The 72,089-nt window shown below is 42.0% G+C and overlaps 3 protein-coding genes across 4 annotated transcripts; all 3 read right to left on the bottom strand.

Annotated features, from left to right (window-relative positions):
- Window positions 1–3,755: 3,755 nt before the first annotated feature.
- On the bottom strand, window positions 3,756–12,406 carry LOC139023469 (leucine-rich repeat-containing protein 19-like). 2 transcript variants are annotated; one of them, XM_070436686.1, is made up of 3 exons: window positions 12,296–12,406; window positions 10,328–10,488; window positions 3,756–6,570 (listed from the first exon to the last, which is right to left on the bottom strand). In XM_070436686.1, exons 2-3 carry the CDS (start codon window positions 10,479–10,481, stop codon window positions 6,152–6,154), a joined length of 573 nt encoding a protein of 190 aa, XP_070292787.1. In that variant the 5' UTR covers window positions 10,482–10,488; window positions 12,296–12,406; the 3' UTR covers window positions 3,756–6,151. The 2 variants fall into 2 exon arrangements, with proteins under 2 accessions (XP_070292787.1, XP_070292788.1); XM_070436687.1 differs by having other exon boundaries at window positions 10,355–10,488.
- A 9,763-nt stretch (window positions 12,407–22,169) lies between these two features.
- On the bottom strand, window positions 22,170–48,247 carry sec62 (SEC62 homolog, preprotein translocation factor). Its single transcript, XM_023977078.2, has 8 exons — window positions 48,151–48,247; window positions 40,719–40,827; window positions 31,800–31,905; window positions 31,335–31,530; window positions 31,106–31,201; window positions 28,845–28,905; window positions 28,564–28,683; window positions 22,170–23,271 (listed from the first exon to the last, which is right to left on the bottom strand). The coding sequence occupies exons 1-8, from the start codon at window positions 48,184–48,186 to the stop codon at window positions 22,733–22,735; spliced, it is 1,263 nt and encodes a 420-aa protein (XP_023832846.1). The 5' UTR covers window positions 48,187–48,247; the 3' UTR covers window positions 22,170–22,732.
- A 4,802-nt stretch (window positions 48,248–53,049) lies between these two features.
- On the bottom strand, window positions 53,050–66,940 carry LOC111957161 (sterile alpha motif domain-containing protein 7-like). Its single transcript, XM_023977908.2, has 7 exons — window positions 66,628–66,940; window positions 56,626–56,740; window positions 56,008–56,332; window positions 55,047–55,687; window positions 54,769–54,890; window positions 53,860–53,970; window positions 53,050–53,673 (listed from the first exon to the last, which is right to left on the bottom strand). The coding sequence occupies exons 2-7, from the start codon at window positions 56,726–56,728 to the stop codon at window positions 53,425–53,427; spliced, it is 1,551 nt and encodes a 516-aa protein (XP_023833676.1). The 5' UTR covers window positions 56,729–56,740; window positions 66,628–66,940; the 3' UTR covers window positions 53,050–53,424.
- Window positions 66,941–72,089: the final 5,149 nt, after the last annotated feature.

The raw sequence follows: 72,089 nt of genomic DNA, 5'->3' as shown, positions 1-72,089 counted from the left end.
GTTGGTCTCAAAAGGCTACAGTGTTGCGCAAACCTAAATCAACTTTTTATTAGGGGGCAGGAAAATGAATGACAAGGCAACTCAAATGAACTTTGATCGCTTTTATTTACATTTMTACATTGCAAACAGTGAAAGTTATTTGTCGAAGCCACAAGCGGTACCGGATCCTACCAAATAGGTTCCGGAACGAAACAGTCCAAAAATTAGAGGTACCGGATCCTGTTCAAATTAAGCACTGGTAGTCTTTCTAATGAACAGTTATGTGTAAAATATAAGACCAAATGTAGGGATGGTTGCAATGTCCATATGAGGAAAGTCTCAGCAGCACTTGTTCTAAGCTGTCCTAATATGGACACCGCACATTTATTTTGTATGTACTGTATCAGATGAARATCAACATTTTTACGAATATGATGATATGGACTCAACATCTACAGGTCAATCTGTCTGTATAGATTGTATATTCTACTGTTTTTAACTAAATGCTGAGAAGAAAGTGACAGTGTATATAAACCTGAGAACTGTAAACGATCGATGAGAACAAACTAAGGTTAATCTTTTCTCCATGAGACTTATTGTCTTAATACTTCATCAATGATGATATAGTGGCAAAGAAAATGACTGAAAGATATTTRTTTTGTACAAGAGCCACAGTTCAATAATTTATTTACCAAGTAGATTATAGTAAATGTATCAATATCAATGGTTACATACAAGTGTTGTTCATTTTTATGGCTTGATAAAACAACATCATTTGAGCATAGTTTTTAATGGATCTCGCATCTTGAACATAATACAATTTTTACATTGTACACAAAGTGCCTTCAAAAAGTATTTATACCCCTTGCTAATTTCACATTTTGATTAATTACAGCCTGAATTCAAAATGGATTACCTTGATAAATTGTCTCACCGATCAAGACACAATACCCCATAATAACAAAGTGAAAAGATGCTTTTAGAAAAGTTTGCCCATTTATTGAAAATAAAATACAGAAATATCTCATTTACATAAGTATTCACACCCTGAGTCAATACATGTTAGAATGACATTTGGAAGTGATTACAGCTCTGAGTCTTACTGGGTAAGTCTCGAAGAGTTTTTCAAACCTGAATTGTACATATTTGCCCATTTATTCTTTTCAAGCTCTGACAAATTGGTTGTTGATCATTACTAGACAACCATTTTCAAGTCTTGCCATATATTTTCAAGCAGATTTAAGTCAAAACTGGAACTCGGCCACTCAGGAACATTCACTGTCTTCTTGGTAAGCAACTCCAGTGCAGATTTAGCCTTGTGTTTTAGGTTATTGTCCTGCTGAAAGGTCATCTCCCAGTGACTGGCTGAAAGCAGACTGAACCAGGGATTCCTCTAGGATTTTGCCTGTGCTTACAGTTGGAGTCAGAAGTTTACATACACCTTAGCCAAATACATTTAAATCAGTTTTTCATAATTCCTGACATTTAATCCTAGTAAAAATTCCCTGTCTTAGGTCAGTTAAGATCACCACTTTATTTTAAGAATGTGAAATGTCAGAATAGTAGAGAGAATGTTTATTTCAGCTTGTATTTTTTCATCACATTCCAGTGGGTCAGAAGTTTACATACACTCAATTATTATTTGCTAGCACTGCCTTTAAATTGTTTAACTTGGGTCAAATGTTTCGGGTAGCCTTCCACAATCTTCCCACAATAAGTTGGGTGAATTTTGGCCCATTCCTCTGACAGCTGGTGTAACTGAGTCCGGTTTGTAGGCCTCCTTGCTCGACACACTTTTTCAGTTCTGCCCACAAATGTTCTATGGGATTGAGGTCAGGGCTTTGTGATGGCCACTCCAATACCTTGACTTTGTTGTCCTTAAGTCATTTTGCCACAACTTTGGAAGTATGCTTGGGGTCATTGTCCATTTGGAAGACCCATTTGCGACCAAGCTTTAACTTCCTGACTGATGTCTGGAGATGTTGCTTCAATATATCCACATAATTTTCCTTTCTCATGAAGCCATCTATTTTGTGAAGTGCACCAGTCCCTCCTGCAGCAAAGCACCCCCACAACATGATGCTGCCACCCCCGTGCGTCACGGTTGGGATCGTGTTCTTCGGCTTGCAAGCACCACATGTTTTCCTCCAAACAAAACGATGGTCATTATGGCCAAACAGTTATATTTTTGTTTCATCAGACCAGAGGACATTTCCCCCGAAAAATACGATCTTTGTCCCCATGTGGAGTTGCAAACCGTAGTCTGGCTTTTTTATGGCGGTTTTGGAGTAGTGGCTTCTTCCTTGCTGACCGTCCTTTCAGGTTATGTCGATATAGGACTCGTTTTACTGTGGATATAGATACTTTTGTWCCTGTTTCCTCCAGCATCTTCACAAGGTCCTTTGCTGTTGTTCTGGGATTGATTTGCACTTTTCACACCAAAGTACGTTCATCACTAGGAGACAGAACTCGTCTCCTTCCTGAGCGGTATGATGGCTGCGTGGTTCCATGGTGTTTATACTTGTGTACTATTGTTTGTACAGATGAACGTGGTACCTTCAGGCATTTGGAAATTGCTCACAAGGATGAACCAGACTTGTGGAGGTCTACAGTTTATTTTTTTAGGTCTTGGCTGATTTATTTTGATTTTCCCATGATGTCAAGCAAAGAGGCACTGCGTTTGAAGGTAAGCCTCGAAATACATCCACAGATACACCTCCAATTGACTCAAATTATGTCAATCAGGCTATCAGAAGCTTCTAAAGCCATGACATCATTTTCTGGAATTTTCCAAGCTGTTTAAAGGCACAGTCAACTTAGTGTATGTAAACTTCTGACCCACTGGAATTGTGATACAGTGAATTATAAGTGAAATAATTGGTCCGTAAACAATTGTTGGAAAATGTACTTGTGTTATGCACAAAGTAGATGTCCTAAACAACTTGCCAAAACTATAGTTTGTTAACGAGAAATTTGTGGAGTGGTTGAAAAACTGAAGTTTTAATGACTCCAACCTAAGTGTATGTAAACTTCCGACTTCAACTGTAGCTCCATTCCGTTTCTTTTTTATCCTGAAAAACTCCCCAGTCCGTAACGATTACAAGCATACCCATAACATGATGCAGCCACCACTATGCTTGAAAATATGGAGAGTGGTACTCAGTAATGCATTGTATTGGATTTGCCCCAAACATAACTCTTTGTTTATACAGGACAAAAAGTGAATTGCTTTGCCACATTTTTTGCAGTATTACTTTAGTGCCTTGTTGCAAACATGAAGCATGTTTTGGAATATTTTTTTCTTTGCAGGCTTCCTTCTTTTCACTCTTTGTCAATTAGGTTAGCATTGTGTATTAACTACAATGTTGTTGATCCATCCTCAGTTTTCTCCTATCATAGCCATTAAACTCAATAACTGTTTTAAATTCACCATTGGCCTCATGGTGAAATCCTTGAGCGGTTTCCTTCCTCTCCGGCAACTGAGTTAGGAAGAACACCTGTATCTTTGTAGTGACTGGGTGTATTGATACACCATCCAAACTGTAATTAATAACTTCACCATGCTCAAAGGGATATTCAATGTCTGCTTTGTATTATGGTACTTGTTAAGCACATTTTTACTCCTGAACGTATTTAGGCTTGCCATAATAAACGGGTTGAATACTTATTGACCCAGGACATTTCAGCCTTTAATTTTTTTATAATTTGAAAAACATTTTGAAAAACATAATTCCACTTTGACATTATGGGGTATTGTGTGTAGTGACAAATAAATATACATTTGAACCGTTTTAAATTGAGGCTGTAACAACAAAATTTGGAAAAAGTCAAGCGTTGTGAAAACATTCTGAAGGCACTGTACATCCCTTAAAATCAAGGATATGTTGTTTTTACAAACAGATCATCAGCATTGCAGAGTGTCTTCAGAAAATGAAAATCAAACAATAAGATTTGCATCATCATTACTCATCTTCAATATGCATCATCCTTATCATCCTAACAATAAATTACACTTAAAAGCACTTCTCATTCGATGGGTGGCTCATTTAGTCCCACACCTGAGAATAGTCCAACTTTAAACTAAACATAACTTTTAAGTCTTAATGAAGCCGTCATAAAACCTTTATAAGGCTGACATTTAAATAATTCATAAGCAAACATCATGCCAACTTTAAACTAAACATAACTTTTAAGTCTTAATGAAGCCATCATAAAACCTTTATAAGGCTGACATTTAAATCATTTATAAGCAAACATCATGCCATATACAATTAATTACTTAAAAATCATACAATGTGATTTTCTGGATTTTTGTTTTAGATTCCATCTCTCACAGTTGAAGTGCACCTATGATAAAAATTACAGACCTCTACATGCTTTGTAAGTAGGAAAACCTGCAAAATCGGCAGTGTATCAAATAATTGTTCTCCCCACTGTAAGTGTAGATTGTGTTAAATCCAACAATGTATAGTTGGTGTCCCTGTAAGGTGGTGTCCCCAAGGTTCTATTCTGGGTCCTGTGCTTTTCTAAACTGTTATTATGCATAATTAGATGTAATTACCTTTTATATCATKATTTATGTATGTGTTTGCGTACAAATTATTTCAGTGTACAAAACGTTAGGAACACCTGTTATTTCAATGACAGACTAACCAGGTGAACCCAGGTGAAAGATTTAATCCCTTAGTGATTTCACTTAAATCCACTTTCAAGTAGTGTAGATGAAGGGGAAGAGACATGTTATCATCAGTGACAAAATCTATGACTCATAGCATACGTATCGGTGAATCGGCGTGACATATGAAATACGAGTGAGAGTGTAATCAATGTGTAATAACTACGTAAAAAATCTATGAACGTGTTAAATCATTATGTGACTTGGAGTCATATTCAGGTCCTGATTGGTCAAGAAGCTTATTTGACGTGTATCTTTTTGACACGTAAAGACCCAAACGGCGTTCCATAGTCAACATGGGCCAGCACCCCGCTTTCGACATCTTGTAGAGTCCATGCTATCACAAGGCTGTTGAGGCTGTTATGAGGGCAAAAGTGGTTGCAACTCAATATTAGGAAGGTGTTCCTAATGTTTGGTGCACAAAGTGTGCTCTTCACGGATGAATCACGGTTTCAACTGTACTGGGCAGATGGCATGTAATTGCGTTGTGTGAGCGAGCGGTTTGCTGATGTTAACATTGTGAACAGAGTGCCCCAAGCTGGTGGTGGGGTTATGGTATGGGCAAGCATAAGCTATGGACAACAAACACAATTACATTTTATCAATGACAATTTGAGATAACGTGACAAGATCCTGGGGCCCATTGTCGTGCCATTCATCCACCGTCATCACCTCATATTTCACCATGATAATGTACGGCCCCATGCTGCAAGGATCTGTACACAATTCCTGGAAGCTGAAAATGTCCCAGTTCTTCCATGGCCTGCAAACTCGCCAGACATGTCACCCATTAAGCATGTTTGGGATGCTCTGGATCGACGTGTGCGACAGCGTGTTCCAGTTCCCGCCAATATCCAGCAACTTTGTACAGCCATTGAAGCGGAGTGGGACAACATTCCACATGCCAAAATCAACAGCCTGATCAACTCTCTCCGAAGGAGATGTCACGCTGTATGAGGTATCTGTGACCAACAGATGCATATCTGTATTCCCATTAATGTGAAATCCATAGATTAGGGCCTAATGAATTCATTTCAATTGACTGATTTCCTTATATGAACTGTAACTCAGTAAAAGCTTTGACATTTTTGCATGTTGCGTTTCTGTTTTTGTTCAGTGTAGTATTTATGAAGACTTGATGAATGTTCTATAAATCCTTAATAGGTTGTTGTTTGTTTAAAATGGGACCATGATAATTTCTCAGTATCTTTCATCTATCAACATATTCTCACCAGACCTGGATTCAAATAGTAATTTTTGTTCTTTCAAATACGTTGAGTGTTTGATTGAGACTGCCTGAAGTGCCTGTTTCACCTGGAGGGAGGATTTTTCCACTTTAGGTTGCCACACAAGCTCAATTAAGCACAGCTGGAGCATCTGAAAGAAAACWAATTTTATTTGAATCCAGGTCTGGTCTGGACAGCATCTGCTCTGTGAAGTGAACCCACCACTGTCACCCAATCAACAGTAAATAATCATTTTCAACCAGTCCTGAAATCACCCAATGGTGAACTGAAGATCATCATCACTATCCTCCACCACCTCTCCTTCCATCCCTTCGTCCTCGTGACTCTCTGCCCTAGCCCTCTCGCTGGCCTGGATGTAATTATCCTCTATGAAGCCATCGTCGTCATCAGTATCCAACCCTCGATGGGTCCCATTACCTCCACCTCCTCGGCCCACCAGGCCGTGCCCAGGGAAGGTCACCTCGTCTGGGCTCTGCTGGCTGGCTGTGTCCCCCTCGGGGAGCAAGGAGTGGTGGTAGCTGGCTAGGTAGCGGTGGAAAAGGCGGCACTTGATGGCCACCACGATGAACAGGGAGATGGTCASGGCGGAGGCCAGCGCTGCAGCCATGTAGGGCCAGGTCTGGGAGCTAACGTCCTCACCAGGGGGAACAGCCTTGCTGGAGTTGACAGCTGTGGGATGCAGGGGACAGGAGAATGGGGTAAATTCTGAGAATATCCTGAGAATTTACCAAATACCCACCACACTAGCATACTACATAGATTGAAGCAATGTATTGAGCAAGCAGGTATGCTCGTGTGAAAATTGGAACATAAGCATATTTATAGTAATTGAATGATTATTAAAGAGTTACTGAACATGGTTATTTGTTCACTTTGTCCAAACTAATACTGTATTTAGCCTATACCAAACCAAAGATAACTCATCAAGGTATGTCAAGGATTAACATATGCCAGTAAACTGAAACAGTGTTATAATTTAGCACTGGATTAGTGGGCCTTATATGTAGTCTGTGAAGGTGTTAAATGTAACCTGGGCTGGCGTTATGGGCGGGACTTAGGGGCCTGGCCTGGCCTGCCCTGCCCTACCAAATTAAATTGTATTGGTCACATACACATGATTAGCAGATGTTATTGCGAGTGTAGCAAAATGCTTGTGCTTCTAGCTCCYACAGTGCAGTAATATCTAACAAATTACACAACATATACCCAATACACACAAATCTAAGTAGGAATGAATTAAGACTATATACATATTGACGAGCGATGTCAGAGCGGAACGGACTAAGATACAGTAGAATATTATAGAATACAGTATATACATATGAGATGAGTAATGCCAGATGTGTAAACATTATTAAGTGAATGAGATACCGTAGAATAGTATATAAAACAGTATATACATATGAGATGAGTAATGCAAGATATGTAAACATTATTAAGTGACTAAGATACCGTAGAATAGTATAGAATACAATATATACATATGAGATGAGTAATGCCAGATATGTAAACATTATTAAAGTGACTAGTGTTCCGTACCTACCTCACACATCGAAATAAAATATTGAAATATCGATCATTTATCTGTCCAGACAGCGTCAGATACATGGACTTACATGTAGTAAGACAGAGGGGCGCTGTTTCGCTCACTAGGATGCATTCTCTGGTGAGTTTCAGCAGAAGAAGAAGAGAAGAAGCGAGAGGACTCACTCTCACAAGAATACGTCCAGAATAAGCACAATGGGTTGCTATGGAGATAATATGGAGACCTAAGCTTGTCACTTGCCTTCCCGCCTTTGGGACAACAACTCCCATTGTTAGGGTTGAGACATGAGCATCTCGTCATTATATACAGATCTCCGGTTTCAGCCTCTGGCGAATTGGAAAGGAAAGTTGGCATATGCACAGGGCTTCCCCTAAAGTAAATGGATGTTTTGCCAAAATTATGTAATTACTCTTGTCTAAATAAAAATATTCAAAATACTTCACCAGAGAGCATAACTTAACCAGAGGACCATTAGCTTCTTTTAATATAGCTGTGGATTGTTTCCAATCACTTGTGTGTAGGCCTATGCCTATTTGGGAATCTAGCCATTTGAGCAGCGCACATGGCAATAMGTTGCGGCTGTCAGTGAAAAGCATCTAAAATATGTGTGAAGATAATGTGTCTTGAGTATAACTTAAAATCCTGCAACAAGRGGGAGGGGTGTGTYACGAAGATATGGCGTCTCGCTCCAGAATGCATGCACGCAGCTCTCCAGAATGCGCTCAGCTGTCTCCCGCCAATTATTYCCCATTCATTGTTTCCTTGTGTGAATTATTTGCCCTTTGGTGGTTTATTGTTGATCAATTCTCCATCYCATATGTCACCAGTGGCCTAGTAAATGTATTATTAATCCCACTTCATTTGGTTACATACATTTCTGTTAATGCATTTTTTAATTAAGAGTAATTTACCATTCTCATTCTCAGAGGGGAAACATTGTTTGCAGASTTCACAACATGCTACACTTGTGAGTAAAACGTTTTGGTTGATTTCATAACCATTACGCGTTTTGTCAATCTTGTCATTGTCTTTTGTTTAGAGTGCTCCGTGAGCAATGAGCATGTGTCTGGTTTCACTGTCCTGACAACATTGAGGAAGCACGCGCCTGCGTGTATGCATAAAAGTAGGCCTACCTGGTGCCGATGTGGCAATGTCTGATTTCTGATTGTCTTAACTCACCACATCCACCACTAATAAACGGAGCTTCTCTGTCATTTTTCTTCACCTCACATTTTGTAAATGAAGTATTTGTTTTAACATACATTGCAAATGATAGTTCCTCAGTATTTGATAAATATGTCCAACACTCACGGTCTTGATAAACACCAAGTCTCGGTGTGAAAGAGCAAAATATCATGATCTGATGATCCCATAATATCCAGTGGAAACGTCACTTGCGCGGGAAACTGTGAGTGCCCAGAATAAGCTAATTGATACAATGTTGCAAATTCGCTAGAGACCAGCCAAGGAATAGCTAAAGTCAAACAGATAGAAAGGGAGGCAGACAGACGGAGTAGAATGTGATTGAAATAACGCTAATTTTCATCAGGATATTTTATACCGATTTTTCGGTTATAGGCCTACTGAAAATATTTATATAATAACCATCATATCGAAGTAAACTTGGAGTTACGCCATGACATGTTGTGTGGTCCTTCCTCTACGACTCATCAGAAAAGCATGCCGTTCATTAGGCTACAGATTAAATAAATTATGATGAACTTCACAGGGTGGTGAAAGTGCACAGTGATGAGCTTGATGCTCCTTTCAAATAAATATCGAGGGTTTTATTCTGGTGAAATTATCATCGATGCTTGCCTGCTGTGTAACAAATAAAAAATAATCTTGCCCTTCTGTCCATAATAATCTCATCATGTAGGTGTAACGGATGTGAAATGGCTATCTAGTTAGCGGTGGTGCGCGCTAATAGCCTTTCAATCGGTGACGTCACTTGCTCTGAGACCTTGAAGTAGTGGTTCCCCTTGCTCTGAATAACGTATGCCCTGATATAAATACATATATAGACAGCGGCAGTATTCCAGTGGAGCTTTTTCAATGCTTATGTCCAGTAATGTTTGTTTTTCCATCTTGCGAGGGGACGGATTAAAGTAATACTGTTACATAGGCTATATGTGTGAGTGCCAATACCAGAGTGGGCACARGCATTTTTTGAGAGAAAACCATCAGTAGAGTTGAAAATGCGAAAGAAACCCCTTTCATTTGTATTTRTTATTCGGTACATGGGAATTTACGGCTAAATTAATTTTTATCCTCACGTCATCACGCACAGCCTTTTATCTGCAACAAGTACATTTGATGGAAACATCTCTGGTGGGAAAATTCACAAATGSTTTTTATGCAGYTTTTAGAATATTCTCATGAAAATCTAGTGCCAATTGGATGGAAACCTAGCTAATGTGTCCGTCCATATGGCAAAGGCTGGTGATCTKCCCTTAGTTGAATTTTAACTTTTAGATTTTTATCATTTTACTTCAAATTGTTATTATTTACCATGTGTCAATGCTTTTGAGAAACYAAAACTTTATTATTATTGAAATGAAACTGTTCCACGAAAATGCGCATACAAAAATAATCATAATTTTCACGCAGATCGGTAGAAATGGTAGGATAAATGGTKAACTTCGCCTATGGTCTTTACTAAAACGGTAATAAAAAAATATGAACGCCCAAGCYCGTGAACACCTACGGGGTCTTGTGAAAAAACTTGCCCGCCTACGGACATCAAAGGCCCGTCCAACTGATTCGTTCTGGCYCCGGCCCTGAATTTAACACTCTTCGAATTAAAGATACAGGTGAATTTGCTGTGAAAATGACACAAATTAAATGCATGTATTTATCTGTTGACAGTGAATTATTTACTGTTTGTTGAGGCAAGGTTTTCATCACCTTCCATCTGGAAGTTGCTTTGAAATGCTTGACTTTCTCCCAGGACTGATCGAGGAGGATGTGCACCTGCAATAAGTGCCATCCAGAAACAAAAGGCCACGATCGCACTGCAGCCCAGATGTTCCATMATGGTCCTACAGAAACAAYAAGATTTGAGTGYCATGATGAGCAAGTGTACTTTAGAGAATCATTGTACCATCTTGTACCATGTGAAATATATTTTCTATAACCAAAAATATTTTCTGCCGTTTGAAGTTGGGAGAAGGGTGGAATTGTGGCCCGCAATTCAGGGCGTTCCTGCATGTGGGCATTCCTGCTCATGCAGGAACCCCTCTCTATACTTCTATTGGTACATTTTTAAGCTAGGACAGGTAGAGGGGGCGTTCCAGTATAGTAGGTGGCGTTAATGCACAATAGCGTTGGATGCCAGCCGCGATAAACCCCACAGAAGAAGGGGRGGGGGCGACAACGGCAACTAGCTAGCCATACACAAGTGGTAGACAGTGTCTGTTGCCCTCGACTGTCGGGCACTGTTTTCCTACAGTTCTGTTGATGATGGCGAGGGCAGGTGTTCGGCAGGCGGGAGTGAAGGACACTGTGTGCTAGCTTAGCCAGCTAGTCCTAAGGAGGACGCCGGTACACAGTTAGCTAGTACACGATGTCACCAGAGCCTCCAGTCGGCTGTGCTAGTGGGAAGTGGGGACGACTGGTAGACAGTGTCCTTCACCTCCGCCTGTCGAGCACAGTTTTCTCCAGTACACAGCAGGCGGGGGTGAAACTGTATGTTAGCTAGCTAACTTGCAAGCTAGCATACAGTGTCGCTAACTAGCACATGGTGTCGCCCTAGTCTCCCCTCTGCTGTGTACCGGAGYAAACTGCGCTRGACAGGCGGYGAGCGAAGGACACTGTCTACCCGCCTGTCGGGCACGGTTTTCTCCAGTACACAGKWMGCAGGGGCGACACTGTGTGCTAGCTAGCTAACTAGCTAACCAGTGTCCTTCGCCCCCAGATAATACTTGTATTTCCCTTTTTACACAAATTCAAAAGTGTCACACAAGCATGAAGATGTRGTGCTCATGCAGGAACCAATGAGGTGCTCAGTGGGAGGGGATGGGGGGATGGCCACATGCAGTAACACCCCGAATTTCAGGCTGCAGTTGCACACTATTAGAATCWGTTTTTTTACCGAAAGTAAAATTTGCAAAATCAAAACTTAAGAACAGGAAGCATAGAAATAGCGCACATAGAAAATATCTACCGCTTCTTAGACTTGCTTTCAAAGAATATGGCAGATCTATAACACACATTTCTAAGTGAATTTGGTCAGGTGGGACAAAAATTGTCATATTACAGCTTTAACACAGAGATACTAAACTCATCTGCCCTGTTCCACTCTAGCTCTTGGATTGATAGACTGAAGGGTCGTCTCTTAGACTCAATAGCATAAACAGTTTATGCATAAGAAMGAGGGTTAACAAAATTAAGGAAAAGTATGGAATTTACACAATACTGTCCAATCCATAATTAACACTCATTCTAATGCACCAACTATACCTCTTGATAAAAACAAGATGAGAGTAAAAATATGATATTCAACACAGTGACAAAACAACCACTGGGGTGACACATTTTCAATAACAACCCACAATCAACCAAGGTTGACAGTAACAATTACATTATATCAAGGTTGTCACCGCAAGTATTGTGTTGATTATCTTAATATTGCTCATAAACATTTTCCAAAGCAAATTCTGAAAATTAAAGAGGGAATCTCCAGATTAAATGTTGAGTCCCGTGATACAGACAGGGTACATCAAGTCCTTTCTAGGTCAACAACATACCGTGGTCATATGACCACCGCATGCTTATAACTGACATTACTTAAAAYTATCGCTAACTCCCTCTCCATACGAATATTAACACATCATTTATATTACATACCTGACAAACAATGTTTGTTGATATTCAAGTGGATTACAGAAGCTTCTAGATTTACAGGTGTTWTGTTCCCTTGTTTAGCCTACTGCATGGAGACTTGTGCTAAAGGTTAAAGGAGGTGTCACTGACTGCRTCATACATAGCCGTAAGAAAGAGAAAGTTAATAAGTAACTTTATAACTGGGTTTGGTTTGTCATTKATTTCTTCATTCCCATCTCTGTCCCTTAATTCAGTCAGCTATCTAAGGCTCAACAATGTGCTGGTAATTGGCTCAGTAATGTATTAAATGGATTCAGTGGGGCTCCCGAGTGACGCAGRGGTCTTGAGGCGTCACTACAGACCCGGGTTCAATCCCAGGCTGTGTCAAAGCCGGCAGTGACAGAGAGACCCATGAGGCGGCACACARCTYTCTATATAAGGTCCCACAATTGACGGTGCATGTCAGCAAAAACCAAGCCATGAGGTGGAAGAAATTGTCCGAAGAGCTCTGAGACGGGATTGTGTCGAGGCACAGATCTGGGTAAGGGTACCCAAACATGTCTGCAGCATTGAAGGTCCCCAATAACACAGTGGCCTCCATTATTCTTAAATGGAAGAAGTTTGGAACCACCAAGACTCTCCATAGTGCTGGCCGTCCGGCCAAACTGAACAATTGGGGGAGAAGGGCCTTGGTCAAGGAAGTGAACAAGAACCCGATGGTCACTCTGACAGAGCACTAGAGTTCCTCTGTGGAGATGGGAGAATTTTCCAGAAGGACAACCATCTCTGCAGCACTCCACCAATCAGGACTTTATGGTAGAGTGGCTAGACGGAAGCCACTCCTCAGTAAAAGGCACATGATAGCCCGCTTGGAGTTTGACAAAAGGCACCTAAAGGGTTCTCAGACCATGAGAAACAATATTCTCTGGTCTGATGAAACCAATATTGAACTCTTTGGCCTGAATGCCAAGCGTCACATCTAGAGAAAACCTGGCACCATCCCTACGGTGAAGCATGGTGGTGGCAGCATCATGCTGTGGGGATGTTTTTCAGCGGCAGGGACTGGGAGACTTGTCAGGATAGAGGGAAAGATTAACGGAGCAAAGTACAGAGAGATCCTTGATGAAAACCTACTCCAGAGAGCTCAGGACCTCAGACTGGGGCGAAGGTTCCCCTTCCAACTGTCACGTAGGTAAAATGGGATCGGGAGACAGGCGCAGGAATGCGTAATAGGGMTTTTTATTGACTCAAATCACAGCGTGCCATGTAAAAGCACGGGGACGCAGACCAAACAAACACGTATACAAAACACAGGGTTAAAACCCAAACAAAAGAGTGAGGAGTAACACAAATAAATACACGGGGCGCACAATGATACCACATGATATGAGACCCGTAATCAGCTTCTGAATACTTATGTAAATGTGACATTTCAGCTTTTTCATTATGGGGTATTGTGTGTAGATTGATGAGGGGAAAAAACGATTTAATCATTTTTAGAATAAGGCTGTAAAGTAACAAAATCTGGAAAAAGTCAAGGGGTCTGAACACTTTCCGAATGCACTGTACACAGGGAATTATGCAGTGTATTTTATGTGTGCTTTCTTTGCCAATTGTTTGCCAATTTGGAGGAATTACTTGAGTTTGAAGTCCTAATGGTTTGAAATTGAGGAACATTCCATTGCTTTACTGCACAAATCGAGCAGTATAGTCTTATGACCAGATGGCACTACACTGGTGTGCCATTTATATACTCCAGTACTTTCAATGTCAAATAACACCTGCAAACAGTGAGAGAAATGCCAGACACCTAAAGCATCAATTTTATTTACACCAAGGGGACACATGCCCTCCAAATTATCAAATTATATCCATTTGTAGAATATGCATAAGATAGGGGCCTCCCATGTGGCACAGCGGTCTAAGGGACTGCATCGCCGTGCTAGAGGCGTCACTACACACCTGGGTTTGAGCCCGGGCTGTATCACAACCGGCTGTGATCYGGAGGCTTTATTTTGGCTCATTACGCTCTAGCGACTCCTTGTGGCGGGCCGRGCGCCTGCAGGCTGACCRCGGTCGTCAGATGAARGGTGTTTCCTCCGACACATTGGTGCAGCTAGCTTCCAGGTTAAGCGGGCAGGTGTTAAGAAGCGTGGTTTGGCGGGTCATGTTTCAATGACTCGACCTTCACCTCCTGAGCTCGTTGGGGAGTTGTAGCAATGAGACAAGATCGAAATTGAGGAGGAAAAGGGGGTAAAATACCGAGGTGGTAAGCTAAATAAATACCTTCTTGTCAAGGCTAGGAATGTCAGTGTTAATGGGTGAAAATGACTCAAAACATGAGTAGGTTTGTTTGTGTAGGAGTATATGCCCAGAGTTAGCTTAAATGATGACGTACCTATTACTGTTATAGGCCTATTTCTATTTTGCCCTGTTTATCAAAAATGTTGGAAAAACTTGTCAATAAACAACTGACTGGCTTTCTTGATGTCTATAGTATTGTCTCTGGTATGCAATCTGGTTTCTGCTCAGGTTATGGATGTGTCACTGCAACCTTAAAGGTCCTCAATGATGTCACCATTGCCCTTGATTCTAAGCAATGTTGTGCTGCTATTTTTATTGACTTGGCCAAAGCTTTTGATACGGTAGACCATTCCATTCTTGTGGGCCGGCTAAGGAATATTGGTGTCTCTGAGGGGTCTTTTGCCTGGTTTGCTAACTACCTCTCTCAAAGAGTACAGTGTATAAAGTCAGAAAATCTGCTGTCTCAGCCACTGCCTGTCACCAAGGGAGTACCCCAAGGCTCAATCCTAGGCCCCACGCTCTTCTCAATTTACATCAACAACATAGCTCAGGCAGTAGGAAGCTCTCTCATCCATTTATATGCAGATGATACAGTATTATACTCAGCTGGCCKCTTTATAGTGATTGGSTGTATTGATACACCATCAAAAGCCTAATCAATAACGTTACCATGCATTGGAAAAGCCCCCTGGTCTTTGCGGTTGAATATGTGCTTGAAATACACTACTCGACTGAGGGACCTTACAGATAGTTTCAAGGTTACAAATGTAAAGTTTTATTAGTCCTATTTACAGGATACACATGGTATACATCGTCCAACGAAATGCTTACTTGCATGTTCCTTCTCGACAATGACAATTGTATGTCCGGGGTAAAAAAAAAGATCCTATTATTGGACACAGATTGAGTCAATGCAACTTATTATATGATCTATATGATCACAAGTTGACTCCTGAACTTATTTAGGCTTGCTATAACAAAGGGGGGGAATACTTATATAACCAAGACATTTTTATAAAATTTGTTCCCAAAAAAATTTACATTTCAATCCCACTTTGTAATGCAACAAAATGTGAAAAAACCTTATGAATACTTATGAAATGCACTGTTTGCACGGAAACGCATGTACTTTTACACAAACACACACACACACACACGGGTCATGAGCAAAGTTATTGATATGTCCACGCTTCTTCCCAAATTAGCCATTGGTAAACATACATCATTTAACACTACCATAACAAAAACTCCAGGGGGATGATGCAGACCAGAACACTACTGCCCACAATGGCTATGGCCAATACATAGCATCAGCAATCCAGAGTTTAGATACATCACTTGTTGATTGAGTCAATTGATCCCAGGTAATTGATGCATGTTGTTTTTCTCTGCTCAGGATTTGTTTACAAAGGTGATGTTTCGACTCACCATGACTGAAGGCTTGATGTGCAGACATAACACACATCTCATCTTTGTCTTTTGATCCAAAAGGTTTGCACCAATATGTCTACAGTACATTGCACCTGTGAACATATCTCTTTCAAAAGTAACTTTAGAGAGAATGTCAAAATAAGTGTCCGTTTTTCCGTGGTATTTCTCTTATTCAAAGTGTCAAAAAGAAATTGGCCACCAATGATAGAAAATCTTCTGCGTGATGAGTTAAATGATGGAATGAAGACGTCCTTGATTTTGTTGCTGACCTAAATGTCTTTACAATCAGTAATGGGGGGTGGGGGAGTTATGCTTGTTGTGTAGCTGTGGTTGGCTTTGGAACATATTTCCCCCTAAAGGTCAGTAAAGATTACCATCATCATCAGCAGAAGCAGCAGCAGCAGCAGTAGTATAAGAGCAGCTATTAAGCGCGTAGCCTTAGGGCTGCACTCACTCAGTAGCTTTTCTTTGTTTCGAGACGAAAATACAGTACAAGCACATACACAATCATGGCTGAAGCAAAGGAAAAACCTCCAATATCTCTCTTTGATTTTTCACTTGGAATGATCCTCCCCCTCAGTCCCCCCAAACAAACAAGTGTTATTTAGCCGAACTGTTGACAAGTAATTGAGGCTACGGATTGTACCTGTAATATTACTCCTTAACTTCTTCCTRCCCTCAAGGCTTACAATATTGACAAGCTGACTTCTGTGTGCATGTCACYGACATGGCTCCACAACGCACCTGGCAGCACTGGAGAGAGAAATTATTGGACAAAGCAGCAAGTTTCTCGACAGGGCCAATATTTCTCTTAGTATGCTGGTATTCATAATTCTACAATACAATGGGAAAGTACGTACACACTAGCAATATAAATGGTACGCCAAATTCATTTGATTAATTATATACATTTACATTTGGATGTTGTCATTTTATTTGTTATGAATGAATGGTATAACAATATAGAAAGGTAAATGTTTATTTTATCGTGAATTTGGCATACTATTGAAAGTACGTACACACCACAAACACACACACATACAGTACACACTAAAGGCTATGGCAACAGTGCTAGAAGGCCAATATGTGACTGTGCGTTGGCTCCATCTAGTGGCCAAATAGGGAAGCACCTAATTGCCACGACACCTGGATCAGCTTGTTATACATTTACATTACATTTACATTTAAGTCATTTAGCAGACGCTCTTATCCAGAGCGACATACAAATTATACAGAACCAGTCAAAAGTTTGGACACACCTACTCATTCAAGGGCTTTTCTTCATTTTTACTATATTGTAGAATAATAGTGATGACATCAAAACGATGAAATAACACATATGGAATCATTTAGTAAACAAAAAYGTATTAAACAAATCAAAATATATTTTATATTTGAGATTCTTCAAATAGCCACCCTTTGCCTTTATGACAGCTTTTAAAMATTGTAATTCAAATGTCCAATATTAACCAACTTTACCTCAGTCCCGAACCGAACCATATACCTACCAGCTTAATAAAAAGTTGGGTAAAAAATATTTTCCTCTGGATATTTTGTCTCAAATTTCAAGCAGCAGGACAAACTTCACAGACAACCAGTTGAGTAAGTTTACATGTAATTGTATTCAACATTATGGGTTGTAAGGAATAAATGTCTCAGGCTGTACATACACACCTGTCTCTTATACACATCTAGATGTGTATAAGAGACAGGGGTTTGAGGATCTCATCTCGGTACCTAATGGCAGTCAGGCTACCTCTGGCGAACACATGTAGGGCTGTCTCTTATACACATCTAGATGTGTATAAGAGACAGGTGTGTGGCCTCCACGTGCCTGTATGACCTCCCTACAACGCCTGGGCATGCTCCTGATGAGGTGGCGGATGGTCTCCTGGGGGATCTCCTCCCAGACCTGGACTAAAGCATCCGCCAACTCCTGGACAGTCTGTGGTGCAACGTGGCATTGGTGGATGGAGCGAGACATGATGTCCCAGATGTGCTCAATTGGATTCAGGTCTGGGGAACGGGCGGGCCAGTCCATAGCATCAATGCCTTCCTCTTGCAGGAACTGCTGACACACTCCAGCCACATGAGGTCTAGCATTGTCTTTTATTAGGAGGAACCCAGGGCCAACCGCACCAGCATATGGTCTCACAAGGGGTCTGAGGATCTCATCTCGGTACCTAATGGCAGTCAGGCTACCTCTGGCGAACACATGTAGGGCTGTGCGGCCCCCCAAAGAAATGCCACCCCACACCATGACTGACCCACCGCCAAACCGGTCATGCTGGAGGATGTTGCAGGCAGCAGAACGTTCTCCACGGCGTCTCCAGACTCTGTCACGTCTGTCCAGTGTGAACCTACTTTCATCTGTGAAGAGCACAGGGCGCCAGTGGCGAATTTGCCAATCTTGGTGGTCTCTGGCAAATGCCAAACGTCCTGCACGGTGTTGGGCTGTAAGCACAACCCCCACCTGTGAACGTCGGGCCCTCATACCACCCTCATGGAGTCTGTTTCTGACCGTTTGAGCAGACACATGCACATTTGTGGCCTGCTGGAGGTCATTTTGCAGTGCTCTGGCAGTGCTCCTCCTGCTACTCCTTGCACAAAGGCGGAGGTAGCGGTCCTGCTGCTAGGTTGTTGCCCTCCTACACGTCTCCTGATGTACTGGCCTGTCTCCTGGTAGCGCCTCCATGCTCTGGACACTACGCTGACAGACACAGCAAACCTTCTTGCCACAGCTCGCATTGATGTGGCATCCTGGATGAGCTGCACTACCTGAGCCACTTGTGTGGGTTGTAGACTCCGTCTCATGCTACAACTAGAGTGAAAGCACCGCCAGCATTCAAAAGTGACCAAAACATCAGCCAGGAAGCATAGGAACTGAGAAGTGGTCTGTGGTCACCACCTGCAGAACCACTCCTTTATTGGGGGTGTCTTGCTAATTGCCTATAATTTCCACCTGTTGTCTATTCCATTTGCACAACAGCATGTGAAATTTATTGTCAATCAGTGTTGCTTCCTAAGTGGACAGTTTGATTTCACAGAAGTGTGATTGACTTGGAGTTACATTGTGTTGTTTAAGTGTTCCCTTTATTTTTTTGAGCAGTGTATTTACACACTGAAGTTGGAATAATACTGAGGATAAAAAATAAATAAAAAATGTAAATGATAAACAGCTTACACCAAAAGGGCATTAAGACAGACTGAAATTTAAGCCTGTTTTGGTGGGGTTTTGGTCTGCCTGGGTACATTACCAGGCAGTAAAACTAGTTAATAGACCAATAASAAAGAGTTCCAAACCGCTCTGCCAATAACAGATCTTTTTCGGTTTCCCCCTCCCCACTCAGACCACTGTCACACAGTCCTAGCAAAATTATTGCTTGAGAAATTGGTGTTTGCTAAGAAGCTATTTTTATTTATTTTTTTACCATTTTTAATTTAAAACAATCGCAGTAAGGTACTTAATTGTTACCAGAAATTATTTGATGAGAAAACTGGCTGCATTGGACCTTTAATTAAAAACYAACAGTATTTCAATCTTCTAATTATATAATTAACCCAGCAGCAAATGARACCTTTCATCCCTGGATTGAGGTACGTTTTCAAGCCATATCCCTGGTTCGTCACAGCGATGCTACGGARATTACGGAATAGCTGCTTTTCGACTTGAAGTTAAGTACCTTCTCTCAAGTCGAGTTTTGGCGATCTCTGTCGAAGCCTGGGGTTACCTGCAGATGAAAACCTTTATTTTTATTTTAAATGCATAATTTCACGCACTAACAATTAATACAAATAAGCCAGGAAACTCAATTGCGTTCTATATTTATTGCAATGATAAGATACAGATATACAATTAAATTATATTCCAAATATTGCAAGAGACAGCCTCTCTGATATTGATCCAAATATGAACAACTACATGACTAAAGACATTTTGACCAGATAGAACATGTATTTTGATGGGGAAAAGCAGCATAGTTTAATACTACAATATACAACAGACTGTGCACGAAGAACACTCAAAAGAACAATTAGAGATTTTCATGAAAAAGCCAAAATTCATAATACAGCTACTGGCACCTCGCTTTCCAGAAGACATCAGGAAACAGAAAAGCAATTCAAACAAAAATACTTAGAAAAAGACAAAAAAGCTACACGATGTGCAGTTGTTAGTAGTATACGTGTCCTGTAGAAGAGCTACACGCTGTTGAGAAGAGTTCAGGGAAACACGTCGATGAAGAAACCAGTTGGAGGCCTAAGAATCGGAGGTTAACATGCTCTTCGAACAGGAAAGCAAGACTGAGTACTTGTACCCCTTTTCACACTAGTGAGCCTGAACAGAGATGTACTGCCGCCGGTCTGGTTACACATCCAGCATGGTACCAGGAACAAGCCGGCACTACAAAATAGTGTGATATGAGTGTCTCGAAGATACTCCTCAGTCGACTAGATTGGGTCGATCTGTGTAGGGTGCGTGATATCAAAGCCATCGAGTGACTTTTTCCCCCCTTGCTCTCACAAGTTCTGCTCTACCATTCCACTGTGGGGAGAACTTTCCACCGAAGAGCATTTTGTGTGGAACAGCAATATAAATGTTATGCAAGCCACTGCCAATGACTTTCTCAACCACTAGTTAATCATTCACTATTCTTACGTGACTTACAGAAAGTAGACAAATGGACAAACTAGCTACATTACTCTTCACACATTCAAAGAAATGACAGTGTAAAATCGATCAATATAAAATAAAACAAAATTAGGTAGCCCATCTGATCCACACTTAACATAACCCACATTTCTAGTGTTTGAAAGTACCCAATAATGAGTACAGTACACTCTTGACAATATGCCTATTGGAGGTCAGAATTATAGCAAAAAAAGTTTAATAAAAATACAAATAAATTATGAAAAGAAGTCTTGATACCAAAAACCTAAACAAAAAGGTTTCTGTTCAGGTTGAACAAAGTAGGTTCATAATTTCTCAGACTAAGTTTGTGTGTGTGTGTGTATATATATATTTATATAAACACATATATATACACACACACACACACACACACATTTGATATATCAATAGATATCATTATATAAATGATACATTTATCTATTTTATCCTCACTATGAGTAAAAAATGTGACCTTACGAATGGACAGTCTTGGACCACAGCCCACATAAAGCAACAATTGAGGAGAATTGGACCACGACCCCATTTGGTTTCAAATGGAGTCGCCATGCATTCACAGGGGTCTTCATCGTCGTCTGTTAGCTTGACTAGAATACCAATGGWAGGCAACGCAACAAACGCAAATCATGAAAGGATGGGCATCCGAGTTGAACTGACAACAGGCCTACCATACTCATTATACGATAGTTTGTAATAGTATGAAGTACACCGTCTGCTTTGCGTGGCTTAAATAGAACTGAAGGGAGAATGGGATCGAAGTCTACAAACCAATGTCCTGGCTCCTATACTGCTCTGCGTTCAAAAGGTTTGGAATCTGACACGAGTTACAAAAATGAATAATTGTACCAAAATCCCTTGCTGACACTTTTGACATGTCTTCTCATATGAAAACTGCATGCATTGTAACAACAATTTACGTGTTTGGCACTATTTCACTTTGACGCCTCATTCTAAAAATGGTGCATACGAACCTCAAACCGTTTTTCAATTCTATCTTTGCTGTCTGCATATGTGTGGCCTCAAATAAAAGTTATTCTAGTAAGGAATATTTTAGATGATCAGTTTTACACTTAAAACGAGTCCCACTGCTCATGGACACTACTCTTATGTAATGGACATGACTCTTGCGAAACTCTGATTTTATGTGTGTGCAGAACTGCACGACGATCATTATCAACCATACAAACAAGCATTTCTCATTGAAAATAGAAAGTAATGCCAAAAAAAACAAGGCTGGGGGAGAAACTACAGATTCTGGTCCATCCAGATTAGTTATATTTGCACAGCCAGCGGTTGGTCAATTGTAARGTGATGGCTGCTTACGAGAGATCAGATTCTGGCTTTAGTCCAAATACAAGAGCTGAACCGTGTACAGGAGGGCCACTGCTAGTACAGGACACTTGGCCCAGTTGTGTGACAATGGTCCAAAGGAAAGGGTTGGTTTGAGTAGGGAAAACGTGCCTCCTGGACACAACACTGGGCTTAACTTTGATTGTACCAATCACACATCTTTCATAAGACCACAGTCAGGATTTGAGGGACAGGTAGAGAAGATGGCAGTATTTCTCCTGGCAAAACAAGGATTCCATAGTTCTATAATTCCCTCATCTGTGGAGATTGACTAAACTTTGCCTCACGTACAAAAACAAGACATACAAGGGACCATTGTACACATAACATGTAGAGCAGATGAGTCTTTCTGAACTAGGATGATATGGGATAAAGTCATAACGTAAGTACCAAAAAAATTGGGAGAACTATCGTGACAACTTCCTCAGACAAGCACGTCTGTTAAGTTAGTTTGCATTTCTCAGTTGAAATCATTTCAGAACCACAATAAGGCGTTTTTTTTCTCTCTTCTCTTTTCCATTGTCATAGCCGTTTGCTTCGTTTCACCGGTGTCAATACCAAGACAGACGTGGTACAGTATAGTTAGTGGAAGATCGGAGCAGACAAGATGGGGAGGTGTCTCCTCAGCGAGGTTGAGAGAGGACCTGGAGGAGATCCTTCAGAGGAGGAGGTGGTGGTAGAGATAATGTTTATGTTTGAACAGACAAGGGCTTTGCCTCACCGTCTCCCTTCTCCTCCACTCCTCMTTCCCCCTCTCCTTCCCCTTCCGTGTGCTGCTCCAGCTCTTCGCGGGTGATCATCTCAAAGTCGTTTCCGTTGCTGTGCTGCGAGCCCTCGTCCTCCCGGCGGTCGCTGTCCGTGTCCGAGTGGCGCTCGGCGGCGCTCGTCAACGTCCCCGCCGCCTCAGTCACCTCGCTTTCTTCCGTCCCTTTCGGCGCTGTGCCCTCACCCTCTTCTCGTTCCACCTCTGCTTCCTCCTCTTCCTCCCCACCATCACCCTTCTCCTCGCTGTCCGACTTCTGGGCCTTGGCTGCGTCTGCATCGGTGGTCTTGCCTTCTGTCTTGTCCYGGCTCTTCTTGCTGCAGCCCCGTGGGCCCTTGTACTCGTGCGTGTAGAGCGGGCGGAAGGAGTCGATGAAGCCCACGTCGGCAGTCAGGTTGGGCAGGAACCAGAAGTGGTGGCGACCGCCCGTCACCAGCCAGATGATCAGGAACAGGATGCAGCGAGCTGATGGGAGACAAACAAAAACAATGTCAAATGGCATTGTAATGTTAAGGTAAGAGCCTGGAAGTAACATCATTGGTTCTGAGGGGAGGMAATGAAGTCCTATGACATCAACTTTGGTGCATTGTTGGTAAACTCACAAGTGGTAAACTTACCAGGGCTGGGTTTCCCAAAAGCATCTTAGGGCTAACTTCGTTGCAAGAACCTTTGTAGCCGCATCGATAAATCTCTGAGCTGTTCCCCAAAATCATTGTTACTGAAGTTGCACTTAAAACGCTCGTTATTTACCGACTGCCTCAGACCACTCGTACAATAGCTAAGCGAGACGTGAGATAATTTGCCTTTGTTCACAGAAGACCTCCACTAAACAAAATCAAGAACGATATGTGTGTGTGTGTATATAATGTGTAACATGCGCAATGACTTGCCAAATCTACAATTTAGTGCATTATTATAGGGTAAGCAGGAGAATAAGCCGCCTCAATATTTGCAGCAATATGGGTGATAATATACACCACATTACCAAAAGTYTGTGGACACCTACTCGTCGAACATCTCATTCCAAAACCATGGGCATTAATATGGAGTTGGTCCCCTCTTTGCTGCTATAACAGCATCCACTCTTGTTGGGCGATTATGCCTGTTTTGCAGTCAGCCATCCAATTCATCCCAAATGTGTTCCATAGGGTTGAGGTTAGGGCTCTGAGCGGGCCAGTCAAGTTCTTCCACACAGATCTCAACAAACCATTTCTGTATGAACCTCACTTTGTGCACGGGGGCATTGTCATGCTGACACAGGAAAGGCCTTCCCCAAACAGTAGCCACAAAGTTGGAATCATCTAGAATGTCATTGTATGCTTTAGCGTCAAGATTTCCCTTCACTGGAACTAAGGGGCCAAGCCCGAACCATGAAAAACACCCCCAGACCATTATTCCTCCTCCACCAAACTTTACAGTTGTCACTATGCATTGAGGCAGGTAACGTTCTCCTGGCATCCACAAAATCTAGATTCGTCCGTTGGACTGACAGATGGTGAAGCGTGATTCAGCACTCCAGGGAACGCGTTGCCACTGCTCCAGTCCAAAGGCGGCGAGCTTTACACCCCTACAGCCAACGCTTGGCATTGTGATCTCAGGCTTGTGTGCGGCTACGCGGCCATAAAAATCAATTTCATGAAGCTCGCAACTAACAGTTTTTGTGCCGACGTTGCTTCCAGAGGGATTATGGAACTTGGTAGTGAGTGTTGCAACCGAGGACAAACWATTTTTACGCACTACAGGACTCAGCGTTCCCTTTCTGTGAGCTTGTGTGGCCTACCACTTCACAGCTGAGCCGWTGTTGCTCCTAGACATTTCCACTTAACAATAACAGCACTTACAGTTGACAAGGGCAGCTCTAGCAGGGCAGAAACTTGACGAACTGCCTTGTTGGAAAGGTGGCATCCTATGACGGTGCCACGTTGAAAGTCACTGGGCCCTTCAGTAAGGCCATTTTACTGTCAATGTTTGTCTATGGATATTGCATGGCTGTGTGCTCGATTTTACACCTGTCAAGGGGTGTCCACATACTTTTGTGTGTACACTACTATTCAAAAGTTTGGGGTCACTTAGAAACATCCTTGTTTTTGAAAGAAAAGCACATTTTTTGGTCCATTAAAATAACATCAAATTGATCGGAAATACAGTGTAGACATTGTTAATGTCGTAAATGACTATTGTTGCTGGAAATGGATGATTTTTAATTAAATATCTACAAAGCCGGAGAGGCCCATTATCACAACCATCACTCCTGTGTTCCAATGGCATGTTGTGTTAGCTAATCCAAGTTAATCATTTTAAAAGGCTAATTGATCATTAGAAAACCCTTTTGKAATTATGTTCGCACAGCTGAAAACTGTTGTCCCAATTAAGGAAGCAATAAAACTGGCCTTCTTTAGACTAGTTGAGTATCTGGAGCATCAGCATCTGRGGGTTCGATTACAGGCTCAAAATGGCCAGAAACAAAGAACTTTCTTCTGAAACTCGTCAGTCTATTCTTGTTCGGAGAAATTAAGGCTATTGCGAGAAATGGGGCYGCAGGTAGCCTAGTGGTTAGAGCGTTGGACTAGTAACCGAGAGGTTGCAAYATCGAATCCCTGAGCTGACAAGGTAAAAATCTGTCTTTCTGCCCCTGAACAAGGGAGTTAACCCACTGTTCCTAGGCCGTAATTGAAAATTAGAATTTGTTCTTAACTGAATTGCCTAGTTAAATAAAGAGAAAAAGAAAAAAGAAACTGAAGATATCATACAACGCTGTGGGCCATTGGAACACAGGAGTGATGGTTGCTGATAATGGGCCTCTGTACGCCTATGTAGATATTCCATAAAAAATCAGACGTTTCCAGCTACAATAGTAATTTACAACATTAACAACGTCTACACTGTATTTCTGATCAATTTGGATGTTATTTTAATGTACAGAATATGTGCTTTTCTTTCAAAAACAAGGACATTTCTAAGTGACCCCAAACTTTTGAACAGTAGTGTGTATATATATATATATATATATATATATATATATATATATCACACAAAAGTTAGTGTAAATACAGTGCCTTCAGAAAGTATTCAACCCTTTGACGTGTTTCACATTGTTGTTACAGCCTGAATTTAAAATGGATTAAATYGCGATAATGTCAAAGTGGAATTATGTTTTTRCTAAATGAATTACAAATGAAAATGAGTATAAGTATTCATCCCCTTCGTTATGGCAAGCCTAACAACTTCAAGAATAAACATTTGCTGAACAAATCACATAATAAGTTGCATGCACTCACTCAGTAACAGGCTTTAACATAATTTTTGAATGACCTCATCTCTGTACCCCACACATCCAGTACAATTATKTGTAAGGTCCCWCAGCTGAGCAGTGAATTTCAAACACAGATTTAACCACAAAGACCAGGGAGGTTTTCTAATGCCTTGCAAAGAAGGGCACCTATTGATAGATGGGTACAAATAAAAAAGCAAACAATGAACACCCCTTTGAGTATGGTGAAGTTACTAATTACACTTTGTATCAATACACCCAGTCACTACAAAGATACTGGCGTCCTTCCGAACTCATTTGCCAGAGAGGAAGAAAACCGCTCAGGGATTTCACGCTGAGGCCAATGGTGACTTTAAAACAGTTAGAGTTTAAATGGCTGAGATAGAAGAAAACTGAGGATGGATCAACAACATTMTAGTTCACTCCACAATACTAACCTAATTGAAAGGAAGCCTGTACAGAATAAAACTATTCCAAAAACATGCATCCTGATTGCAACAAAGCACTAAAGTAATACTGCAAAAAATGTGGCAAAGCAATTCACTTTTTGTTCTGAATACAAATAGTTGTGTTTGGGGCAAATCAAATACAACACATTACTGAGTACCACTCTCCATATTTTCAAGCATAGCAGTGGCTGCATCATGTTATGAGTATGCTTGTAATCGTTACGGACTGGGGATTTTCAGGATGAAAAAAGAAACGGAATAGAGCCAAGCACAGACAAAATCCTAGAGGAAAACCTGGTTCAGTCGGCTTTCCATCAGACATTGGGAGATGAATTCACGTTTCAGCAGGACAATAACCTAAAACACAAGGCCAAATCTACACTGGAGTTGCTTACCAAGAAGACAATGAATATTCCAGAGTGTCCGAGTTACAGTTTTGACTTAAATCTACGGCAAAACCTGAAAATGGTTGTCTTGCAATGATCAATCAACAACCAATTTGACAGAGCTTGAAGAATGTTGAAAATAATAAAATGGGCAAATATTTTACAATCCAAGTCTGCAAAGCTCCTCGAGACTTACCCAGAAAGACTCACAGCTGTAATCACTGCCAAAGGTGATTGTAACATGTATTGACTCAGGGGTGTGAACACTTATGTAAATTAGGCATTTCATTTTCAATACATTTGCACATTTTTTTTAATCTAAAAACATGTTTTAATTTTGTCATTATGCGGTACTTTGCGTAATGGGCGAGAAATCAAATTGAATCTATTTTGAATTTATGTTGTCACAACAAAATGTAAAGGGGTATGAATACTTTCTGAAGGCGCTGTAGATAAAATATAGTGTTAATGCATATGATTGTGTTGACTCCCAATAACCAAAATATTGGGAGAAACAGTTCCTCCCCTGAGTGACTGAAGGCAGCAGACAATATACTAGGTGTGATTTACAACCTGATAMCAATATTTAGACTACTTAACGATGTATGGGTGAATTTCATTAATCATGCATTGACTGCATCCATTCAATTCTGCCAACAGTGCCTTACTGTACGTAATGGATTTTTTTTGTCAAAGCATAAACTGTGAATGATATTTTAGACGGATATTATGATCATCTATGCGTTTCATTTCTGTAAAGAACTTAAAACGGTGTCAGTTCCCCTAAGTTACATTGGGCCCAGATCAACTATTAAAAGGGTAAAGAACAAAACAAACTTTTTATTGGAATGTCATGTAAGGGTTGGATAGGTGWATTAGCAATATTGTGATATATTCTACCTAGCATATTAGGAGAACATGTTGGAAGTACCATATTGATTGAAACTCCCCAATCTTTTCAGGTTGTACACAAGTGTCTAGAGCAGGGATGGGCAACGTTGATGGGGGTGGGGGCTCATTGGCTCGTGCAGTCAGAGTCTGCCTTAGCCTTTTGGGGGCCTTAAGCGGAATGTMGTTCAATCAAGGCTGGAATGAAAACCCGCAGACACTCGGTCCTTATATTCGAGTAGCACACGATTAATGAATTAAATCAGTCAACACAAACGGATATTGAAACAATWAAAAAAAATCTAACTGCAATAGAGCTTGCTGGGAAATATGATGGGTGTGGTTTTGGTTCAAAGTGAATTGCATGAGTTTCAGGCGAGTTAATTAGGGTAAAACTAGGCCCTCAAAATAAGGTCCTTATGAAATGCGTATGATATGTTAAAATGTAAATGTATGATAAAATTCACTTAGGGTCTCACTTGGTGAAGTCCATAGGACACAATAAATGTATGAATGCAACAACCATGTCTCTTTCACTAACAAATACAGTCATGGGTTGTATCTCTACAATTTACTCACATTTTATACACTGGAGAATTCTGGGAATACTAATCAAAAAATGTTTGTTTTTTTGCTGCTGAAATGGGTTAATTGAGTGACTGACAAAAGAGAAACTATGGGTTAATTGAGTGACTGACAAAAGAGAAACTGCTGATGCACACCCCCCCCCCCTAAAAAGGCATGTTTTCTTTCTGTCACTTACCGACAGCTAACAGCAGTATACTGGCCACGAAACAGCCTGCTGCCACGCTCAGGTAGTATACACCCACACGCATCTCAGCCGGCCACAGTGGGAAAAGAGTGGCCGCAATCACTGCAATCACTAGAAACACAGAGACAGACACGCCTTAGTACAGTGGAAAATAACCATTGTTATTCTTCTTCTTTACCAATTCAGTCGCAGTTTTCAGTCAATTGTGTGAATGACAGTTTAATCAACAAAATGTAAATGTTCTAGGTAATTAACACTACAATGCCACTCACCCAGAATCAGTCCCATGGCAAAGGTTTTAAAATGGACTGGATCATAGATCCAAACAAACACCTGGGAAGTGGAGTAAACGTCAATTTTACATTTCACCTTAAATATTTGTTTATTTGGGAGGGGAAAAATCTGAATTTGCCACGATTCACCGGTTTCAGATATTACATGGTGTAGTCAGTGCATGTCACATTGAACCATCTGCCATCATATGAAAACAAGCTAGCCTAGCAAAKTGACGTCACAAAGAATTTGGGTCTTATGACACGTCATGGAGAATGTCTCGTAAAGTGCACCCTCAAACAGTTATTTTGTGAAATAACCTTTTCTTGGAATTCTCTCAAATGCCACATGGAAACACGAACACCAAAGTGCTGAATTCATGTACAGTTGAAGTTGGAAGTTTACATACACTTAGGTTGGAGTCATTAAAACTCGTTTTTCAACCACTCCACAAATTTATTGTTAACAAACTTTATAGTTTTGCAAGTCGGTTAGGACATCTACTTTGTGCATGACACAAGTAATTTTTCCAACAATTGTTTACAGATTATTTCACTGTATCACAATTCCAGTGGGTCAGAAGTTTACATAAACTGTTGACTGTGCCTTTAAACAGCTTGGAAAATTCCAGACAATTATGCCATGGCTTTAGAAGCTTCTGATCTTTTGAGTCAATTGGAGGTGTACATGTGGATGTATTTCAAGGCCTACCTTCAAACTCAGTGCCTCTTTGCTTGACATCATGGGAAAATCAAAAGAAATCAGCCAAGACCTCAGAAAAAAACCATTGTAGACCTCCACAAGTCTGGTTCATCCTTGGGAGCGATTTCCAAACGCCTGAAGGTACCACGTTCATCTGTACAAACAATAGTACGCAAGTATAAACACCATGGGACCACGCAACCGTCATACCGCTCAGGAAGAAGAAGCGTTATGTCTCCTGGAGATGAACGTCCTTTGGTGCGAAAAGTGCAAATCAATTCCAGAACAACAGCAAAGGACCTTGTGAAGATGCTTGTGGAAACAGGTACAGAAGTATCTATATCCACAGTAAAACGAGTCCTATATCGACATAACCTGAAAGGCCGCTCAGCAAGGAAGAAGCCACTGCGCCAAAACCACCATAAAAAAGCCAGACTACGGTTTGAAACTGCACATGGGGACAAATGTTGTACTTTTTGGAGAAATGTTCTCTGGTCTGATGAAACAAAAATATAACTTTTTGGCCATAATGACTGTCGTTWTGTTTGGAGGAAAAAGGGGGAGGCTTGCAAGCCGAAGAACATCATCCCAACCGTGAAGKACGGGGGTGGCAGCATCATGTTGTGGGGGTGCTTTGCTGCAGGAGGGACTGATGCACTTCACAAAATAGATGGCCTCATGAGGAAGGAAAATTATGTGGATATATTGAATCAACATCTCAAGACATCAGGCAGGAAGTTAAAGCTTGGTCGCAAATGGGTCTTCCAAATGGACAATGACACCAAGCATACTTCCAAAGTTGTGGCAAAATGGCTTAAGGACAACAAAGTCAAGGTATTGGAGTGGCCATCACAAAGTCCTGACCTCAATCCCATAGGAGATTTGTGGGCAGAACTGAAAAAGCGTGTGCGAGCAAGGAGGCCTACAAACCTGACTCAGTTACACCAGCTCTGTCAGGAGGAATGGGCCAAAATTTACCCAACTTATTGTGGGAGGCTTGTGGAAGGCTACCTAAAACATTTGACCCAAGTTAAACAATTTAAAGTCAATGCTACCAAATACTAATTGAGAGTATGTAAACTTCTGACCCACTGGGAATGTGATGAAAGAAATAGAAGCTGAAATAAATCACTGTCTACTATTATTCTGACATTTCACATTCTTAAAATAAGGTGGTGATCCTAACTGACCTAAGACAGGGAATTTTTACTCMGATTAAATATCAGGAATGGTGAAAAACTGAGTTTAAKTGMATTTGGCTAAGYTGTATGTAAACTTCTGACTAAACTGTACATACGAAAACGCTCAAACTGTACACRTTCTCTGATTCAGAGGGGTTGGGTTAAATGCAGAAGACACATTTCAGTTGAATACATTGTTGGACAACTGACTASGTATCCCCCTTTCCCTTTCCTTCAAAGCGGATATTACAAATACCTCTGACTAAAGACGTTCTCATCTACATGTCAACTGAAACATGCTCACTTTCCCAGAAATTCTTGCCTTTCATTTCCCCTATCTAACCTGTTATCCGAAGTTACCCTGTGTTCCAACTCACCTCATTCCCATCCAGGAAGAGCTGGTCCTCATGAGGCTCCAGTTTGAACTTCTTCTTGGCATCTTTTTTCTTCTTTGGCATTCCGGGGCTATCATCCTGAACAAAAAGACACAGCAAGATCAGAAACATGACCTTTACAGAAATACGACTGATCCATGTCTACGACGAGACTGCTTCAGTGGTCTACTACAACATGCTTATGGCCTACGTATTCACCCAATTTACTCACACTCTTCTCCTTCTTTGCATCTGAAGCCTCGGCATCCTTGGAATCCTTCTTCTCTTTCTTCCCCTTCTTCTCCTCCTCCTTGCCGCTGTCGCCCTTAGCCTTCTCTTTCTCTTTCTCCTTATCTTTCTTGATGTCCTTCTCTGGCTTCTTCTTCATGACTTTCAGAGCGCGGTGGAAGAACTGCTTCTTCAGTAGCCTGAACAAGGAGAGCAGAAACCGCGTGGTCGATAGTTACTCTCGTGTGTAGGCTGGTAGTTAGTCTAGTGTAGTGTAAAGTTGTAGTTAGCTAGTGCAGTGTTAGTGAAGTCAGTGTAGGGTGGTAGGTAGCGGTAAATAGTCAAGTGTATAGTCAATGTGGTAGTAAGTGTGGTGTAGCGTGGTAGTGATATTAGTTAGTCTAGTATACAGTGGTAGTGATGGTAGTTAGTCTCGTGTGGTATGTAGTTGAAGGTAGGTGGGTCCCACCTATTGCAGTAGTCCACCACAGAGTCTCTGGTGGTGAACACAGCCTCCTCTCCCTTCTTGGCCTTGGCCCACTTGGAGTCCAGCAGACAGTCTACTGCCTTGGAGGCTGACATGGGGAAACCGGCAACATGTTCAAACATACAGACAAGACACGGAGATACTGAGTGGTGAAACTCAATGGCTATCATGCCATGTCAACAYCTGATGTGTGGGACCAGTTATCAGAAGGCTCAATCCAGATCAAAAGTATCCTTTGTTGTCTCAATCCTGTTTATAAAGAGACAGTGATGAAATATTCCAAACAATTGTTGTGGGATCATAGACAATATCTTGGTTGTAGCATGTGATGTGGTATATAGAGCTTTGGTCTAGTTTTGTCATCAAGACTCATCCAAAAGCAGGGGGGGGCATAGGCTCACTTAAAACAATTATTTTGTMCTGGGTGAACGTTCTGAAATCCTGGCCCCTGGGGATATGATGTGTACAAAAGCTACTCTCCACAACAGACACAGAAGCTCACACAGACATTTAACCCACAACTGTGCAAACAACATTTACTGACACTGTTGAGAGCAGCAGCTCTGCTATGGGGCWAACATTGAAAAGGTACTAAAACGTGATAGGATGTCACTTTGGCCGAAACAAGTAACCCTCTTTGAATCTTGTATTAATCCACATCTTCATTTGAGACAGACCAAATGGCACAGTTCTAAGCCATCTTGTATCTATACCATTTCAAGCCAACCCCATGGCTTGAATGTACAAAACATTAGGAACACCATACGAACATTGAGTTGCACCCCCTTTTGCTCTCAGAACAGCCTCAATTCATTGGCGCATAGACTACAAGGTGTCGAAAGCCTTCCACAGGGATGCTGGCKCATGTTGACGCCGATGCTTCCCACAGTTGTGTGAAGTTGGCTGAATGTCCTTTGGGTGGTGGACCGTTTGTGATAAACAGGAAAAACTGTTAAGTGTGAAAAGCCCAGCAGGGGTGCAGTTCTTGACTCTCAAACCGGTGCGCTTGGTACCTCCTACCAGACCCTGTTCAAAAGGCACTTAAATCTTTTGTCTTGTCCATTCACCCTCTGAATGGCACACACACAATCCATGTCTCAAGGCTTAAAAAAACCTTCTTTAACCTGCCCCCCCCCCCCTTCATCTACACTGACTGAAGTGGATTTATCAATAAGGGATCATAGCTGTCGCCTGGATTCACCTGTTCAATCTGTCATGGAAAGAGCAGGTGTTCCTAATGTTTTTACACTCAGTGTAGAGGGTTACCTACTGATCACAGCATGTTCTGTACCACCACTCATTCATATATCTTTATGTACATATTCTTTATCCCTTTACACTTGTGTGTGTATAAGGTAGTAGTTGTGGAATTGTTAGGTTAGATTACTTGTTGGTTATTACTGCATTGTCGGAACTAGAAGCACAAGCATTTCGCTACACTCGCATTAACATCTGCTAACCATGTGTATGTGACTAATAAAATTTGATTTGATTTGATGTTTGTGTTGGAGACTGTCTGGTCTGAAATCCCACAGCTGAGGCCATGAACTGATTCATGTAAATGTCAAGTTTGATTTTGAAAATATATCTTATTGTAATTCTGGCTTTTCAAACTAACACAGACATTTAGATAATTACTGAAACTTGGTGAAAGTCTGTGCCGGACACTGATGTGTCTCTGAATGGATACAATGTTTATAGATCTGACAGACGTGTGGGTGTCACCATATTCATAAAGAACAACTTGCATGTTGCTGTGTGTATATCCACCTCAGTCTACAAACTTTTTGAATATCTTGTCCTAAATGTGGGCCTGGGTAATAATGCCCAACTAACATCAGTGGGAATTTATCGCCCTTCCCAATAGATCTTAGCAAATTGTCTGACTTGCTGTCTAACTACGGTGAATCTGAATTATTAACATTGGGTGATCTTAACCTGGATTGGTTGATGCCAGTATCAGACAGACTGAAATATATTTGTACTGAGCTAAATTAACTCAACTGATAACTAAACCAACACGCCCCAACTTAAAAACACCACGAAAAATCTACTCTTTTGGATATCATTCTGACAAACACCCCTTATAAAAGTATACAGCCAATGGAGTCTTCGCTAACGAGCTCAGTGACCATTGTCCCATTGCCTGAATTAAAGATACTAAGCTATCTAAATCGTGTCCATGCATTATTACAAAGAGACATTTCAATGACCAACATTTCCTGTATGACCTGGTTGGGAGGGTGTGCTGTCCTCTATCTTCGATTCGGATCAGGTCCTTAAATGTTTTACCTCTCTGTTTAACTCTGATGCAGACAAGCATGCCCCATATAAGAGATTAAGGGTAAAAGACAGCTATAACCCTTGGTTCACACATGAATGATCTGAAAGATTTCATAAAAGAAACTTAGTTTGGGCTCAGGCTAAATTGACATTCTAACCTCAAAGGCAGTCCTTCAGATATTCAAGAAATAGATGTCTTACTCTGGTTAGAATAGCAAAGTGAACATACTTCTTGAATTGTGTATATGAGGGGTTGAAATCCCCCCCCCCTCCCCCAAATTGCCCGAGCAGGTTAAGACAGCCTCTGGTCCCATAACAGACCACATTTGTGGTGCTATATTTAACCATTTTGCCTCAGCTGGCTGAGATGAGATTCAAATAGATCTTTTAAATAATGGTTTCTGAAAATAGCAAAAGTTCCACTAGAATGAGTCCTTTATTAATCTCTAAACAGACAGCAGAGACTGATGTACTTCAAGGCACTCTTTTTTCCATTTGAACCATTTTGTGTCAATGATGTAAAGTGCCTTGTAAAAAATGTATCAAAAGATATCCACTGGAGTTGATTCGCTTTACCGCTTTCTACTGCAGCTTTCTCCCCCAACCCCCGCTCACTGTAGAACCTTTGACCCGCATTCATTATTTAACAATTGCTTCTGGTGCAATCCATAATATCTGGAAGGGGGTACATGTCCTCCCTTTTTACAAAAGGTTGAGAGGCTTCTGACCTAGACAACTACCACCCAATTTCTAAACTATCTTGCAAAAATATTGGAATCACTTGCAAACTCTCAACTAAGAACTTTTTAACTTCAAATTATATTCTTAATGTGTACCAGTCTGGTTTTAGAACTGGACATAGCACCGTGTCAGTCTTAAATTACATTCAATTGCTTAGATCATAAGAATCACTATGTTGCCATATTTATAGACCTATCCAATGCTTTCAACCATTCCCTACTCATTCAAAGGTTGAATGAAATGGGCCTCAWCCAGGTGTCTTGCAAGTGGTTTGGGAGCCATCTGTCAGACAGGACACAATGTGAGCTTTCTGATGGTGTCAAGTCACCTCGATATTACTGAAGGTGGTCGATTTTGGGACCTGCCCTCTTTACTATCTATATAAATAATATTGGTCTATCTGCAAAACGTGTAACGTTCATCTATATATAGATTACATTTATCTACGCTATTGCCCCTACCAATTTTGGCACCCTGCAGAAAGCCCTTGTGAATTTAAAAATTAGTACTTAAATGTGGGGGGAAAATAAATGTATGCTGTTTTCTAATTATTGTAGAAATATTTCAGATGGCTTAGCCCATTTATGCATTGGATGGTTCTTTCATAGAGCAGGTTCCGCCTACACATATCTGGGCTTTTGAATTTACAATAATTTGATGTTTAAAAAAAAAATGAATTAGTTAGTTAGCTAGTTATGATGAGATTTAAATGTAGGCTTCTTTTATAGAAATAGATCATGCCTCCTTAATTAGGAGGAAACAGACTGACCAAAAGTATGTGGACACTAGGGTTACACATTTTGGGGAATATTCTGGTGGAAACTTTCCGTGGGAATTAACGGGAATATATGCAATTAATATAAATTAAATGTAGATGTTTTTTGCATTGAATATATTTACCATATCATATGGAGACAGAAACGTAAACCTTTTACCTTATGAGTAGACAATTGCAAATGATTAAATCCTTCCAATACAATTTGTTGTTTTTTTTAAATTTAGTTACGAATTAAATTACTTGACTTCACATGGGATGATTTCACTAAACAACAAAAGGGAATATTGAATGATCACCAATGATCCCATCACATCTCCCTAAAAACAGACTATCATCTGTAAAGTGATAGTCTGGAAACTAAAGCTTTGGTTGTCTTCCTCTCACTCTTCCATGTCTTCTCCCTAGACCTCCTCAATGTCCACCTCTTGAACATCAGACTCTGAGGCCTCATCTTCACTGTCACTTTCCAACCCTGTTGAGGATGACTCGTTGTCAGGCAAAAAAAAAACTCAAATTTGCCCGGATGGCCACCAATTTTTCAACCCTTGTATTGGTCAGCCTGTTGCATGCTTTGGTGTGTGTGTTCCCAAACAAGGACCAGTTGCGCTCTGAGGCGACTGATGTTGGTGGYATTTGGAGGATGATAGAGGCAACAGGGGAAAGAGCCTCAGATCCACAAAGTCCCTTCCACCAGGTGGCTGATGAGATATGTTGGCACGACTGCCATATTGCATCTKCATCCCAAAGCCTTGCTTGGAAGTGTCCTTCGCCAGACTGTCAAGAACCTTGCCCTCATCCAGGCCAAGGTGGCGAGATACGGTAGTGATGACACCATAGGCCTTGTTGATCTCTGCACCAGACAGGATGCTCTTGCCAGCATACTTGGGGTCCAACGTGTAKGCTGCGGCYTGRAWGGGCTTCAGGCAGAAGTCTTCACGCTTTTTGATGTATTTCAGAACTGGAGTAACAGTGAAGTGGGCAGGACAGTACAAATTTATTCTCTTACATTCTCTTACAAGCAGAGTCTGAACATCAGACAGGATGCCATTGTCTCAATCCGTGCAATGGCTACTGCTATAGGTTTCAGGAGTTTTAGGCTGCTTACCACTCTCTCCCAAAATACATCATCCAGGAGGATCCTCTTGATGGGGCTGTCCATATCGGCAGACTGTGATATGGCCATTTCGTGGAGACTCCTTACCCTCCAGGAGACTGTCAAACATGATGACACCACCACCCCAACGGGTGTTGCTGGGCAGCTTCAAGGTGGTGCTCTTATTCTTCTTACTCTGCTTGATGAGGTAGATTGCTGCTATAACTTGATGACACTTCACATACCTAACCATTTCCTTCGCTCTCTTGTAGAGTGTATCCATTGTTTTCAGTGCCATGATGTCCTTGAGGAGCAGATTCAATGCATGAGCAGCACAGCTAATGAGTGTGATGTGAGGGTAGGATTCCTCCACTTTAGACCAAGCAGCCTTCATGTTCGCAGCATTGTCTGTCACCAGTGCAAATACCTTCTGTGGCCCAAGGTCATTGATGACTGCCTTCAACACATCTGCAATGTAGAGACCAGTGTGTCTGTTGTCCCTTGTGTCTGTGCTCTTGTAGAATACTGGTTGAGGGATGGAGATGTAGTTAATTATTCCTTGCCCACAAACATTTGACCACCCATCAGAGATGATTGCAATACAGTCTGCCTTCTCTATGATTTGCTTAACCTTCACTTGAACTCTGTTGAACTCTGCATCCAGCAAATGTGTAGATAAAGCATGTCTGGTTGGAGGGGTGTATGCTGGGCGAAGAACATTCAGAAATATCTTCCAATACACATTGCTTGTGAGCAGAGGTGAACCAGTTGCATACACAGCTCGAGCAAGACATTAATCAGCATTTCTCTGACTACGTTCCTCCACTGATTCCAGGAGCACCATGAGCTGTTGCTATCGATAAGGTGTCTGATTCATCATTTTCACCTCGAATAGAAGTAGAGGGACTTTTGTCAGAGGTTGCTTGTTATGAGCGCTGAGGGAACTTTATGCACTTGGCCAGATGATTCTGCATCTTTGATGCATAAAAAAAATCAAATAAATACAATTCCATGTAAAGATCAATAGTTAAGCAGTTAGATAAACAACTCCTAAAGAAGATAAATGTTTTAAAATTAAACATGTATGGAAACAGGTGAATTATTACTCCTCAGTTAGCAGGCTCAAGCAAGCTAAAACCCACATGGTAGGAAAAACTAACTAGCAGAAATTGTTAAAAAGTTATAAATTATTTAAACACTTATATCCTGCCTGTTTGTCCCTGTCCGTGGGTATCGTCAGACGGGGCCACAGTGTCTCGACCCCTCCTGTCTCAGCCTCCAGTATTAATGCTGCAATAGTTTGTGTCGGGGGGCTAGGGTCAGTCTGTTATATCTGGAGTATTTATCCTGTCTTAACCGGTGTCCTGTGTGAATTTAAGTATGATCTCTCTAATTATCRCTCTCGGAGGACCTGAGCCCTAGGACCATGCCTCAGGACTACCTGGCCTTGCTGTCCCCAGTCCACCTGGTCGTGCTGCTGCTCCAGTTTCAACTGTCCTGCCTGTGGCTATGGAACCCTGACCTGTTCACCGGTCATGCTACCTGTCCCAGACCTGCTGTTTTCAATTCTCTAGAGACAGCAGGAGCGGTAGAGATACTCTCAATGATCGGCTATGAAAAGCAGACTGACATTTACTCCTGAGGTGCTGACCTATTGCACCCTCTACAACCACTGTGATTATTATTATTTGACACTGCTGGTCATTTATGAACATTTGAACATCTTGGCCATGTTCTGTTATAATCTCCACCCGGCACAGCCAGAAGAGGACTGGCCACCCCTCATAGCCTGGTTCCTCTCTGGGTTTCTTCCTAGGTTCCAGCCTTTCTAGGGAGATTTTCCTAGCCACCATGCTTCTACACCTGCATTGAGGTTTTAGCCTGGGTTTCTGTACAGCACTTTGTGATATCAGCTGATGTAAGAAGGGCTTTATAAATACATTTGATTGATTGGACTTTTCTGTAGGCTACTATTCACTAGTTAACAAAAACTCATGCAGGTCATATAAAATATAACAATGCATTCGGAAAGTATTCAGACCCTTTGACTTTTTTCCACATTTTCTTACATTACAGCCTTATTCTAAAATGGATTACATTGTTTTCCCACCTCAACAATCTACACACAATACCCCATAATGACAAAGCAAAAACAGGTTTTTAGAATGTTTTGCTAATTTATTAGAAATAAGAACTGAAATAATATTTACATWAGTATTCAGACCCTTTACTCCGTACTTTGTTGAAGCACCTTTGGCAGCGATAACAGCCTCGAGTCTTCTTGGGTATGGCGCACAAGCTTGGCACACCMGTATTTGGGGAGTTTCTCCCATTCTTCTCTGAAGATCCTCTCAAGCTCTGTCAGATTGGATGGGGACCGTCACTGCACAGCTATTTTCAGGTCCCGAGTCTGAGGTCCTGAGCGCTCTGAAGCAGGTTTTCATCAAGGATCTCTGTACTTTGCTTCGATCCTGACTAGTCTCCCAGTCKCTGCCGCTGAAAAACACCCCCACAGCATGATGCTGCCACCACCATGCTTCACCGTAGGGATGGTATTGGCCAGGTGATGAGCGGTGCCTGGTTTCCTCCAGACATGAAGCTTGGCATTCAGGCCAAAGAGCTCAATCTTGGTTTCATCAGAGCAGAGAATCTTGTTTCTCACGGTCAGAGTCCTTTAGGTGCCTTTTGGCAAACTCSAAGCGGGCGGTCATCGGCTTTTTACTGAGGAGTGGCTTCCGTCTGGCTACTCTACCATAAAGGCCTGATTAGTGGAGTGCTCTCTGACCAAGGCACTTCTCCCCTAATCTCTCAGTTTGGCTGGGCTGCCAGCTCTAGGAAGAGTTGGAAAAAGTTTGGAACCACCATTTAAGAAGGAAGGAGGCCACTGTGTTCTTGGGAACCTTCAATGCTGTAGACATTTTTTGGTACCCTGGCATCAACACAATCCTGTCTCTGAGGTCTACCGACAATTGTTCGACCTGCTTTTTGCTCTGACATGCACTGTCAACTGCGGGACCTTATCTAGACAGGTGTGCGCCTTTCCAAATCATGTCCAATCAATTGAATTTACCACYGGTGGACTCCAATCAAGTTGTAAAAACATCAAGGATGATCAATGGAAACTGGATGCGCCTGAGCTCAATTTAGAGTCTCATAGCAAGGGGTCTAAATACTTACCTTATTTAGGTATCAGTTTATTTTTAATACATTTGCAACATTTTCTAAAAACATGTTTTTGCTTTTTCATTATAGGGTATTGTGTGTAGATTGCTGAGGACGTATTTATATAAAAAATAAAAATACATTTTTTAATCTATTATAGAATACAGCTGTAATGTTACAAAATGTGAAAAAAATGTAAGGGGTCTGAATACTTTCTGAATGCACTGTACCTCTAGTAATTTTTTCAACTGATACCGGGGAGACCTTCAGACGAGTCTTGTGAGACCTGTGGGCTCCCTAGAGCAAAACAACCGATACGTATGTGTTCGTGAGAGTCTATTGTGTAGCCCAAACTGTTCTGACAAGAGAGACAGAAGTTGGCAAAGACATTAAGAAAAGACATTAAGAAAACCCGCTAAGCCCTCCGACATTTTCAACCGCTCTCTGTAATACCCAAATGTTTAAAGCAGACCACAGTCCCTGTGCCCAAGATCGCCACGGTAACCGTAAGGCAAATATTAGTCTATTGTATTCTATACATGCTGGTTTTCGTGGGCTATACCTGAGACATGAAACAGATAGGTGGGAGGGCATTACAGGCTGTCGGCCAATTTATTAATGCGCAATTTGCCTAAATGGGTAATGGAAACAGGGGTTATTCAACACTAGGTTTTTGCGACACTAGGTGTTCAATTGTGACGGCATTACGTCCAGCTGTTTTTAAATCGACAAGATCGTTACACATGGAAACGCAACCTAGCAGGCAATAGTRGCATCCATTTTCTATGCTAACTTCCTAAATGTCGACCAAAAGAAAAAAACTTATGGAAACATATTTACTGACCGATGAAGTAGTCCACCCGATGGCCCATCATGTTAGTGGATTTGGTGGGGCAGTTGAAACGGAGGAACTTAGCCACTGCCTTCTCCTCCTTGGTGGGCTCGCTCACCTCCTACACACACACACACACACACACACACACACACACGTGAGGAAGGCACAAAATAAAGTAGGGCTAAATGTTATCCTTTCTCTACTTCTACAGAGCATTGTAAATAACTTCTATATCAGACCAGAGAAGCAGATCGGCCAGTTAACCCAGGGCAGGGGTGGGGTTTAGGTCAAGTTGTAGAAAATTCCCACTCACTTCCTCACACGCAACCCAGTAGCAGTTACATAAATGTCCAGGTTCCTGCAGGGGTGGGAGTTCCTTCCCCAGCACACCTTAACTGGACTCACCTGCACCCTAATCAGTTGATTCCTTCTTTGTATTATCCTCATGCGTGGAACAAACGAGGAAGAGGTGAAGCGAGAGGTTTTACTCGTCCCAAAATCGGTCCACGAAAATATGCCCACGAAGTGAGGATTTTTTTTATGGAGGTCAATGAATGTCGAATTTGGTCAACAAAAAATGTAATTGCTCATTTGCAACGTGAGGCTTATTTAATCTAATAGAAGCTTCGTAATGGTTAGGTTGTTACGAATGTAGTGATAAGTAAAACGCACGTGGCATTTTGGGAACTTTGAAAGGGAAAAAAAGGACTTCATATCGGAGTTGTCTGTTGTAAGAGAGATGATATAACCCGTTTTAGCGTGGACATTGCCATTTAGGGCTTCCACCATTTTAAAGTAAGTATTCCTAGGAGCTGGGAGCGATCAGCCAATGAAGAAGAAAATGTACTACTTTAAAATGGAGATAGCCTCAATGGCGCTGCTAATGCTGTCACAGACGCTATAATGGCACTCATCCAAATATGCGTTCTCTATCCCTATGGCCTGTTCACACTAGTATATGCCCCTTCATTGGCTAGAATGGTCCAACCTGATCTCGACCCCTCCCACCTGCTTTCCATCTTTGAGGACATGTATTTCCATTGTTAGAGCGGTCCCGTGTCTATCTAGTCAACAATATAGACAATCTTAGGTTGGAGTTATATGCAAGCTGGCGAGGGGTCCAAAAAGTGAGTAGTATCGTGATATCACAGGTATCCTGCTARTGACACACGTTGAATTATGCAACAGAATGTGACAACCGTAATTAATGAGGCAGTCTAGACAGCGCAGGTGAGTGCAGGTAGGCCTACACAGAGGACGTTTGTGGTTACAGCCCTGTTCCACCACTTTGTTAATGTTTGCATATATGCAAATACATTCAGAGTATAACTAACATAGGCTTGACAGAAACAGGAACCCCATCACTGTCTGCACACCTCAGCTCGCCATCGCGGCAAAATAACATTTTAAAACTGATGGAGATGCAAACGGACGGAGAGAAGCAGCTGATTAGGATAGCGGCTGGTTTGGGAACGCGTGATATTGGATGAAGAACTCATTCTGATATGACATCACGCTCTGGACTTGGTCTGATATTCTATTTTTAGGACTCGTAAGAATGCATTCTGTGCTCAGTCATTCATTTCGATATGAGAAACTTACACACMTATCCATTTGGGGGTGGTAGTGTTAGATTGCCAACTTAGATGCTAGCTAACTAACACACATTGTGTGTGTAATAATTTGCGCTATTGAAACACCTACACATTCCAGGGTTTTGCCGTTATTTTACTATTTTCTACATTGTAGAATAATAGTGAAGACATCAAAACAATGAAATAACACATACAGAATCATGTAGTAACCAAAAAACTAAACAAATCAAGTTATATTTTAGATTTCAGATTCTCCAAAGTAGCCACCCTTTGCCTTGATGACAGCTTTGCACACTCGTGGCCTTTTTCTCAACCAGCTTCATGAGGTAGTCACCTGGAATTCATTTCAATTAACAGGTGTGCCTTGTCAAAAAGTTAATTTGTGGAATGTCTTTCCTTCTGAATAAATTTGAGCCAATCAGTTGTGTTGTGACAAGGTAGGGGTGGTATACAGAAGATAGCCCTATTTGGTAAAAGACCAAGTTCATATTATGGAAAGAACAGCACAAATAAGCAAAGAGAAATAACAGTCCATCATTACTTTAAGACATCAAGTTCTATGATGAAACTGTCTCTCATGAGGACCGCCACAGGAAAGGAAGACCCAGAGTTACCTCTGCTGCTGAGAATAAGTTAATTAGAGTTAACTGCACCTCAGATTGCAGTCCAAATAAATGCCTCAGYGTTCAAGTAACAGACACATCTCAACATCAACTGTTCAGATGAGACTGTGTGAATCAGGCCTCCATGGTSGAATTCCTGCAAAGAAACCACTACTAAATGAAACCAATAAGAGCAGCCTTGCTTGGGCCGTGAAACATGTGCAATGGACATTAGACTGGTGGAAATCTGTCCTTTGGTCTGATGAGTCCGAATTTTAGATTTTTGGTTCCAACCGCTGCCATGGTAAGACGCAGAGTAGGTGAACAGATCTCCGCATCTGTGGTTCCCACTGTGAAGCATGGGAGGTGGTGGTGTGATGGTGCTTTACTAGTGACACTGTCTGTGATTTATTTAGAATTCAAGGCAACTTAACCAGTATGGCTACCACAGCTTTCTGCAGCGATACGCCATCTCATCGGGTTTGTACTTAGTTGGACTATCATTTGTTTTCAACAGGACATCAGATGCATCAGATGACCTGGCCTCCACAATCACCCGACCTCAACCCAATTGAGATGGTTTAGGATGAGTTGGACCGCAGAGTGAAGATAAAGCAGCCAACAAGTGCTCAGCATATGTGGGAACTCCTTCAAGACTGTAGGAAAAGACTTCCAGTTGATTACCTCATGAAACTGGTTGAGTGAATGRCAAGAGTGTACAAAGCTGTCATAAAGGCAAAGTGTGGATACTTTCAAGAATCTAAAATATATTTTGATTTGATTCCGTGTGTTATTTTTGTTTTGATGTCTTCARTATTATTCCACAATGTAGAATGGTAAAAATAAAGAAAAACCCTGGAATGAGTAGGTGTGTCCAAACTTGACAGGTGCTGTACATGCAACTATAATTCACTTCTTAACAATAAACCACAGCATTATTTCGAACACAGGATGCTTACCGAGTTGCATTCCAAATTTCCTAGTCAGGAACAAAGTTTGTTAAGTGCAGTGAGTGATGACACAGCCCCCAGAGAAGGTAACGTTAGTGATCACACAGCGGGAAAATGTCTCCTTCTCAAAACCTATTGGGTGAGAAAGCCAGAGGCCGCCCCCCTCCCTCCCCTCTGACCTTCTCCTCCAATGGGTTTTGAGAAGGAGGCGAAAAGAGGCGATGCAAGGAGTATGCAACTGAGATTCTCCCAGGGGGATCTACACGATTCACATCTATTTTGAGATCAAAACTGAGAATATCGGCAAAGTGACAAGTTTGTATCCCCTGTGTATTTATTCTATATTGTTTAATAGTAAGAAACCATCTACATCCATACCACAATTTGAAGCCTACAAAAGACCAACAGACCGTTTCTAAATTAAAGGTCAAAAGGCTACCCTCCTCTCAACTTGTGTTACCTCCCACCCATCCCTTASCAGGTTCTTTGCACAATTTTTCATGGTAACGCAAATGGGGAAAGGGTAGCCAGACAACCGACTTTCCAAGGCGGCCTACCAAGCAGCCACCCATTTCTCCACCCTGACCTCCACCTGAACTCAAGCCATCCAGGCCTCCACCCAAACCATCCAGACCCCAACCCAGGCTAACCAAGCGACCAACCCATCCCTTACCAGTGGCCAAACCTTCCCCAAGGCCCACTGCATGCTTCAAGTTTGCCAGTTAGCAATACAAGGCCCCGGCTCGGCTACACCAGGCCCCGGCTCGGCTACACCAGGCCGAGTGTAGGCCGAAGCTCCTGTATAGTTTGAATTGCCATCTTTATTCTGTTTGTCTGTATACTATGGTAATTACAATATGCTAATATCTGCACTCACACATGGAGCAGGAATGTGGCTTTGGTCACAACACATCCAAGCCTAGTGTAAACAGAAAACTAGCACATTTGATGTTGAGATATCTCACTAGACATATTTTGCTCACGTAAATCCACCATTACTTCCAACAAATAGCAGCTCCTGTATAAAGCTTGTCTCACTAGTCTTAACTAAACATAACCCAATACAGGAGAACACCAGAGCCCCCTGGGCCCACTTAGTCCCCACTAAGCTGCCCACGTTAAGGCTTTGGCAATATACCTTTTATACTGCATACCCCGCAGGGCCTGCGGAGGTGTGTGCTACACCACTGCTTATAACTATAAATTAAGTATAACTACAAGAAATCTAAGATGTGTCAAAAAAATTATATGCCAACTTGCTAGCCAAGTGGCTAGATGTCAAGATCAAGCTTCTTGGTTACAGCAGAGACATTCAATCCCCTCCTGTATCAAGTTCCCTGTTAACTAAATTAACTAAAATATTGATTTATATACAGTACCAGTCAAAAGTTTGGACACACCTACTCATTCAAGGGATTTTRATAATTTTTTACTATTTTCTACATTGTAGAATAATAGTGAGGACATCAAAACTTTGAAATAACACATTTGGAATCATGTAGTAACCAAAAAAGTGTTAAACAAATCAAAATATAGTTTCGATGCGATTCGTCAAAGTAGCCATCCTTTGCCTTTATGACAGCTTTGCACACTCTTTGCATTCTCTCATCCAGCTTCATGAGGAATGATTTTCCAACAGTCTTGAAGGAGTTCCCACATATGCTGAACACTTGTTGGCTGCTTTTCCTACACTCTGAGGATCAACTCATCCTAAACCATCTCAATTGGGTTGAGGTCAGGTGAATGTGGAGGCCAGGTGATATGATGCAGCACTCCATCACTCTCCTTCTTGGTAAAACAGCCCTTACACTGCCTGGAGGTGTGTTGGGTCATTGTCCTGTTGAAAAACAAATGATAGTCCCACTAAGCGCAAACCAGATGGGATGGCGTATTGGCTACACCAGGCCACGGCTCGGCTACACCAGGCCGAGTGTAGGCCGAAGCTCCTGTATAGTTTGAATTGTCATCTTTATTCTGTTTGTCTGTATACTATGGTAATTACAATATGCTAATATCTGCACTCACACATGATGCAGGAATGTGGCTTTGGTCACACCACATGCTAACTATATTTTGATCTGTGGCAGCAATGATGGTTAAGTGTGCCTTTCATTCTAAATAAATCACTGACAGTGTCACCAGCAAAGCACCCCCACACCACCATGCTTCACGGTGGGAACCACACATGCAGAGATCATCCGTTCACCTACTCTGCATCTCACAAAGACACAGCGGTTGGAACCAAAAATCTAAAATGTGTACTCATCAGACCAAAGGACCAATTTCCACCAGTCTAATGTCCATTGCTCGTATTTCTTGGTCCATTGCTCGTGTTTATTTTCCAAAAGCAGCCAACAAGTGCTCAGCATATGTGGGAACTCCTTCAAGACTGATGGAAAATCATTCCAGGTGAAGCTGGTTGAGAGATTGCCGAGAGTGTGCAAAGCTGTCATAAAGGCAAAGGGTGGCTACTTTGAAGAATCTCAAATGTAAAATATATTTTGATTTGTTTAACACTTTTTTGGTTACTACATGATTCCATGTGTTATTTCATAGATTTGGTGTCTTCACTATTATTCTACAATGTAGAAYATAGTAAAAATAAAGCAAAACCCTTGAATGAGTAAGTGTGTCCAAACTTTTGATTGGTACTAATATATATATTCGTTATTTTTATAGCTCCGCTTGTGTCCATATTCAGTAATACTATACACCTCGATATGGTACAGAAACGTAACGACGAAATARGAAAATCTGGATACCGCCCAACAATAGCCAACGTCTTGGCCAAGTCACAGTAATCTGCATGCTAGCTAGCCAAACAAAAGTCTATCAGACCACATAAATAAAGGTCAAAATCTGAACAATCGTGTGAGGATAATCAGATAGAAGCCAGATTAGAATAGCCATTAGCCCAAACAAAGGAAGCCATGTTTCAAAGTTCATACATGTGCATCCAGGTATACTTTTGCGGCTGAGTCAATTTATTTTTATAACATTATTTAATACGTGTTATTAGAGCCCCATGCAGCTTTTGTTCACTGTATGTGTAATAAATCASTGTGTGTGTTTGTTTTGGCTATGCTCGCTTTAAGTTCACTTCACTCATCGTGGTAAAGCAACATTGCAAGCAGTTATTCCMGAATATTATTACACCACCATGAGTGAGAGAGCACGCAAAAGGGAGGTAAAGGAATAGATAGAATTCTAGCTGTTGCATAATAACCATGAGCTGTTCTTTCAGGCGAAAACTGCCATAAATGAGATATGGGTCTGCAATTTTATGAAATTTTACGACTACCAGCCAAGCTGTCTGTTTCAGCTGTTGTTGATGCATGTCAACCTGTTTCATTATRTGACAATGACCACCAGAAGGCCTAATTGCTTGTAATCTTAGCACTACAGTGAGGTATTTTATCGTCATCATCAGGTTTGTCGCGTTGAAGCGTGTTATGAGTTTGTCTCAAACAAAATTGAGAGGGACTCACACCCCACAGTACACTTGTCAAGCCTTGCTGGTAAATCCTGATACTATCTACGTTTAGTTACGTAATCGATTGGAAAATGAGAAATTGACTATTTTCGTGCAGCCATCAAACATCAACGAATGAGGATGTACRGGTACATCATTGACATTTGGCTTGCTAAACAGTATTTATGCATACCAACACACTCAAACACGCATGCACATTTGGTTACAACCGCAACTTTGCCTGCTTTAAGTTAGCTAACTACTGTCATTGGTGATGGTAGCTAGTAAGACACCGAGTTTCACTAAAAGCTGTTAAAAAGTAGGTTAAGTGTTTTGCGCTAGCGTTCAATACATGAGGTGTATTCATTAGTCGGTTTCCGTTGAAAAACGGAAGCATACAGAGTAAACGTAACGGAGGGGACGTACCTGTATTTGCCCAATAAACGCGTTTTCGTTTGGAATAAACTGTTTCCGTTCTGTTCAAAACGTTTTGCAACGGAAACCGAATACTACACCCCTGGTTTCTGTGATACCCCGACACAGTGAAATATTCGGGTTACAGATAACGGTCTACATAGAACATTACTTCCTTCAAAATAAAATATTTCGGTGGCTAGCAAGCTAACGTTAGCTAGCTACCTGCTAGTTGCAGCTTTTCGCCAATCAACTGCATCGATTCACCAGCAAGATTCTCTTCATATAAAACTAGCCTGTTGCTGAAACTTATACATATTGCCATGTCCAAAATGAGAACGGTTTTCAACTCTGTAATATATCAAACCAAATATTATCTTCTTCCAGTTAGCGTTAAAATTATTTTACCTGGATCCGTTTCTTATGCCTCCTGCGCTCCGCCATGATCCTCCAACACTGCTCGTTTGACGTGTGTTCACGTACGGGTAGTATCGCGACAGCAAAAATTATCTTCGTTAGGGTTTTACGGCGGACTACATCCAAAAGTTGTATTGCTGCCACCTACTGTGCGGGATGAAAAAAAATAAAAAATAAATATATGGATAAAAATACTCATACTGACTACCAGAAAGTCACTCAATATTATCCTTGCCTCTAATGTTAAAATTAATAATCCATGTCTGATCCCTACACAGGCTCAGGAGCCTGGGGGGAGCGCACGTATTCCGTTGCATATAACCCTTGCAACTCTTCCGCTGTGAATTCCTGCAGCCACAATGATGGTCAATTTCTTTGACTTCCTTGCTACTTGATCCGTGTTGTTTCACATTTGCAAATGAACGGCACAAAACCCACTTTCTTTACATACAGCATGTCTGGTTCTCTTACATGCGTAGGGAGGTATTCATTATCAAAAACAATAGCACCGACAAACTTTCTTCCATTCCTCCATTCATTATGCGGGTCAGGCAATGGGCCCTAACCACACCTGGGATTCTCATTGCAAGGATTTCCTCCTTTATTTCCACCAACACTCCAGAGATGACTCCTTTAACAGGTGCCCTACTCAAGAGTTCGAAGCATGACACTTCAGATGGTCCTTGACCGACATACACTTATCATCCCCTTCAGTTTTCTTCTTTTTCTTTCCCTTCTTTGATACTACCGTTCTCCATTCCTCTTCTCTAACTCCACTCCACTCGCTTCTCGTCTCACTCTCGACATCCACTTCCGCCATGATCCTCCGTGACCGAGCAAAATGGATCAAAGCACTACATTCCCAAATATCCAAGATTACGTTTTTTCAACAACATACCCTTCTTCAAAAAATGTAATCGAATGAACCACCTTGTAGTAAATCACGTTTAATCCAATATATGGCTACTGTTATGTGTTTTAAAATAGCCTTACCGCTTTATCTCAAATGGATAAAGAGTGTTCATTCTAATCTAGATAAACTGGAGGCTTACTGAATAATTTTAGATAATGTGTAGCTATCTAGAAATTATTTATATCATTGATGTTCAGTGTCCATTGCCACATCAAAATTGAGTAACAACTGTCCCCGTAGTGACCAGGAATGTTCCTGATTTTTTTGTGCAAAAGTTGTGATTTGACAGGCTTTGTTGTGCAATTAAAATCAATCGTTCATATTCAATCCTAAAAAGGGGCAATATTCATTGGAAATAATTATTTTACTAAAACAAAATGAATGCATTAGCATTTTAATAATACTGTTTAGTCTTTCCCAAACAGGTTCTACATTTCATTGGCTGCATTTAGACAGGCAGCTCAATTGGAATATTCTTTTCACTAGTTGGTGTCACGCCTGCTCCCGCCCCCCCCTCCCTGGTGCTCGAGGGCGCCAGGCTACCCTTCTTTACACGCACCTGTCACCATCATTACGCTCAGCGGCGCTCATTGGACTCACCTGGACTCCTTCACATTGTTGATTACCCCCTGTATATCTGTTTGTTCCTCGGTGGTGTTCCCTGTGTCCGCATTAATTGTTGTTGTGTTCCTGTTCCGTTTCGTGTTCGTCAGCTATTAAAACTTCACTCCCTGTACCTGCTTCTCATCTCTTGCGTTGATCCTTACAGTTGGTCTTTTGACAAATCAGATCAGCTCGGAAAAAAATCTAACGTGAAAAGATCTGATGTGATTGGTCAAAAGACCAATTAGTGGAAAAAATATCAGAATTTGGCTGCTGTGTGAACGCCACCGTCGGAAGTAGAGTCACTGTCTGCATCGGCAAAATGGCAGCGACTTGCACAGCGCTGTAGTTGGTAGTGATGTTATGTTTAATACCGGAGCTCCGGGCATGCGGTGAAATCGCTAAGAAGTTTACTTCAAAGCAGTGTGCCGAAGCAGTGTGCTTGTATCACTTTAACAAAAGAACGTGATCAATGACGTCCGAAGCTTTGTTTCTTCTAACAACCACCTGATTGGTTTCAGTAGAAGATAAAAAGGCTACRCTGTGCACTCGCTACAGCGTGTGGGACGTCATCTATAATAATTTGGCTGCTCTAAATTCTTTTAACCAGTAGGTGCCACTCGTCTACACCGTGTTGATCAAAGCCTCGTAATTAACCTATTTTCGACACAATTGGCTGGAAAGCTCAATGCTTCAGGAAGCTTAGTTTCCCCATCACTACTAGTTGGTCTGCACTGCAACGCTGCTCAATGAACAAAGAAATGTTTGATGGGAAAAAGGGGCCGAGCACTGAAATTTATTCTAATTTTCACAATCTACATGGGAGGTGTGAATTGCAGGCTGTTACCACTTTCCAAGTGGTCAGGTAGAAGCCACACTAGCCTAGCCATTAGCCCAAACAAAGAAATAATCTAATCAAATCAAAGTTAATTTGTCAGGTGTGCCGAATACAACAGGTGTAGTAGACCTTACAGTGAAATGCTTACTTACAGGCTCTAAACAATAGTGCAAAAAGGGTATTAGGTGAACAATATGTAAGTAAATAAATAAAAACAACAGTAAAAAGACAGTGAAAAATAACAGTAGCGAGGCTATATACAGTAGCGAGGCTATAACAGTAGCGAGGCTATATACAGGCACCGGTTAGTCGGGCTGATTGAGGTAGTATGTACATGTAGATATGGTTAAAGTGACTATGCATATATGATGAACAGAGAGTTGAAAGTTTCAACTTTCAAAGTTGATACATGTGCATCCAGGTATACTTTTGTGGCTGAGTCAACTTATTTTAATAACATAATTTCACATGATTTAATGCATGTTTTTAAAGCCCCCATGCAGTCTTTGTTCACTGTATGTCTAATAAATCACTGTATGTTTATTTAAGGAAAATAACATCTAAAATATATTTTTTATCATTTATTTCGCTGAGCCTCCTTTGGCCCTTGAAATGCTCGGTCTGATCTTGTGGGCTTTAGGAAACAAATGTAAAGATATTTACATACACAGCCCTGATTGGCTGAAAGGATGATCTAGAGCCCACCCCCTTAACCAGAGGAACAGTCATTAGTCTATTATAATCAGATCACATTGTGACATCATGAGGTGGGCCAAAAGTTCCATCCCATCTGAACAGGCTGAAAATCCAGGCATTTTTTTCATAATTTTCACAATTTCAGAGCGTTATTTCGACCTCACTAGCTAGGTTTCCATCCAATTGGTGACAGATTTTCATGCAAATACTCTAAAATCCACATGAAAACAATATGTGCATTTTCCCACCAGATAAAAGGGATAAAAGGTTGTGTGTATGATGATGTAGTGCACATAAAAATACATTTTGCGGTTCAATTCCCATGTACCGAATATAGAATATAGAAAATACAAGTTACAAGTCAAATGTGTTTCCATCGCATTTTTTACTTTACTGATGGTTTTCATCACAAAACACTTTTCGATTACAGTATATAGCAAGTGTGTCCACTCTGGTATTGGCATGTGTTCTCCAGCCGACAGCTCACAGAATCAGTGCTAGTATAGCCTACATGATGAGATTATTATGGACAAGAGTGAGATTATTTTATTTGTCAAACGCAGCCAAGCATCGATGATCATTTCACCAGAATAATACCCTCGATATTTATGGGAAAGGAGCATCAAGCTCATCATCTTGCACTTTCACCAGCCTATGAAGTTCATAACTTATTTAATCTGTATCCTAATAAACTGCATGCTTTCCTGACGAGTTGTAGTGGGAGGACAACACATGTCATCGTGTGAATCCAATTTTACTTTGATATGAAGGTTATTCTATCAATATTTGTGCAGAAAAGCGTTTCCACCTAAATTTCTCACATAATTCATTTTACAGACACAAAAAGATCCCACCTTGTCTAGCGTATTTTGTTTTGTCGACATTTGGAAAGTTTCCTTCATACATTTTTTTGTCCGACATGTACTTTACTCACATTAAATGGTTGGATGGAAACCTGGTTATAGTGTGGAAATATCATAAAAAAAACAGGAAAATCACGTTTTTAACTGCACTGTGCTCCTTGTGTGCTTTGTAAACTTTAACATATGAAACAAAACATTGAATAATTTTGAGACAATAGGAAATAAGTTGACTGCTATGTTAAACAACTGTAGTAATGGTTGCTTTGGTTGTCAACAGCCTTGTGGCTATTGTAGTCTTTTTACTGTAGAAAAACAAGAATCTCTAGGTGAGGCAGGCAGCATGCAAGGGAGGGCTACCTGCGCAGGCGCCTAGACAGTCTGGAACTCACCCATGGGTCATATTCCCCTGCTCAGACGTCAGCTAACCACATCGTATGTTATAGCAATCTGGTGCCCGACGGCACAGTCGACGACGTGGCACGCAACCATTGGTTGACGCATGCAACTTCTGAGCAGGGGAATACAACCATGGTCTCCTGAATCTGAAACATGGCACAAAAAAGTACCAAACATTTGAACTAGAACTAAATACTGTACATACAAAACAATTCCATCATATTGTTAGCAGTTTAAACACTGTATGACACACACAAGAAAACTGAACCGAGCACGCCCCCATTCTCATCGACGGGGCTGTAGTGGAGCAGGTTGAGAGCTTCAAGTTCCATGGTGTCCACATCAACAACAAACTAACATGGTCCAAGCACACCAAGACAGTCGTGAAGAGTGCACAATAAAACCTATTCCCCCTCAGGAGACTGAAAATATTTGGCATGGGTCCTCAGATCCTCAAAAGGTTTTACAGCTGCATCATCGAGAGCATCCTGGCTTGTTGCATCACTGCCTGGTATGGCAACTGCTCGGCCTCCGACCACAAGGCACTACAGAGGGTAGTGCGTACAGCCCAGTAAGGTTTGTTAAGGGCTTGTAAGTAAGCATTTCACTGTAATATGTGTTGTATTCGGCGCATGTAACAAATACAATTTGAACACAATAGCCTGATAGAAAGGGTAAGCAGCTTAAAAACAGCTCTTAGGGCTGAAACACTTGCTGAATTCCAAATGGACCCCTACTTCCTACTACCTATGCACTTCTGAATGTTTGCAAGGATTGGACAGATGCAATTAACATTTCACCTAGCCGATCAGAGGGCAAGATGCATCCATTACCTATACCCGTCCAATGCTTAAAGGTCTACATTAAGTCCTTAGGGGGTTTGTGTCTATATGTACAGTATGTGGTAGGAGCTAGGGGTCACTGACCCGAGGACTCGTACCTCCCTCACTGATGCCTCAGGCAGTTTCACTGCTGGCCGAGGGGGGAGAGGGGTTGTCAGTCTCTGGGAGGGGGTCTGTGGGTTTCCGGCCTTCTGGGTCTCTGGTGCAGGGGCTGCCCATCATCTCCACACCGTTACAGTATACAGGGGAGCTGATCTCTGACGATCTGTCTCCTCCTGCAATGTCAGGGGTGGCCTGTAGGGCGGCGGCAGCGGAGAGTGGGAGGCTCATCATGTAGAACATGCTGCCTAGCCGGCTCGATACCTGGTGAGTTGGACAGAAAAAGAGCGATACCATGAGATATTATAATAAGCAATGTGCTGATTTCATTATTAATCATTTCCAGAAAAATGGTTGTGTGCTAGGTTATGGTAAATATAATCCATTGGAAATGGATTTTGGTCTGCTGTCCGAATTTGTGAGGCTAACTGTTTTTGATGGTTTGTATACCCGTGATCGTATCTTGAGTGCCGGGCCCAGCTTCAGTCCCATCGTGTCCAGTAGATGGTCTTCTGTCAGGAATGGCAATGTCTCTCCATCTATCACGTGGTCCTTGAACGTCTGTAGGGAATAATCAGGTATGATGAGGAGTAGTATAGTAATGTCTATCCATAGAACAATTTCCTTAAAGACAGATGCAGCAGTGTGACAGCAATGCAACTTCCTGCTGACATAAATGATCAACAGAATTAAAACCTGCCAAGATGCCCTCAATTTGCTCTCTTCCAAAGTTCGAATGCCTCAAGGTAGGGTGCAAATTGGAAAGAGTCAATGGTGACAGTCCTGGCCGATTTGAATTCTGTTGCTGATTTACACTGAGTGTACAAAACATTAGGAACACCTTAATATTGAGTTGCCCTCAGAACAGCCTCTATTTGTCGGTGTATGGACTACAAGGTGTTGAAAGCGTTCCACAGGGATGCTGGCCCATGCTGACTCCAATGCTTACCACAGTTGTGTCAAGTTGGCCGGATGTCCTTTGGGTGGTGGACCATTCTCCGTGCACATGGGAAACTGTAGATCGTGAAAAACCCAGCAGCATTGCAGGCACCTACTACCACACCCGTTCAAAGGCACTTAAATATTTTTTCTTGCCCATTCACCCTCTGAATGGCACACATACACAATCCATGTCTCAGTTGTCTCTTCAAGGCAAAAAAAATCCTTCTTTAACTTGTCCCCTTCACTTCATCTACACTGATTTAAGTGGATTTAACAGATTGCATCAATAAGGGATCAAAGCTTTCACCTGGATTCAACTGGTCAGTCTATGTCATGGAAAGATCATAATGTTTTGTACACTCGGAGTATATTTGTAAGCACGAAATCACTTGATAATTATTAGGAAATGACACCAACCTGAGCATATTCAGAGCAGCTGGGCATGTTTTTGATGAAGATGTACACGTCATCCACTGTCCACTTCCTGAGGTCTTCAACAGAGGACATATCTTGTCCATTAAGAAAGAGATTGGGTGGCCCTGATCAAAACAAAAGACAAAATGTGTTGGCACACATACGGCTCACATCTGTCACATCTGTCCTTGTTCAAATACATTATAGAAATCAAATCAAAGACAGCAGCATAACCCCTGAATAGTTTGATCAAAACAAGACTGTAGAAAGTAGACACTCACCAGGAGGGAACATGTAAGGCATGCCTGGGATAGGTCCACTGGCGGAGGGATACTGGAACGCAGAGCATTGACTGGGCCTGTCTTTGTCGCTGGCGCCACTGTTGCAGTTGGTGACGTCAGGGCAACCATCTTGACTGTTTATGCAGGCTTTGCGTAGGCCCTGTGCCGCCTCCTTGTAGCTCTTTCTGCCATTCGACGAGAGCTCTGTGTCCATTTTGGCTTGATGTTGTTTGCCGACTGCCTCCCCTCCCATGTCCATTTTCCCCTCTGCCTCTTTCTCATCTCCAGAGGCACCCCCGGGACTCTGCTCCACGCTCTTGCCCTCCGATTGGCCCTTGGGGCCAGACGCATGGCTCTCTGCGCTCTTGTGATTAGTTGCCCTGCGACCAGCCCTGCGGCCCCTCTCCCTCTGCAGCGTGCTGATTGGTGGATAGGGGCTGGAGGACATCAGGAGGTTGTTGGCCTGCATTTCCTCCAGGGTGGTACGGTGGACGAAGAAGTCGTGGCCATCTGGGAGGCGCTGGCGCCCCCGGAGAGCCATGGCGTTGGACTGGTACATCATGGGCGCATCCATACCCACCAGACCCCTCTGATGGGCGTTCTCCATCTCCTTCTGGTGGAGGATGGCATTCATCTCCATCCTGAAAAACAACCAACACACACCAATCAGACACAATGCACGCCATCAAGACATAACAAAATAAACCAGCTAGACATAACAATACACCAACAGGACATAACAATAGACGTTTCTAGGTCACATGGGCTCTGAATATGGGCTCTGTATATATTCAAATCATATCTGCCAACTGTTCTGTAACATAGTGCATAGAACAGACTCTTGGTATCAGGTTGAAGGGGGCCATAAAAGGAAGGCTGGGATATCCAAAGCCCTATAGTCCATGATGTGTACTTTGACAAGCCCTGTGACAAGCAGCTGCAGGTCAATGTCAGACAATACCTGGCGACATTCTGCTTGTGGATGAGCTCCTGTCGCCGGGCAACTGTCTCCATGGACTCTGAGGGCATGAAACTGTAACCAACTCCAGGGAAGCCCCTGCCAGAAATTCCAGGGTGTGGGGGCATGGGCGGACCCAGGTGACCCCCCATGTGCATCTGCCTGGCCTCGGAAGATCCCATCTCCGAGGGTGGAACTAGCTCTCTTTCCATGAAGCGAGGCTCAAACTGGGTGGGCACCCCCTGTAGCCTCTGCTGTCCTTGGGCCAGGATCTGAGGAGCCATGGCTATCTGGTTCCTCATCATCATCTCTTGCCTCTGACATAGCTCTGAAACGCAACACAGTAAACACAATGTTAGATGTGTTACAAGTCTACAGAACTAGGGCCGTACTGACTACTAAGTTTCTACTGACTATGTGACTTGACCAGGAAAAGCTCTGGGCCCCAGTAATTACCTAGGTTAAGGAAAAGTTCCTGACTCCAAGATTGTAAAGCATAAAAATGTAGAGTGAATTTTCTAAGCAAGGCTAAGGATTTACAAGCTAATGCCTAGGGCTTTAACTCAGCAGACTAACAAAGTCTTGAAGCATACAGATTCAAACCAGGTGGGTCAGCCTTACCTCCGGCAGACATGCCGTTGACCAGGCGGTACCAGTGTTTCTCGTCCAGAGCCCCCTGCTCCCCCATCGCTGACATCTTCCTCAGCTGCTCCCTTGGGGTCATGGCCCGACCTTTCTGTGGAACCAAGATGAGGAGATTAGTGTATAGATTAGTATATAAGACCAGTGTTTCTCAATCTGTGGCCCGTGGACCGGCACCGGTCTCTGGGATGTTGCTGACTGGATCTCGGATTGGTTAGCTGACAGCAATTTAGTCTGTTTTCAAGTACTAGTTTTAAATCGGGCTGAAGCACCATAGCTTACGTATCCCTGTTACAGGAAAGATCACATTTGCCCGGGAACAAAAACAGTTGAGTGGTTGTGAGCAGATTATTGTTTGCTCGTAGAGGGCAACCCTCTTTAAATGGCTTGTAATTTTCCTCTTTCACCACTAGGAGTCACCCATGACTTATAAATGCAAAGGCCCTCTATGACAATGATGATGCTACACAGTTAATACTGTATGCACGAACGTAGCCTCTTCGAGAACCAGGCTTCCCTAATCGGAAAGCCCGGTGAAGTCAAATGCCTTGCTTGGGCAGTGCTCAAAATGTGCCCATTAGTGCCGTAGAAGCAAGAGTGCGAGAGGATGGACAGGAAATCGCTGATTAAAACCCCATGAAAATATGTTAATGTATGCCATGTTTGTGCTGACTTTCAATTTCAATAAATCGCAGACTGTCGGCCTCACTTGATACACTAAACTTATACCATAGCACTTAGGTAGACACGCCATAACGTTGTTCTCTGTTCAAGCAGAGGAGTGGTAACGCATTCATCGACTCGGAAAACAGTGACGAACATAACACGCAGCACCCCTTCTACGGGCATGTGGAGGGGAGGGTTCTTAAAAATGTAACAGCCAATTAAAACGGAGCCACTGGAATCCAGCAGATGTTTCGGCTAATACAATATTCTCCAGACCTCCAAAGGAGGAGTGACAACAACGCGATTTGGAGGTATGGTTAGGCGAGACTAGCGCTAATGTAACTGAACAGATAGATATCAAACCTGGGTCGTTGGTCTCACACTGTGTTAGCCTAATGAGCAAAGCTATAGCCAACGAGGGATGCAGCATTAGTCCACAGGGCTCAGAAAGATTAGGCTACTCATCAGTAATCACATGAGCGTTTGCCTGTTCGACAAACCCCTCCACTACACTATAACTATACTTATTAATAGGTTGAGCGTGTAAAGATAACTAGCCATTGCTAAGCATGTGCTCATCAATAGTATTTAAGGGAGAGAGACACAGATGACTTTGAAGTGTTCCTATGGAGATTTAAAAACCTGTTGGCTGAATTTGTCAAAAGTGACATTTAAGTTGGCGGAGGGACCAAATCTATATCGAGGAATACTGTCTAGACTCAACATTCACCTCAGAACAGGAGAACTCCACAAATGGAAAATACTGTCTCCAGTACCTCCGTCTCACTTCTACAGTCATTGTAAACAAACAGGCCATGTCATTATATTACACGCACACAGTGCGCATCATTGGCCGTCGCTGCAGATTGTCGTTACACCCGATTGACTTAGACACCTCTGATTAGCCTCTTATGAATAAATCCCATTAATAAATATTAGACAGAACAGGCAGTGCTTTAATCCAGGGATAATAATCCTGGGCCAGTATGGGCTGTAGATTTACACAACATTAGAGATATAGATTACAACACTAACTACATGGAAAATGAAGGGAAATAGCAGAGGGCACTTTGAAATAAATGTGCTCATGGGGGAACTGAAATTACTAGGTGTCTCTCTTACTTTGTGTGTGGTYTGTGTGTGTGTGTGTGTGCATGTCTCTATGTCTAGAGACATATATAGGATACCCTCCAACCATACACCCTGAGTTTATTACCCCCTCTCCCCCCTCTCATCTGCGGCCATAAGATCCAGCCTAACCCTAACCGTTAGCAGCCCGTAGCCRCAGTCAGTCGTGTACCGTATCACCCCACAGTCCCCTAAAGTTACCTCAGACACATCTAATCTGGGCTCCAGTAATCCTCCTGTTAGTCCCACACAGTCTGCCAGGCCCAGAGAACATCTGCTGACCCCGCGTGTCTTCCACCCTGGTCTGGGTGGCATTGGCAGGGCCAGCAGGATCCAACACCTTATCCTCCCCCTSTCTCCCCCACTATCCGATTAGCCTAAATCCTGGCTATACAGCACTTTAAAGGGATGTGTTGAGGTAATCCAGGCGTTTAGGAGTTTTACCCTCAGAAAACCTTGTCTGTAAGCACACCGGACAAAACACCCTGAGTGATAAGCCTATTAGCCTCCATCAGCCCCTTGAGATGTCCTGAAAACACCTTGGGGGATAAATCTGGGAGGGAAAACAGTTTATGGGGGAAATATCTGGCACACGCATGCACCCTGGTCCCTGCCATCAATGGCACTCTACACACAACATTTTATCTTTCTCCTACTATAGTAAGCAATTATACACAGGGACGGATAGAGGTAAGAAGAGAGAACATTTAAAAAGATGAGATAAACCATACTGGATTACTGTAAAAGATGTGGTTCAAGGTTTTGATGTCTTTATTTTGTGTGTTAGGAGTTTGCATGTCAAATGTCTCGATACAACCAAATGTGAGTGTGAGAAAATCTGTTGCTTCATAGTGTCATTTTGCCRGTGTGAAATGTCAATGTGTGTATGTCTCTGCGTGTATAAATGAATGAACACTCACCGAGTTAGTGACCAAACCAACGCTTCAAAGCAACAAACAGACTAATGTACATTCAAGCCTGTCACTACTATCATTACTGCACTACCAGTCAGAAGAAGAATGGAATCCTTGTCTTTGTGGTACAGCGTTCAACTGGAAAAACGACTTGTACTCAGTAATTCATCTTATACAGGAAGAGTAGAGCTTGCATGAACTTGAACCAGAAGTTTGGGGTAAGTCCGAAAAGCCTGGCCCCTATTGCAGCACAGACAGTAAGAATTGCCTAATATCAAAGCAACTACTACTGTACAACCTTTTGATTCAGTCAAATGCCGGTTTCATTGTGGTTCCAATGGCTCAGTGTGTTAGAGCTTGGTGCCGGTGGCAACACCAGGGTTGTGGGTTTGATTCCTGCACAGTAGTAGATGACCTTTAGRTTGAGTTCTAAATGGGTAACTTTAGACTAATGATACAATTAGTCAATCCTCATTTACTAACTAACTAACATGGGTGGAAGTAATGAATTATAAATACTCTCATTAATGTAATTGAGTAGCTTTTCCGAGAACTTCAACTTTTTCAGAGTATTTTTCAAAGTCAGTCATTTTACTTAAGTATATTTTTAATGAAGAATTGTACTTCGCTACCTTTTTAAAACCATCCACTACGGAGTTCAATTTTGTAAGCTATCCATAATAGTAGTCTACGGAAAGTTCTGTGGGCGTTATCACTCGCAAACAGGACAATTAAATCAAGCTGTCCACCCAAAAAATAACTTTGTGGGAGAGATGTGTCGGGAAAGGTTTTTTATCAAAGCGGTGTGTCTGAAAAACAAWTGAGACGGAGGAGACTGAAGAGTCAGGAGACAATCGAGACACAGACCCGGGACTTTTCTCAATTAGAAACTCCTGCATCCTCTCTCCTTCGTCCTCTCTGGCCTCCTTTTGAAAAAGGTCAAAGGTAATCCAGGAGAGGTGGCGAGGAGAGGGYAAGTTGCTAAAAATACGCTTTAGACTCTCCTTCTCCAATCGCGTGTTATCAGGCAAYTTACGTTTACAGGGTGGAATCTCAAAATAAATGTAAAAAGTGATTAAAAAAAAATGCTAGTTGTGCAAGAAATGTTATAGATAAAAAAGATAAGTAGCATATCATTGTTCAATGTTGGCATGCTTTTCTCCTTCCTGAAAACAATAGCTGATTCAAAGTGTGCGTGGCAGGTTTCAAAACTCTTCTGCGAAGAACTCAGGTAGGATACACTTGTGCTTTCTCGCCAAAAGGAGGCTATTGAGGAGGACCGTCTTCCGTTTGCCTTCTTCTTCTTCTTCTTCTTCAGGGTTTAAAGGCATTTTCTATTCAATATGTTGCATCACTGTCCCCAACTGGACTATAGTATAAATCCATTATACCTTGTGATACAAAATGGGGTCAAAAAACACTCTTCCAACTAACCCTACACTCAATAAAAACCCACTACTTTTACCATATCTGCTCCTGCACCATGCCAATGGCCTGGGACGACYGGACACCACCACTCAACACAACCTGTAACTCTTCTGAAGTCAAATCTCGTACATCCAAGTACATCTCTGCAGCTGCCACCACAGCATCTATATTCTGTGGAGCACCATTGATAGCCATTGCTATGAATACTAAGAGGCCAACCTCTGTGGTGGTACAGATCTACTATTCACAGGGATCCTCTCAGGATCCCTCACCCTTGACCCATCCTCCTCTACTTTCTTCACTGCCTCAGCATATGACACCTTCTGCACTACTCTGATTCTGGCGACAACAACACCTGCCTCTCTCACACCGGACACATCCGATCCTCAGAAGCATGGGCACACCTACAGTACTTTTCCACCCGACKTGATACCACATATGAATCAGCCAAAATATCTGGATCCACTATCTCGAAGAATCCCACTCTCACTTGACCAAACTCATCTTTATAACCATGTCCATCGATGCAAGGCTCCTCACCACAACTTCCACTTCACTTAAATCTCCCTCATTCACTTCCATTTCACCTCCAAAGCTCGGTCTGGCGGACATCTCACTCTTTTTGTACTTGATCCCAGTCTGCTTTGACACACCATATCCTTTTTAATCTTCATCAAATTCAGATTCAACCTCTGCTTCCCTCATTCTCTTCTTCCTCTTTTTCCTCCTCCATTACTCCTCCGAAATCAACCTTTCCGTGTCCCTGTCCCAATATTACTATTCTCCCGTCCTGWCGTGGCTGAACGACGACACTATCAACATACAGCTGGCTGGTTATACGCTGTACCGGCAGTATAGAACAGCGGCGTCTGGTAAGACAAGGGGCGGCGGACTATGTATATTTGTAAATATCGAAGGAAGACTCGAGCTATTGCTCGCCTGAGGTAGAGTATCTCATGATAAGCTGTGGACCACACTATCTACCTAGAGAGTTTTCATCTGTATTTTTTGTAGCTGTTTACAGTACATACCACCACAGACAGAGGCTGGCACTAAGACCGCATTGAATGAGCTGTATTCCGACATAAGCAAACAAGAAAACGCTCACCCAGAGGTGGCGCTCCTAGTAGCCGGGGACTTTAATGCAGGGAAACTTAAATCCGTTTTACCAAATTTCTACCAGCATGTTAAATGTGCAACCAGAGGGAAAAAAACTCTGGACCACCTTTACTCCACACACAGAGACGCATACAACGTTCTCCCTCGCCCTCCATTTGGCAAATCTGACCATAGTTCTATCCTCCGGATGTGCCAGTGACTCGATCAATAAAAAAGTGGTCAGATAAAGCAGATGCTAAGCTACAGGACTGTTTTGCTAGCACAGACTGGAATATGTTCCGGGATTCCTCCGATGGCATTGAGGAGTACACCACATCAGTCATTGGCTTCATCAATAAGAGAATCGATGACATCATCCTCACAGTGACCCTACTTGACATACCCCAACCAGAAGCTTATAAGCTTATAAGAAATCCCGCTATGCCCTCCGACAAACCATCAAACAGGCAAAGTGTCAATACAGGACGCAGATCGGATCGCACTACACCGGCTCTGATGCTTGTCGGATGTGGCAGGGATTGCAAACCATTACAGACTACAAAGGGAAGCAGAGCCGAGAGCTGCCCAGTGACACGAGCCTACCAGACGAGCTAAACTACTTCTATGCTCGCTTCGAGGCAAATAACACTGAAACATGCATGAGAGCACCAGCTGTTCCGGAAGACTGTGTGATCACGCTCTCCGCAGCCAGGACGTGTACTCCGAGCATGCTCTGACCAACTAGCAAGTGTCTTCACTGACATTTTCAACCTCTCCCTGTCCGAGTGTGTAAGACCAACATGTTTCAAGCAGACCACCATAGTCCCTGTGCCCAAGAACACTAAGGTAACCTGCCTAAATGACTACCGACCCGTAGCACTCACGTCTGTAGCCATGAAGTGCTTTGAAAGTTCTGGTCATGGATCACATCAACACCATTATCCCAGAAACTGTAGACCCACTCCAATTTGCATACCGCCCCTACAGATCCACAGATGATGCAATCTCTATTGCACTCCACACTGCCCTTTCCCACCTGGACAAAAGGAACACCTATGTGAGAATGCTATTCATTGACACAGCTCAGCGTTCAACACCATAGTGCCCTCAAAGCTCATCACTAAGCTAAGGACCCTGAGACTAAACACCTCCATCTGCAACTGGATCCTGGACTTCCTGACAGGCCGTCATCATTCAATTTGCCGATGACACAACAGTGGTAGGCCTGATCACCAACAACGATGAGACAGCCTATAGGGAAGAGGTCAGAGACCTGGCCATGTGGTGCCAAGACAACAACCTCTCCCTCAACYTGATCAAGACAAAAAAGATGATTGTGAACTACAGGAAAAAGAGGACTGAGCAGGCCCCCATTCTCATCGACGGGGCTGCAATGGAGCAGGTTGAGAGCTTCAAGTTCCTTGGTGGCCACATCACCAACAAACTAACATGGTCCAAGCACACCAAGACAGTCATGAAGAGGGCACAACAAAACCTATTCCCCCTCAGGAYAGTTTTGGCATTGGTCCTCAGATTCTCAAAAGGTTCTACAGCTGCACCATAGAGAGCATTCTGACTGGTTGCATCACAGCCTGGTATGGCAAGTGCTCGGCCTCCGACCACAAGGCACTACAGAGGGTAGTGCGTACGGCCCAGTACATCACTGGGGCCAAGCTTCCTGCCATCCAGGACCTRTATACCAGGCAGTGACAGAGGAAGGCCCTACAAATTGTCAAAGACTCCAGCCACCCTAGTCATAGACTGTTCTCTGTGCTACCGCATGGCAAGCAGTACCGGAGCGCCAAGTCTGGGTCCAAGAGGCTTCTGAACAGCTTCTACCCCCAAGCCATAAGACTCCTGTACATCTAATCAAATGGCTACCCATTTGGACTTTGTCCAATAGAAACTCTAGTTTGCAACTGTTGGAATAATGATTGCACCCTAGATCAGCTGGATGCAGGTGTAACGGCTGATTTCTCCCTCTTCGTCTGAAGAGGAGGTGTAGGGATCGGACCAAAACGCAGCGTGTTGTGAAGACATGATGAATTTATTTAGACAAGACGAACACGTAACACACTTGAGAAATTACAAAACAAAAAACGACGTAGACCGACCTGAACATATGAACTTACATAAACACTAAGAACGCACAAACAGGTACAGACTAGCACAAACGATACAGTCCCGTGTGGTACAAACACGGAAGACAATCACCCACAAACAAACGGTGTGAACAGCCTACCTTAATATGGTTCTCAATCAGAGGAAACGTCAAACACCTGCCCCTAATTGAGAACCATATCAGGCAACACATTGAACCCAACATAGAAACACATAACATAGACTACCCACCCAGCTCACGCCCTGACCATACTAAACAAATACAAAAACAACGGAAAACAGGTCAGGAACGTGACAGCAGGCAAGAGTGTGCAAGGGGGTATTGAATGTGTCACTGTCTGTCACCTTGATGACACAAAATTCTCTCGACTTGTGCACCTACAGTACGTCGAAACTTTCATTCATAGGCTAGGCTGTAGCAACCTCATTATTGGTACAGAGAACAATTTGCGTATCACGTAGTAGCCTAAACCTATCGATGTTACATTGAGCTGGGTGAATGTAATATGAATGACAGTCATCCAATATGCTGTAAACAGAAATAGAAAAGACCATGTTCATGTAAAAAAAAAAAAGATCATCCTCCCTCATCTTAAACGACTGTGACCACCACTGAAAACAGGTATGGAAAGTCTGTGTTTGGGTGGACTATTGTACTGTCAGTGATATGATGAACTAAGTTGCCACAAAGCAGAATTTTCAGAAATACACATGGTATATTTGCCACTATACAGGTTAACATGCTGTATAGACGAGACAGAGCAACAGAGGCAGTATTCATCTGATGAAGATGATTTCTTCTCATAACTGATGCCCAAAAGGTCATAAGGTAAAGGGGACCTTGATGGGTACCTTTCCTGTGTGTCAGACAAGATGGACTTGCTTCATTCCTTTCCATGCATAAAGAAGCTGTCGCTCAAACTGAACACAGGCCTGCCTGCCTCTGTAGCTTTTAAGAGTTTTTTTTAGCTGTGCTTTACTGCTCTTCACTGCAAAGTGAGCCAGGATAGACTCYATTCACTTTGAACATCAGCTGAACCTGCTGAAACTGAACCGCAAGTTCAGAGAGAAGTGAAGGCAGTAGAACAGAACTCCTTTGTTTTTGCTGAAGGAACACTACATAACCTAATGTATTCTGTACATGTAGCCTATAGTTTATCAATCTATTGCAACKTCTATAGCGGTGTCTTAAAGMTTTTCTCATTCATGTGTAACAATGTTCAGGTACCCTTAGGGAAATTAGCTAATTATCAAGGTCAGTGTTTTATTTGAAAAGTAACTCAATAATTTTTTACTCTGAGCACTTTTTAAATGAGCTACTTTTGACTTTAACTTGAGTGTAGTAGTTTTACTTCTACTTGAGTAAAATGTCATTATAGTAACAGTACTTCTACTWGAGTAGGATATTTTTGTACTTTTTCTACCTCTGCTAACTAGAAGCACCTAGCTGATTCTATGGTATATTTGAAATCAGGCCACTTTACCCAGTAGCCAATCAGAGTAATGCCATTCAATTGGATGAACACGTCCCTTTTTAAAACCTTAGAAAGCCTGAGGTTTCAAACAGTGAGATTTAGGAGTCTCCCCATCCAATCTGGCATATTTCCACACAACAAGTGGGATTTTGGCCTGCATGTGACAAGTGGAAGCCATACTGCATCTAAGCCTAGAGCTCTGGGTGCCTGAACTTGCGGCTGCCCGGGCTAATCTCATTACAWGAATGAYCTKAGGGAAAATTGCTGACGACTTACATGAAGCCTTGCATTTGGGGAGGTCATATCAGACAAGACAGAAGAATTGTCTGAAACGTTTTAATCCCTCTAAGTGACAAACAAGTGCAAGACATACTTTTGCTGAGACCGTAAATACCTTGTAATTATGTTTGAATGAACCTGAGCCATTTTGATATCAATTAGCTTTAGATTTTAATTAGATTTGGATTTAGTTAGATTTTAATTTAGATTTAACACGTGAGAGTATTGGGTAGGTTTGAGAAATAAAGTTTCACATTTCTTGAAAACGTTTGAAAGTGTCCGAGCTACWGACAGGTGCATAGTTCAAAGCGTCATTGCCTAAATATTTTACAGAAATGAAATAAATGAACTAAACAGGCAAAAAGTTAAAGGGATAGTTCAGCGAATTTGTCATTTTGATATTTATTTTCTTACTTTGAAAGCAGTCTACAGACAAGGAGTGACTGCAATCCACACTTTTTTTTGTTATCCACGCTTAGACTAGCCATTGTCAACAAACAAAGCTAGTATTTTTGGACCCAAACCCCATGTACTTGGATAAATCGCTAAACTATCCCTTTAAGGATAACATTTTGGGGATACAAAGTTGATGTAGACATTTGACAATGTCTATTTTCTGAATTGCATACAATTTGAAATATGTAGATTCAACGTAGAAAGAATCAATATACTGTGTGTATGTATATATATCTATTTTTTTTAATGGTATTTTCTGCTCTTTACATGATGAAATGCTATAAAATCTTATTTCAAAGTGTTTAGCTCTTGCAACACATTAGAATGGATGAATGAGAGAGTAGAATAGAGAGAAGCAGGATTGAAGAGTGACAGAGAGAAAAGGGGACACAGCGAGAGAGGTTCAATTGACTCACCTTCAAGTTCCTGCCAATGAGAAGAGCTTGTGACTGGCTTGTCCCAACGGAGTAGACAGAATGAGAAGCTGCCAATGAGACGAGCTTGTGACTGGCTTGTCCCAACGGAGTAGACAGAACGAGAAGCTAATCTGAATAGAATTTCAATAAAAAGCCGTACAAAACCTTAAAGCTACACTCGGTCTTCAGGTCAGGAGTTCACAATTTCTGATGGTGACAGACTCCTTAGTGCCTTGGTATAGTAGCCTAGCTAGACACCTCTGATAAGTTAAGTGACAACCCAAACTGATCAGCCAATCAGCCACACCCTTGTCCTGTGTCACTAGCTAACGACTAACTAAAGGCTTTGACCAAAAAATAACTTTAAATACCGCTTCGCCTCATCTCCATTAGTCTGGCTTTATCTCCCGTGTTAAGCCCCCCCCCCCTTTACTGAAATCGAGGTGATCTTCTCGTCCAACTATGCACCGGCTGGACTAGGCGCTACACAGTAATTACTCCCAGGAGTTCTGCCTTAAGCGTTGGGCAGCTAAACCTCTTTTAACATTTACCTCACTAAGCCCTTGTTAGCACTTTAGGCCGCAGTTAAGACACCTAAATGCTTTAGCTTCCTTTTTTCCCGATGGCGAGGCCTTATAAGTAGTCACTACCACTCGGTGGCCACTAACAGTACAGGGAAGGTTGCCCGTGTAGACTGTGTTATGTGGGAAGAACAACCATGTTTTTTTGTTTGTTGGTGAGGTGTCTGGGTTTGGCACAACTGTTAAGACTCCCTGTAGTTCAATACGTTGATTCTGGCCAAACATGCTGGTCATTTGGTAGGAAACAAAATCCTGCTAAATGTGTGACCGGGATCATCCTCTCAGACTTCTTAATCTGACAGTTTGTGCTCACCACCCGCTTACAGCAGAGGCAGTTCCTCGAATGACGTTTTTTTAATGCTGGAGGGATAAAGTGGGATTAGTCTACAGCTAGGTGTGCTGTATTGCAGGCCGGGGTGGGGGTGTTTTTGCTATCTAGTGGTGTTATTGCATCCCTCTCCCTCCCTCTCTCCCTCCCCAGTCTAGGAGTGAGCATGAGGCTCGGGCAGGGCTAAGTAGACTCAGGGTCATTACGCTGTTGCTATGCTTATGCACACACACAGACAGGCGCACACACTCACAAAGCATGTAAATAAGTCATATGCCTCAAGATATGCGAAACAAAAATGCACACAAATGCTGACATTTACCACAAATATATCAGTGGTATTTGAACATTTGTCATATATTTGAGAAACACAAAAAAACATTCACAGTATGTATTTTACTGTAAGACAATTGGGTTTAAATCCCAAAATATAGTTTTGAACATCAGGTCTGTCTGTCTCAATGATGTGTAAATCATTGGTCTCTCTGTCTGTCTGTCTGTCTGTCTGTCTGTCTGTCTGTCTGTCTGTCTGTCTGTCTGTCTGTCTGTCTGTCTGTCTGTCTGTCTGTCTGTCTGTCTGTCTCTGTCTGTCTGTGTCTGTCTGTCACCAAAAAGAAGAGCAACTCACTAATAAAGGATTTAGGAATTAGGTAAACAGAGTATTAACACAGTTAGCTAAACTGCTCATTTAAGAATCCCCGGGTGTAAACCGGGATTTCTGTTCGGCTTGTTTGCACCCTGTATTATGGAGTCACTGTGAGGAAAAAGGGTTAAAAGCGGGGTTTAACCTTTAAAAAAAAGCAGGACAGGGCTGTCCAAAGGTAAACAATAATCAATTTTTTAAAATTCTGTACACCATAATTTTTTCCAACAGAATACAAAAACCACACACAATCACTTATTTTGAAGCCTAATCCTTGAGTAACAGGCTTTAAATCCCTGTTGCATTGGGACACATGAGAGTATTTAACTAGTCATATTACTATACATAACATATGGCCTCTAATCTTACAATATAATAAAATAGAAACTAAATGACTGTAATAGAAAAAAAATGGACCAGAGATAATGTTGATCTACTTGTAAAAATACATACACTACCGTTCAAAAGTTTGGGGTCACTTAGAATTGTCCTTGTTTTTGAAAGAAAAGCACATTTTTTGTCCATTAAAATAACATAAAATTGATCAGAAATACAATGTAGACATCGTTAATGTTGTAAATCACTATTATAGCTGGAAACTGCAGATTCTTTAAATGGAATATCTACATAGGCGTACAGAGACGCATTATCAGCAACCGTCGCTCCTGTGTTCCAATGGCACGTTGTGTTAGCTAATCCAAGTTTAGAATTTTAAAAGGCTAATTGATCATTATAGAACCCTTTTGCAATTATGTTAACACAGCCGAAAACTGTTGTTCTGATCAAAGAAGCAATAAAACTGGCCTTCTTTAYACTAGTTAAGTATCTGTAGCATCAGCATTTGTGAGTGCGATTACAGGCTCAAAATGGCCTCGAAGGCCAGCATCCCGGAGTCGCCTCTGCACTGTTGACGTTGAGACTGGAGTTTTGCGGATACTACTTAATGAAGCTGCCAGTTGAGGACAAGCTCATTACTAAGCTAAGGACCCTGGGACTAAACACCTCCCTCTGCAACTGGATCCAGGACTTCCTGATGGGCCGCCCCCAGGGGGTAAGGGTAGGGAACGACACATCTGCAACGCTGATCCTCAAAACGAGGGCCCCTCAGGGGTGCGTTCTCAGTCCCCTCCTGTATTGTGGACTACAGGAAAAGGAGGACCGAGCACYCCCCCATTCTCATCAACGGGGCTGTAGTGGGGCAGGTTGAGAGCTTCAAGTTCCTTAGTGTCCACATAACCAATTAACTATCATGGTCCAAATACATCAAGACAGTCGTGAAGAGGGCACGACAATGCCTATTATCCCTCAGGAGACTGAAAAGATTTGGCATTGGTCCTCAGATCCTCAAAACATTATACATCTGCACCATCGATAGCATCCTGACTGGTTGCATCAACGCTTGGTAAGGCAACTGCTCGGCCTCCAACCGCAAGGTACTACAGTGGGTAGTGCGTACGGCCCAGTACATCACTGGGGCCAAGCCTCCTGCTATCCAGGACCTCTATACCAGGTGGTGTCAGAGGAAGGCCCTACAAATGGTCAAAGACTCCAGCCACCCTAGTCATAGACTGTTCTSTTTGCTACCGCATGGCAAGCAGTACCGGAGCGCCAAGTTTAGGTCCAAGAGGCTTCTGAACAGCTTCTACCCCTAAGCTATAAGACTGCTGAACATCTAAACAAATCGCTACCTGGACTATTTGCATTAACTCTTATTTTTCTGAAAACTGCATTGTTGGTTAAGGGCTAGTAAGTAAGTATTTCACTGTTGTATTACGCCCATGTGACAAATACAAATTGATTTGAGCCCTGCTTGTCTTTTTCAAACGTCTCATGGAATGTAGGCCTACATTGAACACCACACATTGGCTGCTACTGTTGGCTGAATGACAGAACAGCTTTTTCCATGTTGAAATATTATGGGATGCATTTTCTCCATAGTTTTTTTATGGTAGGCCACTCTGGTAGACCTACATCATGATCAAATAGCCAAAGAAGCCTACTTGACCACTGTTAATATGCTCATTGTTCCCAGTAGATGTGTGTTGGCAGTTGTGCAGAATTTTCACTACATTCAAGTTTGAGCTCAGCAGACCTGAAATTTGCTGAGTGTGCCAAAAAATTTGAGGGAACATTGCTCTCATTTATGGTTGAGCTACGCAATTACTGGTACCGTATAGGAGCATCATACTGCATGTTGGTTGGGTTTGAGTAATACATGTTCAATTATTATCGGTAAACTTGTCTGATTACTTGGGTTAGATTTAGGTTGTTCGTCTACTATTTGTATGTCTCAAAACTAATACATCGTTTTTTCTTCTGAAAAACATAAACATTTWAAAAAATAAGATACAATCAAATAATTTAGAACAAATTTGACTAATTATAATTACCCAATACTTCTGATATGAATCAACAGACATTTTTACTTAGTTAGCCTGTTAGTTATGGGCAGATTCAACTCAGTTCACCATATGGTGAGGTATCCATGTCAGTAACCCAAAATGTAATTATCATGACTGCATTATAATGCATTATTCATGTCTATGTTTATATATTTATGTGTAAATATTTATATACACATTTATAGTACTTCTTACATCAGCAGTTGTCTTTAAAGTACTTCTTCACATTAAACTCTCTGTGTGTGTCAGATCCAGAATGTAGGTGTTCCAGGTGCTAGTGGTGACCCTGCTCTCCCTCCTGACGGCCCAGGCTCCTGCCCCATTTCGCCCATTCAACAGGAATTTGATGTCCCCAGGTTAACAGGCCAAATCAGTCTGTCGAGTCATTGGGATCAGGGCTTGCTATAAAAATAATGTTCTCTCTCGCTCGATCAAAAACTAGGCCTAGGTCCTATTACTGCAACATTCAAATCTGAAATGCAGCCTGACACATCAACAATCGTTGTTTTTATATAGCTTAATAACACAAGATAGATATTGGGCTCCACTAGGCTACAGCATACAAGTGTCTAGTGTATCCTCAGTTTACGAATGAACTGTACAAATTAGTTCAATCGTGGCCTGGGGTGGTCTTGCGGTTAGAGCGTTCAGCGTGCACATACAGTGCTTTCAGAAAGTATGCATACCCCTTAACTTATTGCACGTTTTTGTTGTGTTACAGCCTGAATTGAAAATGGATTACTTTTATTTTTCTCTCACCCATATACACACACAATACCACATAATGATAAAGTGAAAACATCTTTGGAGAAATGTTTGCAAATTTATTGAAAATGAAATACAGAAATATCTGATTTACATAATTATTCACACCCCTGAGTCAATATATGTTAGAATCACCTTTGGCAGCAATTACAGCTGGGAGCCTTTCTGGGTGAGTTTCTAAGAGCTTTGTACAATATTTGCACATTCAGATTCATTTTTAATTCTTCAAGCTCTGTCAAGTCGGACAGCCATAGATTTTCAAGACGATTTAAGTCAAAACTGTGACTAGGCCACTCTGGAACTTTCAATATCGTTTTGGTAAGCAACAGTGTATATTTGGCCTTGTGTTTCAGGTTATTGTCCTGCTGAAGGGTATAAATGTCTCCCAGTGTCTTTTGGAAAGCAGACTGAACCAGGTTTTCCGCTAGTATTTTTGCCTGTGCTTAGCTCTATTCCGTTTCTTTTTATCCTAAAAAACTCCCTAGTGCTTGCCAATGACAAGCATACCCATAACATGAAGCAGCCATATTTTCAAGCCATGCTTGAATATATGAAGAGTGGCACTCAGTGATGTGTTGTGTTGAATCTGTCCCAAACATAACAATTTGTATTTAGGACATAACGTTCATTTCTTTGACAATTTTTTTGCAGTTTTACTTTCGTGCCTCGTTGGAAACGGGATGCAAGTTTCGGAATATTTATATTCTCTACAGGCTTCATTCTTTTCACTCTGTCATTTAGAT

Source organism: Salvelinus sp. IW2-2015, linkage group LG32 (assembly GCF_002910315.2).
Source record: "Salvelinus sp. IW2-2015 linkage group LG32, ASM291031v2, whole genome shotgun sequence".
In the NCBI taxonomy this organism is placed as follows: domain Eukaryota; kingdom Metazoa; phylum Chordata; class Actinopteri; order Salmoniformes; family Salmonidae; genus Salvelinus; species Salvelinus sp. IW2-2015.
Note: the sequence above shows the minus strand (reverse complement) of the source record. Positions and strands in the feature narration are given on the sequence as shown.

What these genes read in the sequence shown, in the direction of transcription:
- LOC111957161 (XM_023977908.2), bottom strand. Translation starts at nt 56,728, where the DNA reads ATGACCCCAAGGGAGCAGCTGAGGAAGATGTCAGCGATGGGGGAGCAG. An exon ending in CAACGGCATGTCTGCCGGAG is followed by an intron (nt 56,333 to 56,625) that starts GTAAGGCTGACC and finishes GTTGCGTTTCAG; the next exon opens with AGCTATGTCAGAGGCAAGAG. An exon ending in CACTCAAGATACGATCACGG is followed by an intron (nt 53,674 to 53,859) that starts GTATACAAACCA and finishes CCAACTCACCAG; the next exon opens with GTATCGAGCCGGCTAGGCAG.